At 37.4% G+C, this 71,594-nt stretch overlaps 2 protein-coding genes across 3 annotated transcripts; both read right to left on the reverse strand.

Moving 5' to 3' along the window:
• Positions 1-1,203: 1,203 nt before the first annotated feature.
• LOC113549915 (transducin-like enhancer protein 4) lies at positions 1,204-42,768 on the reverse strand. 2 transcript variants are annotated; one of them, XM_026951431.1, is made up of 20 exons: positions 42,115-42,768; positions 27,631-27,728; positions 25,693-25,756; positions 24,328-24,372; positions 22,294-22,356; positions 22,086-22,160; positions 18,479-18,508; positions 17,861-18,080; positions 16,399-16,424; positions 5,763-5,864; positions 5,525-5,578; positions 4,851-4,942; positions 4,490-4,659; positions 4,257-4,396; positions 4,068-4,138; positions 3,299-3,548; positions 2,995-3,174; positions 2,654-2,869; positions 2,298-2,525; positions 1,204-2,199 (listed from the first exon to the last, which is right to left on the reverse strand). In XM_026951431.1, the coding sequence occupies exons 1-20, from the start codon at positions 42,169-42,171 to the stop codon at positions 2,092-2,094; spliced, it is 2,289 nt and encodes a 762-aa protein (XP_026807232.1). In that variant the 5' UTR covers positions 42,172-42,768; the 3' UTR covers positions 1,204-2,091. The 2 variants fall into 2 exon arrangements, with proteins under 2 accessions (XP_026807232.1, XP_026807233.1); XM_026951432.1 differs by lacking the exon at positions 25,693-25,756 and adding an exon at positions 27,142-27,205.
• LOC113549916 (histidine-rich glycoprotein-like) lies at positions 28,562-31,795 on the reverse strand. Its single transcript, XM_026951433.1, has 3 exons — positions 31,637-31,795; positions 30,564-30,637; positions 28,562-30,374 (listed from the first exon to the last, which is right to left on the reverse strand). The coding sequence occupies exons 1-3, from the start codon at positions 31,655-31,657 to the stop codon at positions 29,291-29,293; spliced, it is 1,179 nt and encodes a 392-aa protein (XP_026807234.1). The 5' UTR covers positions 31,658-31,795; the 3' UTR covers positions 28,562-29,290.
• Positions 42,769-71,594: the final 28,826 nt, after the last annotated feature.

Below are 71,594 nucleotides of genomic sequence, written 5' to 3' on the forward strand. Positions count from 1 at the left end.
TGGAGAACTAGTCAGAAGTTAATGTTAAACGAGTGCAAAAGCTTACGACCACATCAAAATAATGGTAGTCTTAGAAAGAAGCAGTTTTTACCGCAGACCAGGAAATTTAACTGACATTAGTCATTAAGTTATGTTAAAAGTACTAGTTTAAAAAATGAATAATACATATATGTAATTTAATAAGTATAGTTAAAAAATAGTTATTACACAATTATAGTATAATATAACCCACCAGTTGCACAATTAACTCATGTATAAATTGTTTTTTTTTTGAGTATTTTCTTTATATTATAATCTTATCAGTAAATTGCATCCCCTCAATAAGGTTATATTCATATACTTTGTAAATTGCGGCCCATGTACTTTTAAAACATATGTAAATTGCGTCCCGGGTATATTTAGAATGTATGTAAACTGCGCCTAGGGATATTTCGATTTACGGTCAGTTGTATTATTTAATGATAAGTAATTATTTTTGATTGATAATCTTATGCTCAAGGTTTCCTTTGCTTTACAGCTTACATAATTTTTCAATTTAATAAAAATGAATGTTATGAAAAGCTATATCTAAGGAAAAAAACGTTCAAAATAGTTGATGGATTCAAATTTCGTTTACACAAATTTCTAAAAAATTATATTCAACGTTGGTGTTGCACAATTAAAACGTGTTTTTTTTCTAATTTAATGATAATAATATGTGTATATATAGTTTTCAAGATCCCAATCTTTTAACATATCGGAACAAATAATAAATCAACAGAAACTTGACAACAACTTTTTCTGATCTGTTTACCAGGCCATCTAAAATTATTCATTCTGAATTAAAAAATTATTTGATGTTATTTACGTATGAATAAAAAATATTTTGGTAGGCATACATACAAAATTATACCCAGGCCGCAATTTACATATAGGTATACATAAAATATACCAGGCTGAAATTAACATAAAAAATTAAAAATGGGATGCAATTTACAGCGACCCAAATATTATTAGCTAAAATAATTAACTATGTACTATGGTTGAATATAATAATATAGCAACCATTTGTACATAATAATATACAAATAAACAACTCCTCTGATTAAAGTGGCAAAGAGTAAAAGTAAATAACCAAATAATAATAAATTGGTTCTTTTATTTTCTGATTTTCTGTATAAATAATGAATTGTACAGAATTCTATATTGAACACTATACATTAAAAATTATTAAACAAAATACTTGGTTCTACATAGCACAATATTATAAAATATCGGGGGAAATGTATTAATTTAAATAAACATAAATAATTATTAAATAACAATAAAATTTTAATTTTTTTTTCAAAGGGTTCTCTATTTATTTAGGTACAAAAGATGTCTAGAGATACCACATCATATTGATTTACCTATTAGATCCTAATGAAAAAAAAAATTAACAAAAACTTATAAGGTAATTTTTCTAACTACTATTTTGTACAAAATAGAAAAGAACAAAGTTAACACTTAAGAAAATAATAAAGTAAATACAATACTTAAAATGTAATAATAATAATAATAATAATAATAATAATAATAATAATGATAAAAAATATTTATGCATTCGAAAGATCTTTAATGTGGGAACTTACATGGGGACATCATAATAATAGTATTTTATTATTTTATATTATTCACAAAATAGTTTAAGTCAAAAACTGTCAACAATGCTCGTATTCACAGTGATCATTTTAAATATCAAAGTATTAATTTATGAAAAAAACAATGAAACTTTGATTAAAGCATAAAATACCACGAGTATCAGTTTTAAGACAAATTTTATATATATCAAACAATTGATCTCAAATATTAATTAATAATGTTTATAATTACATACATTTTGACGGTAAAAAATTTTAATCAACAGATTCTGTTTTGTTTTGTATATATATATATATATATAATATGCTACTTGTAAATTAATGTTTACAGACTAAGTCACAATAGTCATAATATTAGATTGGAAATAATTATCACAAAAAAATGTTCAATAAACGCTAGATAAACACCCGGAGTTTTTCTACTACACCTAATGAACACCGAAACGATGAAATTCTCATTTTGCATTATTTACTAGTAAATAACTTCGTACACAGTCGCTTTCTTATCTCCGGAACCAGTTACGATATATTTGTCGTCGGCCGAAATGTCGCAGCTCAACACCGAAGAAGATTCTTTAGACTAAAAAAAGAACAGAAACAAACGCATGAGCAAAAATAACAAAAAATAAACAAATAAAAAAATAAAACGATTTTCCAAAAAATGGAAGTTTTGCTCACCTGGAATATGGAAGCGCCGTAAGGTGTGCGCCACGCATTTAGTAAATTGTCTTTGCCCGTCGACACAAACCATTTACCGCACGTCGCAAAGCGCAACGACAGCACGCAAGACTCGTGTAGATGCAGTTGATATTTGTCCGGTTTGAGAGCGTGCAATACTTCGACGTTGGAGTTCTCCATACCGACTGCCAACCATTCACCGGTCGGACAATAACCCAGCGAGAATATCTGTGCGGTAAACATTAAAAAAAAAAAAGTGTTTTAATATGTCGACTTGTAAGTAGGCAGATATACACAGTACACGTATAGTCTGTACGCATAAAAAAAACGGACTCAATTTCGTGTGAGAGACGTACCTGTGACGAGAAATCATGTTGCTGTAGCTGTCGACCTTCTCTCAGGTCCCAAGAGCGGACAGTGTTGTCCAGACCGCCGGTCCACAGTTTCGAACCGTCCGAAGAGATGTCTATGCACGACGCTCCGTCCGTGTGCCCTTGGAACTGTCTTACCAATGTCTGATTGTGCAAGTCCCACACGGCTATGTTGCCGTCCGAGCAACAGCTGAAGCACACCTGCGGGGACGAGGGAAAAAATATAGATTATTAAAGGTCGGGCGATAACGTGAAAAATCATTAATTTAGAGCGCCTTGTCGGCAATCCGTTGTGGGCTATGATATTATTATCTTGCAGTGCGTACCTTGGAGTCCGGACTGATGGCCAGTGCGTAACACGCCGGCGCGCTGGACGTGAGCTCGGCTTTTATTCTCGGCGTAGGTGAGGCTAGATCCCATATGCTCAAATTACTGGCTTCTCCGCCTACGATGAGCGTCCGGCCGTCCGGCAACAGTTTTACAGATCTTATATAGTTATCACGTTGCTGCAATCAAAACAATTATTGTATTATTAATACATACACGTCACCATTTTGTCACTTAAGGTCATTTCCATCTCGCTACAAATAATACGTCTTCTTATAAGTTTGTATGTATTATTATACGTACCAAACAGTCTAGTTGAGATACGGGCGACTTGGACCCGGGTTGACTGATGTCCCACACCTTTACGCAGCCTTTGCCGCCGGTATAAACGTACTTGGTGGGATTGCTGATGGTCACGGCACACACGACTTCGCCGTGCCCGAGAGTGTTGATCTGACGGGCGTGTCTCGGGATACCGGGACCCATCAGTGCATCAGGCGGAAAGGGCACCGGTTGCATTTGACCTTCGGCGCTCACGTGAAACGAATATGCTCTTGAAAGAAAAAGAAAAAATACGTCAATACTAACGTCGACGTCGAATGTCCTCGAACGCATGATGTATGCCTGCATACTTCACGATTCCGAGAAAGGATAATTTATTTTAGTTTTCTCAAAGGCTCTTTTTCTCGAATAACTCAATATAAATAAAATTTTATATCTTTTTCAAAAAATAGCTCAGAAATATAATGCACTGAAAAAATGATAGATGAGTTAAAAATGTTTATGGAGGTAAAAATGACGACTTTAACTTAAACAACAGATATTTTGTCATGAAAAGTTAAAAAAACTTTTTCAGAAGGAATCGCGGAAGATTCAATTTGTTTTGTATAAATCGACAATAAATTCTACCCACGCTATCTTGGTATGTCCAATTCGAAACGTAGGGTTAATTAAAAACTCATCTACAGGAGACGCATATAATTTATTTGAGTCATTACTAAATTAAGTGTTTGACGACTTTCTGCCAGACACACCACGTGTTGCAAATATTATTTATATAGGATTTACTTACGGTTTTCCGCCAGGAATTCCCAGCCCAGGTCCGAGGGGTGCTCTCATTTGTGCGTGAGGATCATAACCGACCTTTAAAACACATCGTCGATTAGAGATAATAATTACAATTATAATATGTACTTGAGCATATACACACTCTATGCACGGTTATTGATTAATGATTGTTGTCGTTAATAATAATACTCACCAATGCCGGCCTGGGGTAACTGTTTAACGCAGCCGATGGCGGCAAGTTGTTGTGGAGGGCGCCGTAAGCGCCTGCAGCAGCCGCAGCCGCTTGAAGATCGTGCGGATTTGCACCACCAGCCAGGTAATGCGGGTATTGCGCTAAAAAAAACGAGGAAAACGCAAGTTAGTTTAATGAAAAAGTAATTTACAATCTATGTTTGATTGAGTCGCATTCGCTGTTTTTCTTATTACCTAGCGAAGGTCCTTTGACCCCCATGGGCTTCATTGAGGAACCGGCGGCTCCACTACAACCGCTGCCGCCGCTCGTCGGTGTGATTGACTTGGATATCGGTGTGCTGGGTTTGTCTTCCATCTTCTTGGTGGATGGAGTGCTTGCATTGGACGAAGTACCGCTACGCGGGCTGCGATAAACGAAAAATAAAATATAAATAAATGAGTGAGTGTATAAGTAATGCATCCACCGTTGAAATAAATATAATAATATACATCATACACATTACCTACATATATGTAGAATATATGTATATTCTAATAACGAGTATAAGTGATGATAACAATAATAATATAAAAAACATTAATATGTAAATTATACCTGTGTGGTCCGATGTGTTCCTTTTTGGGTTGTAACTTGTCAATTCCATTTTCTCTTGGCGAGGCTGTACCATTAAGCGGTGAGACGGGGTCCTGTGAAACGGAATATTATACATTATGTTAATACCTGCAGCGACATTGTTCGACTATTATTACGAGGTTTCGTTATCCTATTATACACGGCAAGCATTACTTTATATATATATATTTTTTTTTAAACCCGACGTATTATTATTAAGTATTGCTCGTTTATACATAGTTAAGTAAAATATTATGTAGTAGGTACCTACGCAAAAATACACAATATGAAACGGTTTTTTTTTTTTATGTAATAAAAACATAAGATACAGCGAATTATAATTCAAGTGATACTAATCGGAAAAAAAAATCAAATCATATTAATAAATAGATTATGCGGTATATAATTTGATATTCTATACTGTAGCAGATATTGTAAGTTTATAGAGGTCGTGTATACAGTTTTCGAACGATTATAGGTTTTAAAAAGTTGTTTTACGTACAAACGTTTGCTCTAAACGGTTATAAAGCTAAGATAAGGTTTCACTAAGTATATTTTGTATTCTTTCTTTAAGTATCAAAGTATAAAAAACTTATGACTTGGGAGCATATATTTTTTAACGGGACAAGGAGTAAATGATATTATATATAACATACCTCACTGGCATCATCAACTACTAAGTCTTGATCGCTTTTTTCACCATCGCTCGCCTGTAAACGATAAAAAGAAAATAAATACAATGAAAAACGATTTAATAATAAGTTTAGGGAGAGGGTGGCGTGAGATGAGTAAACGTAGTATAAAAGTTTAATGGTAGAAGAAGTTTGGCGAAATGTTATATGGCGCATCATGTGTTGAATCGATGTATACTTAGGTTATAAGAGCAAAACTTACGTGACAATCTTTTTCTTCCTTTTTTACTTTTTTGTGTGGTTCAATATCCGGTGAGCTCCTGACGCGAAATTTCTCTCTTTCCGCAGGTGATATAGAACTCCTCTGTGTAAATAAAACGAAAAAAAACCATAAGCATAATAATAATAATAAAAAAACGTTAACCAAACATTTCTGTTGTTGTTGTACTCGTCGTAGGTATAGGTATGTTTATACCTTACGTGGGTATATCATATACACACACACACACACACACACAAACCTATATCTATTTCTCGTCCTCTCTTTATACACAATGCAGCGTGTGATTTTGGCCGCTCGTTAAAAAAAACCGAGTAACCAAATATTTGAATGGAACTCATATATATATAATATTATGTGGTTTTTTTCCATCGTCGTATGGGTCGAGGGTTGTAGGAATGCGTGTTGCTAGTGTACGTGTGTGTATCGTTAGGGGGAATATAACATTTGTCGAAGTGAATACGAGGAAAAAAGAGCCAGGAGGGCGATGGCGGGAAATAAATAACGTGTGTCATAAAAAAAAAAGACGGAGGAAAAACATGTGGCGCGTTGGTCGTTTTTCGCCCCAGACCCCCCGCGGTATACTCATACGCACACACACGCGCACGCGAGTGCCCGCGTACCCTAAGGACCCAATAAAAACATCCTACCACCCCGCGCCCTCGTACGTACAAGATAGTTAATCCAATTCCCGGGAGCCATAAACGGACGAGTGAGGAGGGGGTGGCGGGTAGTTTATATATATAGCCGTACAGTGTACACGCGTATAATGCGTGTATGTATGTACAATATATATATATGTGTGTGTGTGTGTATGTAGGTACATATATATACACGACTTTGACGACGTCGACGACGACTACGCGCAGCGGTGGCGAGGGGGTGAAATAAAATAAACCTCTCGCGTCGGCGAAAAAAATAGAGTCAATTCCCGGGGGCGCTAGAAGGCCAATTGCCGGGTGTGGTGTTAATTGCTTTTGCCCGCGCCCGAATCCCGACGAGAATACGACACGATAGTTAATTTATATAGAGGCGCGTCCTACAGCGCAACGACGACCGACTGCGTTGAATAAATTTCGTTAAATTGAAACATTTTATGGCGGTTCGCCGCCCTTAATCGAGTCTTATACATACATATATATATATTATAGTATAATTTATATATAGGTGTTATATACGTGCGTGATGAATTCGTGGCGGCTTCGCTTTCGGTTCTCTGAGACTCACGACGGATTCTATCGAAGGGGTCTTTTTTTTTCTTATCTTATACAAGCCATCGAAATTCGTTTTTAACGAACATAAAAACTCACGGTAATAACAAAATCGATCGTGAAAACATTATCGTTGAATTTTCGGTCCGCTTTTTCAACGGAGGGAGGTTTTTAATTTTTTTTTTTGTTCAACAAAGAAACGCGTCGCGTATTACAAAATAACGAATTTCCGCGACAAAAAAAGTGTTTTTTAATGAATATATATATATTATATAGATAGAAATAAGACGACAACGATGAACAAGTTTTAAACGACATTATTGCTACCTACCTTTATTGTGAGTATATATACACAACACTCACTTAACCCTCTAGACAGTCTTCATCACAGTCAATTAAGCGCGCGAAAGTTCGCCGTGTTTTAACAAATTTCAATTATGAATACAGTTTTACAAATTACTCGGGCTGCTAATGACGCCGATGACGCAGAGCGTTAATGAAAATTTAATTTTAATTGAAAAGTATCCATATTTATGTCTATATAACTATATTAATACTTATTATATATACGTACATATATAGTACCTATATAAACTACACTATTATTGAATTTCAAAACCTACAGCACGAGATTTAAATAATTGATCGTCAAATAAAAACTGCTCACGCATTGTATATAATTAATATAAATACAAATATAATACCTACTCGATAATTATTATGAAATCGGATTAACGACCATTGCTGTAAATAAATGTGTTATTAACACAATTTTTATTTTTAAAAAAACCAATTATTGTCTATCGATATTTTGTATGAACTATATAGACGCAATAACAAAATAAAACACTTCGAGACTTTAAAATACTATAAACACGTAATATATTCATTATGTATATATAGTGAATTAGTGATAATGATGCGTGTGCACTTGGCATGCGTCATAATTAATACGATATGGAGGCGTCGAAAAAATCGTATTTTATGTTTATTGTGTCGATGGATACATTGTAATGAAAACGTGAAGACTCAGAGACGACAGAAGGGATGTGATGGGGTAGTGTAGGGTAGATACGCCGTTGATGTTTTCTTGCGGCTGCGAAGCGAGCAGAACCGCCACCGCAGCAGCAGTGTGTAATATAACTTCCGAGACAATTGACTGTGAGCGGGAAGTGAAGAAGCACGGTGGTGTTGGGGCGGACGAGAAAGCTTTTACCGTATACTCGCAACGAGTGAAAACGAGGTAAAGCGCGTGCGGAAGAAGGCGCGCGCTCTACGAAGTTGTTGTCGACGACGATGGCGGTGGCGGTGGTGGAGACGCCGTTCTCGGTTTAAACTTCATCGAGAACTAATCGGCCGTGTGTAACGCGCCTCTTCACCTACCGGTCCAGACGCTGGGTAAACTTGCACAGCTTCTCGCGTATACTATCCATATATATGTACATAAGTATACGCACGCAAGTTAAGGGTGGCGGAGGCGGCGGCTTTAATTCATTCATTTGCAAACTTGTAATCGGCTCACGTCGTCGTCGTCGTCGTCGTCGTAGTACTGACATTATATATATAAAGGTACCAGCGGTGGCGGCGGCGTCGGCAGCAGAAGAGTTTTTGCGGGCCGGAGAGAGGGAGAGAGAGACGGACAGACAATGACAGAGTGCCAGAGACTGAAAATAAGGGGAGTTTTGCCGCTATTGCACGTGGAGCTATATTGCTTCAAATGGTGTTGTGTATGTGTGCGTGTTATTTCTCGTTGTATACATATATACAATATAATATATATATATATATATATATATGCGCCCGAGGGTATAAGGACAAGCCGTGAGGGCGGAATATAGGCAACAAAAACCCCCTCGTCCCGCAGACGCTACCGCCACAGCCACGTGATGAATTCGCCGGCTGGGATTTTCGCGTATTTCGCCCGGGGATTAATAACACGCCCCTCCGGAATCCAATCACGTCTCCCACCGTACTACCACGGCCTCGGCATCGCGTCTCTTCTCGCGACTGCTGTTTTGATAACGATCTCCTCCGCTTTTTCACCGCTTCCTATTCATCACCCGCTCTTCCGCGTATAAGACTCGCACACACGCACGCCGCTGTCTGACAGATGATATCGTGGTCTCTCTCCCTCACGGTTTATATATACCTTCATTGTTGTCGTCGTCGTCGTGTTCCATAATAATAATAATAAAGCAAAAAGAGGGCGAAAAAAGACGTCGTTTTCGGTAAAGGTTTGAGCACGATAACAATAAAAACGAGATAGAGTGAGTGCGAGAGGAACAACGCGGCTTTATATTATACGACAGACACGACCGCAAAATTCCGCTCAGCCCCCTCGTTGGAGGAAAAAGCCGAATTTATCAATTGACCCGACTCGTTAAGATCTTTACAGGCGGTGATTTTTTTCCACCCGAAATAAAAACCAAGGGGATCGCAACGTTTCTTCAACCGTAATAATAAAGGACGTACGTTCGCACGACGTATATAATGACCCATACATATTATATAAATAAGGGATGAGAGTAGTACACGTGACAGAAGGGGAGGATACAACAACCCGATCAGCTCTCGTTCATGTAAACGACGTACTATATTATTGTTTATTCCACCATTAAATTTAAATAATAAAATAATATTATAATCTATATCCTATACGAGGGGAGCGTCTCTCATGCTACATTTCGCTAAATTGAAAATAATTAACAACGAATCGTATATAATATAAAAATCAATGAAGAAACGAAGAAAGTAGGTAATCTATCAAAACGCAATTCTTGCTCAAGACTTATATAATTATGTGTGTTGTATGATTATAATATGTTCATGAAACGTCAACATGAATCTTCGCGTACTGTAAACGTAAACTAACGTATAGTGTGTCGTGTTTCGTGTATGTGTGTGTGTGTGTGTGTGTAAACGTGCGAGCGCCAGCGAATAGGACGATGTGCGGCGTTTTGTATAATTAATTCACACGCGATAGTTTATAATATATATTATGCCAAACGTTAACGCTGCCGCCGCCGACGACCGCGACGGGTTTCCGATTCCACTTGTCTATCGTGTCGTTATATTAGTTATAATAGTATAGGTACCTACAACCAACGTTTAATTAAACATCAAACGACCCGACGACGGCGCATCAACGCTATTTATTCGGTTTTACTTGTTACGCACAGGGAAGTCGACCGCCAGCGATTACAAACGAGACAGTGGCGTGCAATGACAATTAATACATGTATATTATATACAGAGTGATTCGCCAAATATGTTCAACGCCATTCTAATTTTTGCAATTTTAAATAGGTATACTAAAGGATCATACATGTTTTCAAATATCTCCTTAGATTTTGTATACCATTTGAGTATAGTGCCTTGTGATGATACAAACTTTGTTTTTTCACATGAGAATCGCACCTTTTCTTATTTTAGTATGCATTATTAAACAGATCATTTTTTTTAAGTTGTTAATATATATATATATATATATATATAAATCGAACTTCGAACGTTATTTAAACGTATGTATACTAAACAATAAATCCATGATAATAATTATTATAATTTATATTTAATATAGGTTTGAAAGATATGGGGTTATGATGATCTAAAATAATTATAGTAGGTAATAAATAAGAAATTGGTATTAAAGGATTATTATCTTAAATAGTTACATGTATTATATATAATTTATATCCAATGATTGTACGAGTACGTTATACTCATTTTAACAACTCAGAAATAACTACTTGTTTGAATTTGGATTTAGATATAGGTATAAATTTTTTTTTAAAAAAAGATAAAAAAGATCGACATGGTACCTATACATTAAAGATAATATATAAAAAATTTAAATATTTGAAAATTTCCTAAGTTTGTGTAACTTCCATGAATTAGTTTGAATAAATACATGATTAAAGAATATAAAATAGAGGGGTGAATATACTATAAATGAATCAGAATCACCCTGTATATACTATAGTCAATATAGTCACGGCGTGTCTATACTTACAATAAACACGTTACGCGTGTTAGATTTAAATCCGTGTCTTAATTATACTATAATACAGCATACACGTCGTGTTATTACACACATAATATTATACGTACGCTGTATACGGTACCTATATAGCTATTACAAAGTACGCATATTACCTTTTGGCTTTTAGTACCTTTAATAATTTATCTATGTCAGATATTTATCTGTGCAGACAAAATATGTATACGACTTAGGCTAAATGATATGTGACTTGAGAAACTTGTTTGTGGTGAGTGGAGGGGGGATCGTGGAGAAAGGACAAAATTTTAAAATAATCGATGAGAAAATAAGGCGCCAAAGGATAATAACGATAATAATTTTCGAATCGATATATTAAATCGTTTTCTATTTTTTCGATGAATAGATAATTAGTTTCAACGGATAAACAATGAAAAAAAAATTAAAAGCTAATACTCAGGTACACATTGTCACGCGCCGTTCGACGTAACCCTACATTTACTAACGAATTTATAGTAATTGCGGGCAAACAATAACCGTATAATCGAGACAATATATATAATTATAATTATTATATAGTAAAAAAAATCGTTTTGAAATCGTTCGTCGGTGGGCAAATGCGAATAAATTATGCGTGCTTGTGTACAAAAAAATAATAATAATAAATAAATAAACGTAAACGCCCGAAAATAATTTTAATTTAACGCGACCACCACTCATGTGTAGTGTTGACATTATATACAACCATACATATATATATATACCTATAATACGCACTGTCTTTGTTACGGTGCCATTTATGCGTGATTTGTAGCTACATTTACTAAAATGAGTATATGTCCTATATTAGTGTACCTACGTATATTACTACACACAAGAAATATTATAATATGATAATATATACAATGAATAATATGTAATATCGAACGGCATACGTTCACGCGGGCGAATGTCTATTTTAACATTATCGTCACGACAAGGTAAATACTAAATAGGAATATGTCAGCAACTTTGTGATACACACCACGCGTGTTCAACGAAAACTCCACATCCCGTCTATATAAACCTGGTTCGACTCTTCTCAGTTTTCATCGGTAGAATATAATGTCGTAATGTAAATAAATAATGTAATATACCTATTGTATTTTAGCGGGTAATTTAACGACCACTGAAATGAAGCAGACCTTGACTACGGTTGGGGCGGGTGGGATGCTTAAAGCCGGACCAAAATTCGTAATGTTATTGACATTCACCTATTTATTTTGTCATGATTATCGTCGTTGTTTTAATCATATTATATGATTTCAATTAATCGGTATGGTTCATCGGGTCCGAGATTGGCGGTTTTCTACGACACTGATTCTCCGGGGTGAGCACGTGTTTTAATAAAACATTCACGCTTACGTCGTTACACACACGCGCGTTAGTTTATGGCGGCAAAGGATAACGGGATATATACACTGTACGCCCAACGCGCAATAATATAGTTGTTGTTTTCGGAAAACTCAATTTCTCTCCAGTAAGCGTACGGTGATGGTATAAGATGTGTGTATATATACGGTCGGTTGTGGTTTATCGATTCGGCTACGGGTGTGGAGGAGATGACGGTGAAATGAACGCAAGTATAGGGTTGGTGGCGGAAAGTGGTATCCCCTATAGTAATACCGTGAAGATTAGTCGTTGCGTCTCCGAAATTAACCCTTTTCGCCCTCGTGTTAATGGTTCCGATTACAATAATTATTACACGTCGAGCCCCTTTGAACTCCTGCCACCACCAATCCATTATTAATTATAACAATATCGACCGCGATAAAAATAATACTTTTCGCCACCTATCCAAGACATTTTAGACATAATTGATACTTAATATTTATGTTTTTCGCATATTGCGAATAACATTTCTGTAAGCTACAAGATAATATATAGGTACCTAAGTACCTACTAAGAATATTTATTTTAATTTAATAAAATATATTTTATACGGGAGAAAAAATACTATTCAGATGTTTATCGTACATTGCAAATTTATAAGAAGAAAATATTTTATGTAAATCGTATATACAATGGCCAAATGGGGTTCATTTGAGTACTAGATCGGTCGAGTTAATCGCGTCCCCTATAACCATTATTATTATTATTATTATTATACGGTCTCGAAATACCGGTAAATCCGGTACGCAAACGAGTCATCTCTTCTGACGACCAGATGCCCATATCGAAAACCGAATAAACCACAACTGTGGTATAGTATGTGCTATTAGAGTTTATAATATATAATACCTATTGGCTATTACCTATATATACGTTCGTCGTGTGTGAATCGCAACCTGTCACTTCTATGTGTAAAATCCATAATATAAAGTATGACATTAATGACGTGATAAAAAAAGTATGTTTATTGCAACTTCGGATATCGATTTTTTTTTTATTGCTGTATGCCGAACAAAATTTTCAATAAAGTGTTTTTTTTTTATACAATTCTACAAATTAATACAGACAAGAAAATAAAATCATTCAAAATACACACGTATGTATTTTTGTTTTCAGATAATGTTAGTCGAACGTTTCAATGGAAAAAAAGTATTGATAATGATATGCAATTATACGCTGAATATTATGAAATGATGCTGTTGTAATCGTGTTTTCGGTACCTATATATAATTAATAAAATTATATTTTGTACAGCGCTAGAACAACAATTAGAGATAAAACGAAATGTTTTATAATCTATATAATATTTATATTATATGGAAATTTAATTAGATAACAAATAATGGTTTGTGTGCGATGTAATCTTTACAAAAGTCAACGGAATAATTACAAAGCATTTATATAACAGCATAATTTATTTATCATAATATATATTAATAAAAGCATGTAACCTATACAATTATCATATTCGCCGAGATGAGGAATTAAGAAACTAAATGAATATCGTATTGTAGGTTAGAAAGAAATACTTATCGTACAACGGGCAGTTTAACCGAACTTAAACGACAGCGTACGAAATTACGAAAGGGAAAAAAACCAAATATTAGCTGCCGTTCGCTATAAAACAAACGATTTATAGTAACCGTAATAATAACGTGTGTCGGGCTAATGTCTTTTTTCGTTGTGGTCAGCCAAGGTCAAAGGCAATCAAAAATTCCCATTAAGACTTGGCAGTCATAAGCGGGAGGATGTTCATATAATGTCGTCGTGAAAATGGCTTTGAGCATACCACGGCCTAGTGAAGTAGGTATATAGGAAAGGTTTTTCGACGCACTCGCTTAGTCAGTATGCAAGATGACTGCACGAATATCTTCCGAAAGCTGTTTATCGTAAATATATATTATAGTAATAATACTCCAATGACTTACTCTCAATTGAAACGTCAATAACACATTATATATACACAAAATGTACATATAGTACATACGCATATAATATCGATCACATTACAATTTCAAACGATTAGAGTTTGCTGAAATTCAACGTTTTTCCCCGTTCGTTTCCATGTACGAGCGCACGCATAAAAACGTCAGTAGCACGAAAAAAACAGTCTTGAGGGATTTTTTTATATTTTTTTATTACTATGTCGACCTCGTAATCCGTTTCTTCGAAGTCTTGTTTTATACCATTATTTGATTTTTTTCCACCCCATCCGTCGGCACAACTATACGCGAGGGTATTTTATGTACGTGTATACAGTATACATATACACTCTCACACACATCACATAAAGCCTGCGGGGTTATTCCCTAGAAAGGGCCGACTGGTTGATGAAACGGACCGGAAAATAACGTTACCGCATCGGCTGTACAGCTCTTCCTCCCCACTTTATCGTTACGCCCTTAAACGAGTTTACCCTCTTGTTACACCGCTCTGCCGATCGAGGGTTCATGTATATATATACGTATACATATAACGAGAGAAAAAAAAGAAAAGAAAGGAAAAAGAAATAACCTCGATTTTTCCACGTTTTCCATCCCCACGGGGGATCGTTGTCGTAGTAGTAGTAGTCGTCGAAAAAGGGCCGTCCGTCCAAAACGAAACGGATTGTTGGCAAGAAGAAATATCTCGAGCGGAAAAAAAACTAATCCTCGATTACGGGGGATTTCCACGGATTTTCTCTCTGCCGTTTTTTTTCTTTTTCCATCTCCCAAGTTTTTTACACAAATAAATATACGATTTGACGACGACGATACTATATATTGTGTAGTAGTACGCCCGCTATTCAATAACTATACACAATATATATTCGCTTTCAGCGTTTTACTTTATACTATTCGATACTTTACAGGAATATAATATACAAATAAATCTCGCAATATATAGGACTGTCGTCGACTTCACGGTCATACTGCGGTCGAACGCGAATAGGTTTGATCGAGTGTTTGCAGTAGGTACCTGTGGCTACGATGGAAATGCTTGTGCGGTTCGCGTGTGTAATCGGAAACTATATAATATTATAGTTGACGAGCCCTTCGACTGCAGACTCGTATTGGATTACGACAATATGTATAATAATGTATCCAACGAATTACGACAAACCAGAGCAGACGGACAAGAGGAAAATAATATAAATAAATGCCACACGTATTATATTTTGTATATACGGGTGTAAATAATATATAAGTGTATAAGTCGAGAAATTAATAACTGTTGAAAATCATGGGCGGTCGCGTCAAAAATGGGCCACGAGGGTGCGGCAACGGAATAATAATAATAATACGGGATGCAGCAGCGGCGGTGGTCGGTTCTTTTGTGAGAGGAAATAGAGGGTAAAAGTGGGACCGATCCCTATCGAATTTGACACGCATTTAAATTCGTGGGGAGTGCGACCAGATGACATATACATATGGATGAGGTTCGTTCCGATATTACACACGCGAGGCGGCAGCCAACCCTTATTCTGCAACGGCGGTAAGGGTGCGTTGGAGGGTAGACAACCCCTACATTATATACACTGCTATAGCTGTTTGTTTGATGGTGCGGGGAAACTACTACGAGGGGATCGAGGACGAGAGCGACCGGAGACGACGGCAACCGGAGTAACAAGGCGTCCCTTCATTAAGTGCTATCCTGGGTGCATTAATTTAATTTTAACCCCCTTTCTGCTGACGCTGTTGCCTGGACGGGAAATTTGTTATGGTTGGCGGCTCAAAGATTTATCCCTGGAAAGTGGCTATATAGTGAATGCGGCGGCGACAACGGCGAAACCAGTGGATTACATGCGAAAACCTCACTCATTTTGGTACAACAACAACAACGCCAATAATGTGTATTTATACATATTATTAGCTATAAACGTATGTATATGCTCGTGTAATGTAATTTTTAGTACAAATAACGATCGATATAACATATACTATATATTTACTACTAATATATAAACTCCTAATCACTTATATATTATATATATACTCACGTGTCTTTCTTCAGCTGAACTCAGTCCTGAAATTATAAAAAAAAAAATTAACAATGCAATAATATATTATTATAATAGATAATTTATATGACATAACTAAAACGATTTAGTTGTTTGATACGAAGAGCTGGTGGGATTGAAACTTAGAATATAACTATACGCTGTATACTATTTAAGGTAGAAAGAAACGATAGACGTGCAGAAAAAAAAGATAATATATTTTATATCGAAACAATATATAATATAATGATGTGTTAGTGATTTGGAAAGGGAGACGGCGAGAGAAAATTACAACAATGTTCCAGCCGATCGGTAACAATGCGTAACTGTATACATATTAAATCGTGTCAAATCGGGAATTTTTATTATAATAATGTCGAATTCGGGTGAAACATGTGTGAAAGAAATGCGCCCTTGACCTAAAAACGACGACGTAAAAGAGAAAAAAATTGCACTCTTACGCGTTCGATACAGAAAATTTGTGTTTTTATTTTCCTAAAACGCGCAGCCGTAAACATGACCCCGCGCACGTTAGACAACGGCCAATTTATTGCACACACGCAGCGGCCCCGTATACGAATATAATATAATATTCATGTAATATATGTATACGTGTGCGTGGCGTTTATATTGCTCGACGGGGACACGGCCCGCCGCCGTCGATTATGGGTAAGTGGCTCGGAAATAAAAAAGAAAAAAGAGGGATACGCGCGTACAACAATGGTCCAACCAATCTCAATGTATATAATACATATATAATGCATGTATATACCGCCAAGTAACTTTATTTCAAGTGGTATATATATTTACATTATACGAAGAGAATAACTGATGTGTGTGTGTGTGTGTGTGTGTGTGTGTGTATACGACTACAACGCACACGGTGAAGAGATGTTCGGCGGCGTGGTAAAGGGATTCTGCGGAAATTATAAAAACCCTTTTTCACAGTATATAGGCCACTCGAGAGAACAGTGTACCGAATGCGGGCGTATAGCACCCTCTATCTCACTCGTCTATATAATATAGTCTACAACTCTAGAGCCCGATGCTTTCCTACCCCCCTCTTAAAACTAGCGAGTGCACTCCATCCGTATATACTCACACCATATCCCTTTGACGACGACAACGAATATTAGTCTCGAGCACTTGGGTATACATTAGCATATTAACACTTCAGGCTGCAGCACAGTCATTTAAAAAAAAAAAAAAACGCTTCTCCGTCAAAAGAGATCATTTTTGATGTTGCATCGTAGGGTATAAAAGAAAAAGAATATATATATATAGTTAGCGGTATTCTCTAAATTTCATCGTGACCGCGCACAAATAAGTCATGAATAAGACGCTACGATAGAATACAAAATGCGTCAGCAATGAACTATGTGTGGTTCAGAGAGAATGACGGCGATAAAATGTAATGATAACAATATATAATACGGTGTTTATATAATAGATAATTACTTACCGATGGCAGACGAAGGCTTATCAGGATCGGCACCTCTGTGCATATCAGTCGGTTTAGCACCTAGCATGGACAGTGGATGAGACGCAGAACCGGCAGCACCGGCAAGGCCTAGTAGGCTAGCGGACGCGGTTACTGGTGGTCCCGGAAGTCCGGGATGAGGCATCATTGGTATGGGCGGCGCGTGGCCCGCATGCGGCAGCTGCTGCGCGTGCATTTGTTGCTGAAACAGAAACGGATGTCCGACGTATGTACTTAAATGCCCACGTGTGTATTAGGGGTAGTTGTTGTGGGAGGAATGTAAAAGCGGGTGTTTGTATTCGACATCGATAGTGCGGGTAGTAGGTGTAATAACGTGTAGTTATCAGAAGGCCATCAAAACGTTCATTTGAGAGATGAAGGAATAAATGAAGACTATATAGAAGAGAACGGTATACCTTTAAACGGTATTACAGTAATATGGTATTCTGAAATGTTATGATTGTAAATCATATTTGTGTATAATAAACGTAGTATATTTTACGCGAGAGGTTTTGTCACGAAAATATACAAAAGTATATATTATGTGACTTTGTATATTTGATTTCATAATAATTTAAAAAATCTGAAAGTGATTCTTACCAATAACCTGGGCAGATCTGGACGTTGTTGCTAAAAAAAAAAAATAAAAACGACATGTAATAAACGTTTTGGGCCTACATACATAGTTTTTAAACAGATAGGTATACGATATCCTCATTCCCTAACGTGTAACGTGTCTACTAATCATTATAAATAATATCATACAAGTATATGATACAATATTTGATGTGTACATAACATATAAATAAATATATAATATATATAAAGAACCCTCGTATATATTTTAATATTAACACAATTTTACTGAATTTAGGTGTTTAGTGTTTTTTTTTCAGTCATATTCAAACAAAACCATACCCGTTAATTTATTGTCAGTAATTATCACGAGAAAATAAAAAAAACCTTGCGAGTTTGAATTGGTATACATCATTAATGGACTTTCATATATGCAGCAATAGTTGTTTTGACAAAACGGTAGTATAGACGCCTTTATCACTCTACCCTAAAGCTGTTTCGACCATATATATTATAATGGTGGAGGCGGCGTATATATTCCCCAAACAAACCGCTTTGTTCAAACACTCGAAAAAAACCGCTCAAGTAGCATTAACACCGGAGGGGGTTTTCTTTTCGAGTGCGGAAACAGAAAACCTTTCTCACCACTCCATGTCGTCCCGTCGATATACATACAACGGAAGTCTTTTGACGGACGCGAGAAATAACAGCGACAGCGCGGCGGCGACGACTGCAGAAACCGAACAACAATAGACTTGACTGTGTGAACGAATTTTTTTTTACGTCAGCACTGTACAGCAAAGAAATAAAAAAAGAAATCAAGATAGGTTTTATTTTCAAAATTATTATTTACACGACTGCGTACGTGGGAGATTAAAAACTTAGCGTTGTTCCCGACTATTACAATTACTATACACTAATAAACAGCATGAGTTGATATAGATAAAAACAAATCTTCTGAATATTACACGAAATGCTAAAATGTATACATGTAAGTAACAATAACATTTAAATTACTAAAAAATTAGATAAATTATTAGCATCGTATTGTAGCACACGTTGATAAGAATTCTTTGAAAAACTGCAAAATAAATCATAATATATATATACGTACGTTTAATACATATTATAAACAGTATAATAATTAGACCAATGTCACAAAATAAATAAAAAATATTTATATTAATATGTATACGACAGTGTTAAAATTTTTGTTATATTCGAATAAACTCTTCTGTACATGCATGAGTGATGAGTTACACGCACACTCAAGACGATAACTCGGCGAATCGATACAAGTGTTGGCGGCGCGAGGATACGTGTATATCATATAAATATGCGGCAAAAAATTTACACGTATATAATAGAGCAACACAATTATAATAAACACACGTGATAGACGGCATAAAAATATTACCACTCGGCTTAATGTGTTTACGGCACATAGATCGTTTTGTACATGATTTATGGAACGATAGAGACGTACGAGGGTAAACGCAACAGATCGTATGACTGTGAATTCGTGTTTACGATAATCACAATGCAATAACTCTGCGAGTGAAGAAAAAAAGCGCGTTTGACAAAATATAATATTTGATGATTAAAAAGTGAAGAGTAGTCCAAATCCAAAATTTCACTGAAATTTTAATAAAAAAAATAATACCAATTTGTGCACACATATTACAAGTAGTTTTCTTTTAAAATATATAGGTATACTTTTAAAGTCTATTAATCACTGTATTAATGTTGTTTTTGAACACAGCTATAAGTACTTAAAAATGCGTGGTTAAAGTTATAATATTAACCTAACCTTGAAAGATTTATAATATGTATGCCATGTCATCAATTTAATAATAAAACTAAGAGGCGTCACGATCATCCATCGTATGCAGAACCTATGTATAAATACACATTGAAATATGCATTGTATATTAAAATAAATAAAGATGAAATGTATCTACATTGTTTTTAATAACAGTAAAATATGTATATTTATTTTTTCCATCGTCCGGGCGGCGAACAACAACAATTATTATTGTTGTACAGCGAACGAGTAGCTGCAGTAGCTGTATACATTACAATAATGGTGTGCGGTAAAACTTTCACAACCCTCTTCGGAACAGGCCACGCGCGAAAGTATAAATGCGTATACATTATGTATATACATAAGAAAACGGGACCGGAAGCTGAATATATACATGTATATATATATGTATACGTGTGTAGGGGAAGTCTTTGGGGGCGAAGGGCGAGGCGGCGATAATAATTACCGGCTGCCGACTAACGAAGTGCGTTGAGAAAAACCGCACGTCCGGAACATTTGTAGTGTAGTACGGTTGTGCGGCGGGCGTGGCGAGGAGAGCGCAATTAGCGGAAGCTTCTCTCCGTCGACAGAAGGGCCGCCGTTGTAGTCGCGTCGTTCATAACCGCCGCCACCAGCCCACGACCGACCCCGTTGTATACTTGGGGCCGCCGTCATTATTAAACGTTGAGAGGTTCGGCTCTCTCTGCCAGACGCGACGCGCGGAAAACATTAATCGAAAATATCTTTCTATCTCTTGCCCTTCATCTCCCTCTCACTTCACCTCTTTCTCTCCCCAAATCCCACTATGCTCACGCGCATATACACCTGGTAGAGTAAACACGATAATTATGATCTACGCCACTGCGACTGAATCGTCCCGGGAACATTCTCGCGTGTAATGATACACCGGCCGTCGTCGTATCAGAAATGTGTGAATTGGGCTCGGGGCTGAATCTATTATTATTATTATTATTATACAATATACTTTTTTTCCATCGAGATTAATTACGCCCATCTCAGCTGAATAGTGGTAAACCGGAACGAATCAAACGACAAACAATAATAATAGTGAAAAAATAATACCAACCCGGGGCGTCACGATATAATAATAATGTATTATAACCACGAAATCATATAGCCGATAGCGGCGCGGGGAAAAGGGTAAAATCGACAGACTCACGTAGTTTGGGACGACCATATCGAGCCCGAGCTCGTTACACGCGCGCACCTCCTCTTCCTACCTATATAGTATATATATATATCAGCGACGATCTTGCACCTTCACCTCCGCATCACACCACCCCTTAATACCACTACCCCATATGCCCACGTAGACGACGACGTTTTATTCGCGACGCGCCTCCGAAATAGGTTCATACAATATTCAACGCGCGTTACCGCCGACGCCGCCGCCACGTCCTGAACTTCCGACGCAGACGTGACCAGACTGGCCAACTCGATTTTAGCCTTACGATCCTTACGAACCCCATCGCCGTCGTAGTTGTCGTCGTCACCGCCATTTCGCGAGACGACCGCACTGCACGCGCGGTATACGTTTACCTAAAAACCAACAACTATTGCTGCTGCTGCCCGCAGGACGCTACGTTTAATTGCTTCTGGGACGACGCGATGCGAGAACAATATTATTATCGAGAGAGAGAAAAAAATCGAAACGTCAGTGTTTTTCCCCCTACCCCCTCCCTCCCTTCAATCACCTTTATTGGTTTTTAAGACGCTACACACGTGAAAACCATTGCTATTACACGTTTTATCGTATACGATGATTATACTCATATATTTTATAATTTGTACTGTATAATATCTTACCCCTATGATAGCGTTGAGTTCGGTCATAGTCACTTGTTTCGCTCTTTCTACAGCGGTGGCTACTTGCTGTTGGTGCTGCAACAATACACAAAACAAATACGTTATTATGTTGTATGGATGTGTTTACGTTTATGACGAGATATGTCACAATAATAACTGAACGTATTTATGAGAAAAAAAAATCGTTGGATTTCATGAAATCACTCACCTCTTGCGAGAGAAAAGGCATTATCTGTGCGATGATGGCGTTCAAACGCTTCGCAATTTCCGTCTAAACAAAATAAAAATTATTATTATCGTTAAGCATTAATATTTTGTACACACACACACATATATATATATTTATAATGTAATGAGAATTCTTCCTCCATCTCCGGGAGTTAGCACGCATCGCCGCAACACATCGTTAACGACATTACGCGCGGGAAATTAATTAGAGTCAGTCAGTGCAGTCAGTGACGGGTGACTGGAGAAGGTTGACCGTTTTTATTTGCAATGTATATAATATGAGTGTGCTTGAAGGGGACGGCGACGACGACAAACAGCCCGTTTATGTAATATATATTATAAATGCCGTGGAATAACAGCTTATATATATACTGATTGCTATACTGCAGTGGCGTCGTTGCCGGGGTGAAACGGTTTCGTGTTATCGCCCTCCGGTATTACGTGAGCGAGCTACCCTCTTTTTGCCACCACCCTCGTCGTTCGTCACCACCGCCACCGGTACATGGTCTTGTATACAGTGGCGGCGGCGACTCTGAACGGGTAGGGTCGAACGGAGGAGAACGGGAAACCGTCAAGGCTCGAGTGTTTCGCGGGTATAATGTTTTCCTTCGGGCTTTGCCACTCGACACGAGTGGTGCGGGGTAGCCACCACCACCACCGCACCTCAGCACGCAGAACGCGCAAACGACCCTTGTAATATGTGCCAACTCTCTGAGTTTTAATAGCTATGAGGGAGGAAAAACCCCACCCCGGTTATATAAATAAGCCGCTTCCCGGTCTGCGTTCTCCTTTTGTCAGAAGGGTATTATATATATACTTTTCCCTCCTTTTTTTTTTACTCTTCTCTTCTGTATCTCACTTTTGCTGTCTTTTTCCCCTCGAATTTCATCGTCATCCCTCTGTATATTTCTTTTCTACTTTTTTGACTTTAACTTTCCTAATGCAGCCACTCGGAAAGTACACACCGTACCGCATCTCTACTAAACATCGTATGAGTATATACGCATATATACTTTCAGCAAAAACACACGGCAATCGGCGTCACTTTAAGTACGTGTACATCTCAAACACTTAAGTAATATAGATATACGCAACATTGTACCTATTTTGGTACATATTGCAGTTTTACTGTATATGTATATTACGACAGATCAATGATCAATATAAATATGCAAATAAACTTAATATACGCACACTGAAATATGTATAACGACATCACTGTCACAATATATTTATGATGATAATTCGCTCGAAAACCATTTAATAGTGTAGCAATGATTGTTAATAACAGTAGTTCATTAAGTATAGTTTGTAATATTTAGCAGCCAAATACTACTACGATTAATTGCACACCACTGGTGTAACAATCGCTGTCACGTTGAGCAATCTCGCTCCTCTCTGCCTCTCATTCTTTTTCAACTTCTTTCCTACTCCCTCCGACCAACCACTGTGGCGGAATCTGAAATGTATTTCGACGACGGGAAATATACCTTCGGGGCACTTATTGTTATTATTATATGGGAGCGCGCTGCGATATTTCGAGGGCGGCTGAGTTAATCGGGGACTCGTTAAAAAACCGGAGGGGTTGAGAAGATTACGTTGTGTTGAAAATAAAAAGTACTAGGGTGGAAAACAGCCCGGGCGATTACTTCGCCGAAATGAATTTACAGCAGATGACAGCAGGGGTAGAGTGAAAAAATAAGAGAGAAATCCTCCGCTCCCTTACTGCTGCGCACTATATATATATATATATATATAGCAAACAGCTCTCTCCCCCACGTATGTCCTTTACCATATTTCTCCCTCGGCGTTTTGTACAAAACGAAATATTAATTCGGTGGGATGACGGTTTTAACGACCCTTTGCCAGAAATTTGCACTATAGTCGTAACGGGATTATTCGTGGGATGGAATGGGGAGGTGAAATGTTTGAGATTTAGCGACGTTATTATACACGACACAAGGTAAAAAGACAAAAAATATATATGTAAAAAGGATTATAATTAAAAACTTGCCTGCTTGTGCATTTCCACGTTGAGACCGTAGGACATCTCGTAGTACTGTAAATATATAAAAAAAACAATTTGATTAGAATACTGCAGATACACTTATACTCGACATATGTATCAACAATCAATCGACGTTTATCACAGAGACGCGACATAGTCTCTCAAAATACCGTTAAGCTAATCGAAAGACAAGCGTTGTGACGACGAGAATCATTTTTTCTCTTCAATAAAATAATAATAGTATGTCAACACGCGTTTTTATAAGAGGTTAATAGAAATCGTTAAAAGTGTTTCGAGACGTGTATTCCATTAACAGAAAACAACGAACTGTAAATAAAAAAAAATCCAAATAATTGAATTTTTAGTTGTACGAATAAAGTATGTACGTTAGCATATAAACCTTTTATATTATATACAGAATGGTCGATAACTTGTAAAATGGAAGTGCATAAAATATTATTTTATACAGCAGAGAAATGTGCAGCGTTTAATATATAATATTATCTTAAGAAGACGCCATACCCGTATGTGTTGTCTCTGTCTTACTAACGTACATCATAACAAATTTTCGTTCAGTAGAATACATTTTGTGACGTTAGCTTTAATATTAGAGTAAATTTACCTATTATCAAATTTAAAGGTAAGAATATTATCTAGATAATGACATATGCTTTTAATGATATTATCATTTTAAAGTGAGTTATGAACATTTTAAATTTGTTATATTTTACATAGCTTTAACTCACTTTAAAATAATAATATCATAAAGCATATATCATTGTCTAGATAATATTCTTATCTTTAAATTTGATAATAGGTAAATTTACTCTAATATTAAAGCTAACATCACAAAATGAATTCTACTGAACGAAAATTTGTTATGATGTACGTTGGTAAGACAGAGACAACACATACGGGTATGGCGTCCTCTTAATTATACATATATAAACTACTCGAATTCTTAGAAGTCGTCAAACTATTTGTTCGGGAAGGAACATTTGGGATAAATAATAAATACCTATTAAACACACTGCTTATCAAAGCTTAATGTGTCTCATATACTATACTAAATGAAAATAAGTTTACGATTACGCAAAGATAAGTTCAGCTCACTTTAGCCTTTGAGTAATCCTATACTGTACTTAGCGGTATATCGAGTGGACAAACGCGTTATTTCCGTCAACTTAAAACATTTTATTTAATTTTAAGTAAACAAGCATCGACGTTTTGAATAATATTTATGTATCATAAAAAAATGACGATTTTGTATAACAATAACGATGTCAACATTTTGCATGCAAAAGCCATAGCCGAAAGCTACACAATAATATAAGCATCTGGTGAACACTATTTATAGTGACCTGTACTCACCATCACGTAATGCCTTTGCATTTCGGTTTTTTCTTGGACGATTTTTTCGACTTCCATTTTGGTACTGTTTTGATGGCGAGGGACAAACAAAAACAAACCCAAAAAATAAACAAGCAATGTTAGTATAATGTAAAAATAAAAAACATTAAACAAAACAAAAATTAAACAATACAGACAAAACAAATATAAGGGATGTTCGGATGTAAATATCGAATTCATCGTCCAAAAACATTTCTCTCAGTATATTCTTATATACCTTTATCGCCTGCACCTCTTATGATTATAATCGCACAAATATTTATTTTAGCTCAAATACCTCAAATACCTCGTTGTACTGCTGCAGTGATTTATTTTAACTAAATTATGATGTTATTAAAAAATTATAATATACTTATCGTAAGACACAACTTATAAATATAATATATAATTTGGGTATGATTCATTAGTTCACGGTGTCGGGCAGAGTGCATTACGTATATATAATAAAGTACGGCGTTTTAATGTATTAATTATTTTATACTAATCGCTTTAATAATATATTATGTAGGCATATCATCATTATTATCATTACTATTTTACTACGTGTGAACAAATAAATACATCATAACACCGCTTAAAAATAATTATTAATTTTTTACATAAATACAGGGCGATCCATATAAATGGCTTTAAAATCAATGTATTTATTTATTCATATAAGTAGTTATAACTTTATAAGTAATTTAAGTAATTATAAATAATCTATTTTTCACAATTCATTTTATCATAACGCACTTTTTTAGGTTTTTAGTAGCAATACTTATTTTTGATTTCATAGTCAGAAACAATACTTTATACTTATCAAAAAAAAAAAAAAGTTTTGACATATAAATATCGAAAATAGAATACTTTTTAAATATTTTTAAGCAATTATCCACGAAAGTGTCTCCTTACTAGTGAATCATAATATTATTAATAAAATAATATTTAAATTTGATATTTATATACTAATGTATTTATAAAAGTTTTTGCTCTCGGTTATGAGTTAAAATGTAAAAATCTAAGAAATTACAAAGACAAAAAATATCCTTGTAAAATGTTAATGTTTTAAATATTTCAAACACAAAAACTTTTTTTAGACAAATTAGTGTAGCTATATGAAATATATTTCGATCAGATCAACCCGTGTACATAAATACGAGTAAGATTATATCAATAAACATTAAAAAATGAGAGGCAAAAAACATGAAATGTTTTATATGACATTATAAATAGGTGTGTACCTAATGTATACATATGTGTCTACAAGGCCGTGATGGCAAGAACATTTCGAGGGACTTCACAGGCATTAAGGGGTAGTTGTTGTCGTTGTTGTTAATGCCGACGACAATATCAATGGCTCTTAAGCATTGCGTACAGCGGTTGTTCATGCTACATAATTAATTGTCCGGGACCTTCACGCTCACTCACCATTACGTAATGTCTTTGTATTTCGATTTTCTCGCTGGCCAATTTTTCGCATTCCATTTTCAGGCTGAAAACCAAACCGTACGTGATACATATACGTGTGCAACTCGATTATCCGTAGGTATATACTTCGTGGGTACGCCAATGGAAATATATATTATACACCGAATATCGGTCATTCCCACCCCCCCCCATTAGTGAAAGAATTAATATCCAAACAATACTATAACAATGTATTATTATATTTATATATCTACACGAAACAACATATTATAATAAAGGGAGTAGGTACATATAAATAATATTTTGGTCGGAGCAGAAATATAGATACCTATAATATTATATACGTGAATCCAAATTTTAATTTTCTTTTAAAAAATTTTAATTAATTAATTATAAATGTTTTGTACTGTAAAAATATTGTTTTTGTTAAAATATATTATATAGATCTGTATGAAAGTAGAGCTTGTAAGCTTGTATCATAACACTTACGTGTGGTACTGGGCTTGAAGAAAATTGAATTCTTCCTTGATTCGGTCGCATGATTCGCCAATAGTAAACTTGAACGGCTGCCCCGGCTGTGGTGGGCCCTGTAGATAAAAAAAAAAACAAATCTATATTAGTAAATTTATTGTTATGCGATCCAAATACATATAGGTGATAGGCGATATAGGTATACCTGCGCAGGGCGCGCATGTGTATATAATAATATATTATATTATGTTGGATTTCATAAGATGCAATTGGGAGTGTACGTGCGTGCAACGTATACTATACACTCAGGGGAGTCTGAGGGAAAAAAACGTGGAAAATCATTATTCGACACGGAAATTACAGACTAAAATGTGCAGCAATACAAGGCTAAACGGTCCAATAACCCCACGTAGTGTTATCATTGGGTTAGTGCAGCGCTGTACTATATATCGACGGGGTATACATGTGGTACGTGGAAAGATAAACACTATTTAGTCTTTCGCGCGTTATATATATTATATAGGTACCTGCCGTTGCAGTTACATAAAAGCTACGTTTTTATGACACTGTAGTGGTTTACGAATATATATATATATATATATATATATTAGGTATATAATATAGTATTATTAAAATGGCAGCGGTGAAATGCGCGAGCGTTTATGTACAATGATACGGATAAACACGTTTTTGTACATATATATGTAATATATTATATATTGTTTTATTTTTTATCGTCGTCACGTGATAAAGGCACGATAATTGGGCGGGTATTACAATATGATATAATGTTATTATTATAACGTTGCCACTGTAAATATACGTATAGATAGAGAGATGGATTTAGTGTTATAGTAAACAAGTTAGTGTATCGAATAAACGCGAGACCAGATTCACAGCAGTCAACAAGAACAACAACAATTCATATAACCAATAATAACATTTTAATATAACAAAACAACTTGACATTGGTAACAATAATAAAACATTACAATATTGTATACGTAAATATGTACCTATACGATAAAATACAATGTTTATATAATATAACAATATAAGAAACCGGAAGCTACACCGCCAATTTTGATTAGTCTATCCTAAACTGAAATAACATATTATTATAGAATAGTACTAATATATACGTATAAAAAGACCCGATTACAACGATAAGTAATAATAAAAATAAATCATTACAAATGAGTACTTAAAATTATCACAGAACAAATATATAAGTTATACAAGTAGTAACAACAGTTCATACATTACTGTATTTAGGAATACCGAAATTAGTATGGAGAAGGTACTTTCAGTACAGCAACAGCAACCCTGACGGCGGCGGTAACAATAATAATTGACAACCTCAGAGACATCTGACGCCGCCGACGAAAAAGGGAGACGTAGATAAAGTGAAAGAAGCACACGAGAAAGGAGTTAAAGATAGAGAGACTGGAGATATAAGACGAGATGAGTCGGAGATGGAAACTTTGAAAACAAGTATTCGAAGAACCCCATAACCTTTACCGTATTCATAAAGTCAATACCAAATGCAGCGGGGTAGAAGATGGGGGCAGGAGTTGAAGACGAGTGCCGACTTCGTATCCTTTGTCCTTGCGGGGTCGTTTATACGGCGGTAAGGTGCGACTGGTGATCGCGGTCGTCTTCGTCGGATGACGTTGAATTAGACGGTGTGCTTGTGGTGGTGTTTGGAGTGACCGGCGTGGTGGTGACCGTGAGCGGCCTTGCCGTGATGTTGGTGAGCGTGTTCGGCACTACCTCCGTGCTTGTGTCCGTGTCCGAACTTGCCACCGTGGTGGTGCTTGTGCGCGGCGCTTCCGTGATGTTCGTGTCCGTGTCCGAATTTGCCACCGTGGTGGTGTCCGTGTCCGAACTCACCGCCGTGGTGATGTGCGTGCTCGGCGCTTCCGTGATGTTCGTGTCCGTGTCCGAATTCTCCGCCGTGGTGATGCTTGTGGTCGGCGCTTCCGTGATGGTGATGCTTGTGAGCTGCGCTACCGTGATGTTGATGTCCGTGTCCGAATTTGCCTCCATGGTGATGTCCGTGTCCGAATTCTCCGCCGTGATGATGTTTGTGTTCAGCGGCACCGTGGTGCTTGTGTCCGTGTCCGAATTCTCCGCCGTGATGATGTTTGTGAGCGGCGCTTCCGTGATGTTCGTGTCCGTGTCCGAATTTACCGCCGTGGTGGTGTCCGTGTCCGAACTCTCCGCCGTGATGATGTTTGTGTTCAGCGGCACCGTGGTGCTTGTGTCCGTGACCGAATTCTCCGCCGTGGTGGTGTCCGTGTCCGAAGTCTCCACCGTGGTGATGCTTGTGCTCGGCGCTTCCGTGATGTTCGTGTCCGTGTCCGAATTCTCCGCCGTGGTGATGCTTGTGGTCGGCGCTTCCGTGATGGTGATGCTTGTGTGCTGCGCTACCGTGGTGTTGATGTCCGTGTCCGAATTTACCGCCGTGGTGATGTCCGTGTCCGAATTCTCCGCCGTGGTGATGTTTGTGTTCCGCGCTACCGTGGTGCTTGTGTCCGTGACCAAACTCACCGCCGTGGTGATGCTTGTGGTCGGCGCTACCGTGGTGTTGATGTCCGTGGCCGAATTCTCCGCCGTGATGATGTCCGTGTCCGAATTCTCCTCCATGGTGATGGGCGTGCTCGGCGCTTCCCTTGTGGTGGTGTTCGTGGTGTGCCTCGCCGTCGTGTTTGTGCGCGTGTTCCACGTCACCGGTATGGTAGTGCGTGTGCTTTATGACTCTATATATAATATTACACAGACGAAAAAAATTAAACTTAATATTATTACCTATACACACGACGAACGTGGTACGAATAAAAAAGAACTATGTAACGGTTAAAGACGTGTATGTCGTACACGGTATACACGAATGCGTACCCGGTTAACAACAACGCTATAAATAGTATATCGCAATCGACGACTCTTACCCTTCTGCTACTTCGTTATCGCTCAATTTGGCCGCACCAAATGACGTCAAGCCGACCAAACACGCGATAGTTATCTGTAAAACATTTTTAAATGGTGCGTTTTTATTATATATATATTATTAATATACGTGTCGTCGTACAATCGCTTCCTGATGATCTATGTATTATGTGTGTATGTGTGTGTGTAACGGTTAAAGCACGTATACGCGAATCACCAAGTGGGTGGTGGTAGTTTTACGTAAGGGGTTGGTTCGGGGAAGCTAGCTACAGCGATAAAAATCCACTGCCGAAAAGCAGTAAAACCTCGAACAAATTATTTGAAAAACATTAAAAAGCCAACTGTACTTATGTTTCATAAAACTTAACGACTGGTTTTGTACTTTTTCTCTACTACACGTATATACACGTGTATCTGTGTGCGTGTATGTGTATATTACAGTTTTTTCCTTTTCTCTTTTCTTTTTACGATGGCAACGTAGACCGCCAGTACTTTACGATCCGTAACGAAGCGACGCGTCCCTTATACGAGTTTATACGTCGTACCCCCTAGGAGGTTTTTATGGGATGCTGAACGGAAAAAAAATAAGAGCAAAAAACTTGGTTGTTTACACGAAACGTCGTCCACGTCGTTGGGAGAATACGGGAGCGGGTTTTTACGGTCACAGACTAATAAAAATTTATTGGAATTGTAATAAAAACCCGAACAACGTTTACATGTACCTATATATATACAAACGTACACACTGTTTTTTTTATGTACAAGGTATTGCCATTGGATGTACGAGTTGCGGCGTGGTATATTCACTTAAAAGTGCGATTAAACTCGTAAAAAATTGTTCCTTCAATGTAACGAACCTTCTCTATACTACGATATAGAGGTAAAGAAAAAGTGCGACGACATGCGTATAATATGACACGTGTATATTGTATTATTTTTTTTATAATTTATGTGTAGAAAATAAAAGTGATAAAAAGTATAGAAAATTCATGTTCGAATATAAGATTATTGTAATCACGTATTTCAAACAATAAGTAAATATATTGTAAAATATAATGAGAAAAATTGTACTTACCAGAGGAGTTATGGAACCCATGTTTGTTTGAATATATATATATATATGTATTGGCACGATATTGTTAGTCAAACGAAGGAAAGACTGATTGTGATACTGTTACTGCGGTCGTCTGGAGTTTATATATGAAACCTAAATCCCACGGTGGTGGGAAAATCGGCCCGGAAAAGCGGGTAACACACCACCACCACCTTCATCATCGTCAACCACTACCACTATACCACGGTAACAATAACCCGTCGCACATAAGCGGCAGTATGCACCTTTCACGGCGGCGGCGATTTCGAAACACGCACTCACTTGCTACAGCAACGGAGCCGCGGCCTTCGCGCGGGCGGAAAATCATTTTTCACATATTATATACATACATACATTTTACTTTTTTTTCTTTCCAACAGCAGCGTAAGGTTACGATAATAATAGTCGACCTCCGAGTACGTACCGTACGTACGTACATACGTATACGGTACGCCCGCACCGTCGGCTGCGATTCGTCACAACTCGGTAGAAAAAAAAATGTATATAAAATTCACCAAACGCGTGTATAACGCGCGTATATGTACATAATATACATGGTCGTCACACAATAGAAATACGCGACACGTTCGAAATACGACACATACCGCGCAAATAGCCCGTGAAGCTGTTTTCGCAACCCCCGACGACGACCACGACGACGGCGACGACCTGCACCTGTATGTACGCCGACCGTGGTATATTCGCCGATGTAATATATATATATATATAATATACACTCGCCTCACATCGCGTATAAGAACCGTGTAAAAACGGTATACGGCGTCGGTAATAAGGAAAAGAAAATTTGCAAGGTCGACGGCGGCGCGGCGGACACGCGGTACACGTCGTATATTATATACGAAATAATGGTAAAAAATTTTCAACGCCCGTGTGTGCGCATTGCCCCATACGCGCTTTGTCGTGCTGTATATTATATATTTTGTATAATATGGCCGTAACGACAATAAACTCGACGAGACGATGGTAACGTCAACTATACGTTATGGCACGTATTCACGACTTTGGGCTTTCTTTTTTCTTTATCGTGTTTTTTAGATTAATGGGAAAAGATTTTTGTACTTTATAATCATCGACAGTTGTTAAAGTCAGTGTGCTCGCTATAGCAATAACAATATATCGTTTAAAACGTATTTATTTGTTTGATATTTTCACGTAGACGTATAAAACACGTATACAATATCAAAATATGTTATACCTATTATCAATCGCGCGTAGACTATACACAATATTCCTAGTGGCGTTTCGAAAACTTCCGAAATAATCACGTTCGTTTTTGATATCTATCTGTATATATATATTCTGTATTGTTACAATAAAATATGTGAAGAAAACATGTTCCAGAACTATACTTATTACTTATACCTACTTCGATAAAATAGGCTACAATTCTACCTAACCAATCCACTAAATAATGAAAAGTATGTCGACATATAAATTACAATTAAATCCTTTTTGAGAGATAATAAAGTTAATGTTAGATATAGATACTATAAAAATTGTTTTTGCTTAGTTGTTAATTTCAGAAGATATACCTACACAAGTACCAACAATCTGCATTTGTTTTATATATATGAATTATATAAGTATATATCCAAAACGTACTATATGGTCAGATAATTATTCTAAATTATATTTTTGTAGGTATTAAGGTATGTACTAATAAGAATATAATAATAGCGACATACGCCAAACAAAAAATTTAATTCAATCACACGTAATAACATATCGTGTTAATCTAAATACAAATATTGTTAAATAGCAATATTATAGTACCTACATATTATATTATAATATTATAATACTGATTAAAATATAGACAATGTCTAATTTGATAGCTTAGTAATCATATGAAATAAGTTTTTATATGTAAATACTTAATGCATTGTATTGTCAAATAGATGATACTCGATAATGATATTTGTTGATTAGAATAATTTACAAAATTCGTTTTAATAGTTGAGTATCCAATTTGCCTTTGTCTTATGTAGGCGAGTGATTATTATTCTATATTGTATTGATAGAATAAACTTGAGATTAAGATATATTCTACATCTAAAATATAAGTCAATTGCCAAATATACCTTTAACAATTTCCAATTACTTTATTCTAAATTGATACGAAAGAAAATACCTGGTTAAATATTGACTTTTGAATTTTATACTCAAATATTATTAATTACAGTAATAATTTTTCTAAAACTGATAATTTGAACCGTAATTACGTACAATAAAAATTAGCAAAATCGTATAACTTCTGGAACTGTTGGTTAATCTTACATAAAGTCTCTTATGACCTTGTTATTATATCTTTTTTAAGGCGTTCAATTTGTTTTATATTATAGGTATTTAAATTTCTAAATAGAATGCATAAAAAGCTTACATAATTTAAGTCTGGTAAATGTATAACATTTAAAATTTCATGGTCTTCGAGGTGTCATATCAATATACATTAAAAATGTCACTCAGACACATTTTGCCGTCAAATTGATTATATAGGACGACTTGTCTAAACTGGAACATGATATATAGCTATATAACGATTTGTTGAATAACCATCGTCAAAAGGCTTGATTGATTTTTGCATTCTTAATAAGGAAAATGTACTAAATATTCTATTTTTGATTAATACAGTAGATAAAATTTAAAAAAAAAAAGCAATAAATAAATGTGTTGGTAAAAAAGCTGTACCACTGCCGTATACAATATAGATTATTAGATAACACTAAATGGATCAATGTGTGATTCGTGTTACAGAATAGACGTGACGTGAAAAATAACGACATATAGTATAAGTATGTATAGTAGACTTTACTACTATAGACTACAGGTATTAGACACCCTCAAATCATAAAAAGACAGTTGTGAAATTGAGAAAATAAAATTTACGATTTGATAGTAAAGTTTATTTACGTACATGAAACTTTTTTAAGTAATATTTATACAACTATATACCTAATCGGTAAAACTAGTTAAAGAAAAAACCAAATGAATATGTTACAAAATGTACCCAAAAGTCACGACGACGTACTTTTAAATATTATAAAAAGAAAACGGTTACGTGACATAAGAGTTCGCATTCACAAATAATGAGAATAAAATGAGAATTTTTCGAAGGAACAAAATGGCGATATAGGATTTAAGACAAATTAATACTATTCAAACTGTACAAGTATATTATGATATCGAGAATGTTTATATACATTTGAGCTTACACGCGATCACCCCAAACAATGTGTAATAAAACACGATTATAAATTTCAAACACCATTTAATCCTTGATTGAAAAATCGCAGTTATTACAGATAACGTATATACCTACTAATTTCAATGCAAGATTGGAAAATATTAGAGTCCATGATCGACAAGAAATTGCGTGTTGGTTATAATATTTTTAAGGATACTTATTATTTATTTATGCATGGTATATAGGACGCACATAACGCACCCTTTTTACTATTATATCTGAAGACTTATTTTCCGAGCACTTAACAAGAACCGCATTTAAAATATATTTTAATTATACACAAGCGAATGTTGAAAAAAAAGGGAGGCAAATCGATGCATATATACCCTGCAGGTTTTACGACTATTTATCTTTCTCCGGGGACACTTTTTTGTTTGTTATTATTATTTTTTATTTACAAAAGTATAGCGCCATTAACGTATTGTATAATATATCACGTTGTATACTTTATATAATACACAGAGACACTTTTTAGAGCTCATTAAACCATCTTCGATGTTGTAAGTTTTATTCGTTTTTTCCCATATGACATATATATATATTATACGATATGGTAATACAACAACACAGTTGTTACATTTTCGAAGTAATGTGTGCAAAAATAAAACGTTAGACTACATGTTCCGGTTGCGTCGACGACATCGCCAGCAGTATCCGCGTGTGTCATCCGGCGCGCAGAATCCTGGACCGAGTGTAACCGCTACGCCGTCGCTAATTGCCGCTTAAAACTGCCCTCGGGTCCCGCCGCCACAAAATTGTTGTGCAGTAGCGTTGGCGGGGAATGCCTGGCGGAGGGGAGAGACGCCGAGACCGCAACAGGCGCGACCGAATTCGCTCCCACCGATCTCCCACGAGAAGAAATTTCCCCCTTTTTCACAGCATGCGTATTTATACGTAGTAGGTATACGCTCGTACGTGTGCGTGGTACACAATAATTTTATATATTTATAATATATTTAATATAAACGCGGTGCGGACCCACACGCACATTGACCATAGCTCAGTCACGAAACCCGACGCCAACGGACATAAACTGGTCTCGTCTTAGTCTCGTCGTGTGCGCTGCGGCGATGTTAGAATTTTCTTTTTCCCACAAGTGCAATTATATTTTTCTATGTATTAATATAATATAAATCATTATGCACCACCGATTGACGTGAACGTGCTGGCATTGCTGCGGAAACGACGGACGAGGCCGCGACAACAGACGACGGACAGGGTCGACGACAGGCGACGTACACGCGCTAACACACCACCATACATATATATATATATACGACGGCAGATCATATAATATGTTATTCAAGGATTCGACGACGATAATATATTATCACTTGGAAGGAAGAAGACGCGACATGTTGCTGGCGACCAGACTCGAGACGAAACCATCACACCGCCCATAACACTGCTGCTGCTGGCCACGACATAATAATGAACATATAATATATTATAAATGTACCAACAGAAGGGTTGTAAATGCGACGCGCCGCACGTAAATAAACGATGCGACTGTAGTGTATATAATATTATTATGCATTATGTAGGTACGGGCATTGTGTTTGTAAAATATGTACACCTATACACATTATAAACTGTCGAGGGACGACTATAGGGACGATGATATATATGATGGAGGGTGCAATCGGAGGGTCGTCGTCGTTGCACGACCGATTTTCTACTGTTTTTTTTCACGTTTTCGAGTAGGTCCTTGACAAACGCTGTGGGCGCAGAGCTTAATCGAGTAAGTATTATAATATAGATCATTATATACATATAGATATATACTGTGCGGCGGGTGTATGGGTATGTGCGATAATATTTTATGTCGGTGTGCGTGTTTATTTTATACGAAGCGAATAAAAAAATGTGCACAAATCAGTCTCGGATTTTTAACGGGAAAATTTATCACCGAAAAGAAAAACATTCATGCACGTCGACCCTCCCCGCACATACATTAAAAAAACCGCACGTTCGACCGACGTGCAATTTATAATGCGTAACGTTTATAATATATTATATACGAGTCTGCAGCTGGTCGCAGCCACCGCCGCCGTAATAATGATCTCGCGAACACGAAAACCGACGTTACGTTTAAGTATAAATCTTATTCGGCTCGTTCGGACAAATTGGTTTTCTCGGGAAACATAAGTTATAATGTATAGTCGATCGGTGTGAAACGCGTGGTCTATACCCGATTTTAAATGCCCATAACTCGTGCCGGTTAACAGTCCCCATATGGAAGAGAGAAAAAATGCACGCCGCTGTGTACCTGCAGGTATATAACGTATATACCCGATAAACGACATTATATTATATACTATATATACGCGATATATAAGCGTGTATACAATATACACTCGTCGTCGAACAAAGAGGAAGCAATCGACAGAGAATTTCTCTCCAAATATGTACAAGACGTATAAAAAAAAAATAAAAAAAAAAAATAATACAGTATATAACGTCGTCGACGGGCCCGCCGGGGGATCGGGTATGGCGGGACGAGTTTTTTTCTCCTCTCCGTTTTATACGTTATTATTATTACTGAATAGGTATATTATGCGCGCGTATATAACATTATAATATGTAAAGACTTCGCGCGCGCGCGCACACACACACACTACATACGCTACACAGTACACATACACACTACACACACAGTAGCTGCTGGCCCGAAGGCCGACGACCGGCGTTATTATTTATTTTTTTTTTGTCCATACATTTTCCGTATATGCCTCTCGATAATAATAATTATTACTATCGCGCGGCGGTTATTATACTTCCACGGACCGGTTTCTCGTTGGCAGTTTATAAACGCGTATGTCTGCGGGCACACCTGTAGTAAAGTCCCCGTCGGTTTTTTTCTTTTTCTTCGTCTCTTCTGCACGATTGCGCGTGCGTGAGGTAAAAAAATACGGGTACGAGTATGTGCGTATGTTGTTTTTTTATCACGTTTAAAACGCGCGCCCGTGTAGATTTAGTTGCCTATTACCACCGGGATATTACCTGTCGATATCCGATAGCGTGAAACACGAGTCTGTTGCGCGCACACACGCACCACAAGCGTTCATTATGCCCTATAGTGGTTAATAAAAAAAAACACTGGCCGGTTGTATGTAGGCCTAAAGCAGAAATCAACTTGTGTGCGTGCGTGTGTGTGTGTGTGTGTATGTGTGTTTATGCCTTGTAATTGTAAAGACCGATAGGATAATAACAAGTGGCGTGACTTAATGATACCCCGCGAGTAAAAAAAAACCAAAATAATTATATAAACGTAACAATACATTATATTATATAATGACTAATCCGGACATGTATATCCTTACAGGGATTGTTATTTTCGTGTCGAGCAGGTGGGACACGTTTTTCTAGAATCCACACTACACAGTCGCAGCACACATATATAAAATGATTATATTATTCCACGTATAGAACGCCGGATGAGGGGAGTATAGAAAAACGACGGTCGACGACGACGACTTCTTTCGAGACTATTATATATAAATAAATACCACGACCCACCGTCATTATAAGGGTCCTATTTCCTTTTCATAGCTTTTATACGCGGCCGATTATATATTCCCTTCTTCTTAGTTATTGCGTCCATATCCGTGTTCCGCGCGTTTACACAACAGGCGGTTATATATAAAAAGGACTTAATATATAATATCACGCCACGCGGGGACGCATACATTATATTTTGTTCGCAAACACTGATGCATTTACCGTCCGAACCGTTATATTGTCACAGTAGAATGGTACGACTCGACTCGCTGTCGGCGTGAAAAGCGATTCGTGAAAAAAGCGTTTAGTCCGTCATTCTGTATACATCATTATTATATTATATACAATATTATTACATTACGGAACGGTTGGTGCGCTAACGATGCCCGCCCAATACCTAATTGGACGTGGTCCTTGCAAGACGGTCGACTCGTCGTCATCGTCGTCGGTGCGTGTGGTCTGTGAGTCCGACCGGAGCCGATCTTTGAGAAGACACATTAGGATTTCATAGTGGCGGCGGGTAGAAAATAAAATAAAAATAATAATAATTGGAGATATCCCGGACAGATATTATCTGCGGTACGTAATTTATTGTACATGTAAAAATTCCGAACTGTTCGCGTGACGAACAACACCGATGCGTGACGGCACCGGCGGCCACGGGATAGGTGGATGGGTAGTGCGAGGGGGCGTTAAAGATGACTGTACGAGGACCCCCGCCCACTACTCTACTTGTGTGTACCTATGTATAATAATATTATAATGATATAGGTACACGTAATAATAACACACGCGTATACTAAGGTACATAATAGTATAGATACGCACACGCGGTCCGGTAATGATGTATATAATGTTATAAGCTGCCCCGGCCGAAGGTCTTGGCGTGGGTGGGGGTGAAGCGCACCGGTTGATCGAAATGGATCAGGGGGCAGGGGTGTGCGTGGCGCGTGAAAGAAGGGAAGGATTTACGATTGATTTATTTTGCCCGCCCGTGTGACCGAACACACACATCAGTCGCGCGCGATTTGACACACGAAATTCGGCCGATGCGATCAGACGCGCCGCCGCAGCGACTGAAACAATACAACACAGTGCAAGTATCGCGTCGTCGGGAAGACTCTGCAACACCGCCCGCCGAGTTTATTGTACTCTTTTCCGGTATATATAATTTTTTTTCGCTCGTGTTCCATTAACCGTGACAGTCCCCCTCAAAAACAAAAATCTTCACTCTCCCGGCCCGCGGAGCCGATAAATTATACCGTGAGAAATGTTTACAAATATATATACATATTCGTATATATATATATATATAGACAAATATGTGAGACGCCGTTTATACACCGTGGAAATGAGACAGGAAGAGCGGCGGAGGAGCGGCTCAATCATTAATTTCGATAATGAATTTAAGGAGAGAAGTCGAAAAAAAAAAAACTAAAACGAGAACGGACGCGACTCTGTCACGGTGTTCCGAGGCCGATGGATCGAAACGGCGACGGGATCCACGGTATAATTACCCAGAAGTTCACGACCCGTAACCACCGCGCGATAAACGTGGTTTATTTTTTTTTTTTGTTGTTCATCGCCGTAGCAGCCGACACAATATGTTCGGCGACGTCACCACAACGACAACGGCAATAACACATCGACACGTCGCGGTCGCAAACATAATATTATCGTTATTACTATTACTGCGGGACACACAACCGACCGTCATTGGACGCGGTAGCGCACATTGTGCGCGGACGAGATTCGCATCAGTAACGCGCGCGCGATTTCGTCGTCGTGAGAACCGAACGTGGCGGGGCGGACGGGTGTATTCACCGCACACGCGCCTGTCATCGCCGTCACCGCTTTCACCGACCGAGACACTGTATACGACGTGCGAGAAATTAAAAACAATACAAAACATAGTGTGTCGGCGGCGGCTGTTATAATAATGCCGTGGTTAACCGCTCCGAATATGCGCGTAATGAACACCCGTGGGTGGAACTGCTTTTTGTGGGTCATTCCGCGATCGCGTGTGTGCGAATTCCGTACGCGTCACCCTCTCGCCGTCGTCATGCCGGAGCGCGCGAGTCTCCTCGCCCATAATATAACTCGTCGACGAGGAGACGGCGGCGGTGGCGGACGACTCGCAAATCGTGTTCGGCCGGATTAATTATTATCGCGACCGACACCGCCGCTACGGGTAAGTTGGTCGTTAATGAAGTGTACGCGTGTAAAACATTATAATTTATAATAATACATTATTCTACTGCGCGCGCGGTGAACGTTCCTCCGCCGAACTCCGCGGCTGATGTTCGTCTCTCGGCGTTCGAAGAAACACGTAATATAATATAAAATTATAACCAGTAAACGCTTTCGGTTCGTTTATACCGAAACGCAACCGTAACGCGTATTTATTATAATACCACAAAACAATATACACGACGGCCACAGTCGCAGACAGAGCGTTCACGTCCTCGTCGTGACCTCGCGCGCGCTGCAGTGGTCTAGCGGTCTAGTCGTAATGTACGTCGCGCGTCATTTTATCGAAGACCAACCGAGACGACGACGACGACGCCGCCCGCCACGACGTGACTATAATTAGCGGCGGCGGCGGCGAAACCCCAGAGCAATAACTCGAACCACTCGTCGCACAAAGATTACGCGACGAGAGCACACCGCGTCGTTTAACTCCCCACCAGCCCAACTCGAAAGTAATATCGTCGAGTACCATTAAAATGTATTTATAAAGCGCGCCGAAAAAAAAAACTTCTTTTATATTATGACTACTACATAGAGTACTACAAACATTCGAAAATGTCAATTTTCCGTTTAACCCTCCTCCCCGGATTTTATTTTTATTATTCCATTATACATTATATTATATCGTTATTGACGAGCGCGCGCTCGGGACACGGAGCACGTCATTATATTATAGTCGTACTGCACACACATACGTGTATTATATACAGACACGTTTTTATTACAAATTCAACCAATGCACCTCCGGGGGGTGCCCATTGTGTGCAGCGCGCCGGGTTCGCACGAGAAACCGGTGTGGGGTCCCGAGGGTTAGCGGGCGGTCTGTGCCGGCACAGTGGTACCCAAATTTTTGGCGACCACGACCACGGGACGGTTAGGAATTTGTTCGTTGGAAGAGGAAAAAAAAACATTCAAACACCAACACAATGAAATAATATATTATGCGCACGTCGTCGTTGTCGTGTAACTGCCGAGCGTGTATTATAACGAGCCAGGACGCGCGCACACACACCGTTGTTATCTAAATAGTCGTGGAAATGTGCCAATAGTTCAAAGGTACAGTGGCGATTCGATCGTTTTTCGCGTGAATACGATTTATGTTTGTGTGTGTATGTAATGTGTATATATACATTTATACACACACTATATATATATAGATAGATACATATACACATATATACATGGCACATGCACGCCGAATCACACACGCGTCGTTTTTAAATGCCGCCGTCTAATTCTGTTCCCGATAAGAACACACGCGTTACGTAATGTACACGACAACCGAGAGTGGGTTCGATGTTTTTTTTTTTTTTTAATAATAAATCTACTATAACTATTATACGTCTATACACTCGAACAATTTTTGCTATAAACTCATAAATTTTCGTTCTGATATAAGTTATCGTAACGTATTTAGAAAAAAAAAAAAAAAAAAATCGCTTACCGGGTGCCGGGCAGCGGCCGCTACAGCTGCTGCGTTCATCGTGGCTGCGGCGTACATGACGTGTTAGCAGCTCATGGCCGCAAAATCAAATGTCACTCGGTTTAATCGACGGCGGACGGACGGACGGACGAAATCGTATACACACACTGTGCGCGCACACACGCGTCGTCGAACAGAACAAACAAAGACGGCCGTAAAAATCGTAAAAGAGAGACGCCAAACACGCACAAGCACAGACGCACGACGGCGATCGGAATAATCGGTCTTTTGAGAATCTCGATATCCGCGGTTATATTATCGCACTGAACGCGATACGAATACACAGGTAAACCGTACGCGCTAAAACGATTCGATATGGCGCGCACACCGACGACAAAAAAAAAAATAAAAATAAAATATTAACAATCGACGATTACGATCAGACACACCTGACGATATTCGTCGGACACACGTGACTGACTGTTATTCCGCCGGAGACGCACACGTTTGAGATATTTTTAAAAACGAATCGGAACAACAACCGAAAAAAAAAAAAATTATTATTAATACACCGAAAACTTTGCGCGAGAACGGCCGTAAGTGCGGCGCGTGCAATACAAATACGTGGCACGGAGCGCGTAAACACTGTACGAAGACCAACGGAGCACTGAAGAGGAGCCGTCGACTGAGCCGGTGTGTGAACACGGACGCCCCGCCGCGCCCCGCGCGTCCGACGCACACGTACACTCACACACGCACACAGACGCGCGCACACAAGGCTGATGGTCCTCCGCACCCCGCCGCGCCGGCAGTAAACAAAACGATCGCCCGACGGTGCGGTGTGTACGATGGTGCGGCGGGCAAGGGCGGGGCGGCGTCAGTGTCGGTGGCGACGGAGGGGTCGCGCAGGGGTCCAGAAAAAATCGAACCTAAAACCCATGGAAGACGTGTAGCGTGGCGTGTGCGTGTGTGCGTCGGCGGTCCATGTGTGTGTGTGTGTGTGTGTACAGTGGGGTCGGGGAACATTGAAAAAAGACCTTTTCACAAAATGGCCGCCCACTCTTTACACTAGAGCGAAAACCCTCTTGCTTCTTTTTCCAATAACACAAAAGGTCTCTTCAATTTTATTCTTTTTTTTTCTCTCCTCTTTCTCCGTCATTCTCTCTCGTACACACGCGCGCGCGGCGCACACAACACCGTCCCGCTCGTCGCCCCTCGGAACGCCGCGCCGCCCGGCGGATCAGAAGGGTTTGAAAAGTTCCCCCGCGCGCGGCAGACCCACCCTCGCCGCCGCCGCATCGTCGCGCCGTCACTCCACTGATTTCATCGTTCCCCGATTCCCCGCCGCGCCGCCGACGCTCTGTCACACTCACACTCTCTCGCGCGCGCGGCGCAAAGCTCTCCGGTAGTTTGCACAAATATGGCAGCCGCATTCGAGCCATCCCTCCGCCACCTCCGCCGCCGCCTTTGCCACCCCTACACGCGGCCCTTCGCCGCCCCGCCGGCCAGACCGCATCGGCTGTTTGGTCCCTTCTGATTACCAGTATCGCTCCGCCGGCCCCGGGCCCCGAGCAAAACCCCAACACGCAAGCGGGCCCGTACGGTTTTTTTCACGTTTACCAGCCGCGGCTCCACGTGGAGCACGCCGTGACGGCGGCCAATGCGCGGTCGCCGCGGCGCCGTTTCGCAATGAGCCGCCGACCAGTCGCGTCGCGCCTCCGGCCAATCGGAGCCCGTCTGGCGCACCGTTGTCGCGTAGCAACCGGTCGGCTCCACGTGGAGCCTCGCGCAAACACGGATCCCGGGGAATATTAAAAATTTAAAAGGAAAAATGTTTTTTTTCGCTCCGTCTCACTCGCTCCGTCTCCTATCTCTCTCGCCGCGCCTCTCTCTCGCTCGTTCACTCTCTCTCGCTGTCTCTCTCTCTCGCTCCGTCTCCGTCTCTCTTTTTCCACTGTGACCGAGTGAGTGGCGTCGTCGACGGCCCGACCCACACGGGACGGGTGAGGTGGCGGTATAGTAGTAGTTGTACGGCAGTAGTAGTGTAGTAGTTTTACTGGTACTAGTGGTAGTAGAGTGGCGGCGGCGGCGGCGGCGAAGGGCAAAAAATAACAAAAAAACTTTTACCTGGTTTTTTTTTCCGATCGACCATTTCAACCTTTTTTTTTTTTTGTTGTTTTGTTTTTTTTTTTTTTTTTTTGTTCTGGACACACAATTGGATTATCTTCTATCTATAGGACGACGCTACCACCACCACCGCGGCCGCCGCCGACGGGTACCGATGCCGCGCGCAGAGTGTGACAAACCGTGTTTTATTTTGAATAATAATATATTATATAAATTTCAAAATAATAAAACGCGTAATACAAATGTAAAATAATATTGTAGGTATATCATGAACGCCGGACGCGCGTATGTATAGGTACCTACAGGTGTATACAGCATTATCACGACCGGCCGGCCGTCGATGAACGAAACGGAGAATGCACATATTATTATTATTTGTACACGGTCCCGAGAGTCGTCGTTTGATTAAAAACAGTAACGCAGGAATAAAATACGAATAACTATATAAATACATTGATATTATTATTCTCGTGCCCTCGGCCAATATCTACCGCTTTTGTTATTACGGTTATTTTTTTCTCTGTATAACCGCCCACCGCCGGCTTATTACGAAATTGATGACAATACTCCCGTTTAATGGGAGCCTTGGACTGTGTTTAATTTTTCGTGTTTTTTCATTGCTTCACGGTACGACGATAATGTTATTATCACAATATCATCTGACCGTCGTGGCGGAACGACAACGACGACTTTACATGATGGCTCGGCCGACCGAAATCATGGTTTGTATATTATAATATGTATTATTATATCATAAAATGTATTTCGAGGAAATTAAACGGGAAAGCGTGTGTGATGCGAAACGTCACAGACATATATTATTTTATTTATATGCAGTAGGTACTAGGTAGGTATATACATATATATATAGGATATACGTTTTAGAATTACCTATGCGTAAAGTCAAAAGGGAGTGCAAGAAGGGGGATTTGAATTACACGTCATATGCCTACAGCTGCAATATTGTAAAATAATAATAAAAAAACGCTCACAAATCGTTTCTTTATCGATTTATCGGTTTTTATTATAATTATTTATTACAATTTTTTTTCTTTCGCTTTTACTCTCTCCGCGCTTTGTCTTTTGTTTATAGTATTATTATGCTGTACCTTGTAAACACACGCGCGGCTAACATATATTATACATTTATGTTATAATATAATGTACGAGTATACTAAATATACGTATATGAAAAAATAATGTCGCGTCGACTCGTTTACACAATGTCTGCAACTCAAACACACGGCTGTGGAGAATAACACACAAATAATAGTAGTTATCGGCTAAGCAAATACCCGACAAAACGGCAAACAATGTGGAACCGGCTAATTGTGTGCTTTATATACGCGAGCGCGTGCGTACGCGTTCACACACCGCAACAGCAAACGGGCCATAAATCCTTTACAATATTGACGAGTTGCAAAGGCTAAAACACACGTGGGCGTTACATACACGATAAGCAATAGCAATATGTATTATAATATATGTAGTAATTATCATGTAATAATATGTAATGTTATAATATTAAATTTAATTATTGCTTATAAGCGTATAAACTTCCATGTACCTACATATAGATATATATTAGATATACCCACGCATACATTACGTTCAGAACAATATATATTATTCGTTTACCATTATATATTATATTCTTTTAAAGTTAAACAATATTATTATATACGCTATAAAAGTGCATATTACAGGCAGTTAATATATCGCACGATTGATCGGCAGGGAAACAAATCGACCGGACGCCACTTGCAGCGCTACAAAACCGCCACCAATATTATATACGTATATTACAGCGTAATGAGGGGTTTTATATTATAGTTAATTTCTATCACACGCATGAAAGCGGTGGAGGTCTCTCATTATTTTTTTATTGCAACGATTTCGGTCGGAGAGAGCGAAAAAGTACACACAGAAAAAAAACGAAAGAAAATAATGTAATAAAACAACAAACACGCACGTCATCGTCGCGCGCCGTCAACGACCCTTAATACTCGACTATATGCACACTTCCCTCGTTCGTGTATTATATATATATATATATATAAGTATATGTATACATTATACCTATATGTATACATAACGTTTGCGCGAGTCGTGTTAAATAAAGCCATACGACCGCACCCCACGGGATCATCCGGAGACACGTGTATAATGTTCCAAACGGCGAGGCGGAGGCCAATACTCACTCGTCGTCGTCGTCGTTGTCGTCGTCGTCGTCGTCGCCGTCCCCTTCGTTATAATGACCCGCGGGTAAAGTGGCACCCTCTGCGTCATTATATCATAAACTGACGCCCACGAAACCTTCGCCGCCACCGACCCTCAACTCGCGCGACCAATCGATACCTCTCGACGACCGTAAGTATATATATATTTATTATACATATCTAATATTATATATAGATACGCATGTAATGTGTGTACATGTCGTTGTATATATAGTGTGATATATACGGAATTGCGCCGACGGCTTATTATTGTACATTTCTATGTGTATATATATATACGCTATAGACACGCTCCGAGCTTTTATGTTTTGCGTATTATATATATATATAATATTATTATATTATTATAAATAGGCCTCGGGGGTTTTTAACTGCGTAATCGGATTGTCGAAGCGAATTTAAATATAATTTTTTCTTTATTTTCGCACCACCCTCCCTCTACCATGTTTGTCAGATTTGCGGCACGTATATACACCGGATATATACGGCAGTAGGCGACTGACGGTGACTGCTGCAGCGTGGTATATATATATATATATATATATGTATTGCCCATCGGTTGTGTCGGGACGACGATAATTGCGTTTGCCAATCTCGTTACGGCCGATAAATTTCCGTTAGCGTCAAACTTTTGTTTTAATTTCCGCAACGTATGTATATTCCTATATATATATATATATATTTAGGTATACGTATGCGTTTTATGTGCAACACAGGGGATAATGGATTAGATCGATTCGCGTCCGCGTTTGTGCCCAAATTTTTTTTCTAGCGATCCCCGCGATTTCCTTCGTCCGAAAAGTCGTTTATTAGATAAATTATGAGAAAGCAAGTATACGACGCTCAGTATACGCACACACGCACACTTCCATTTCGGAGAGAACTTTTGCGATATGAACACAAGAACTTTATAGCACCGGAGGTCCGGAGGGGTTGTGCGCGGCGCTAACACTACTCTCTCGTCGCCACCGTATATTATATATATATATAGGAAGTGTAGCGTGTATATATACGCCGCAGTGATGCTTGTATATTGAATTCGACCCTCTCTCTTTTCACGACATCGCGCACGAGAGAAAAGAGCCGAACGAAGGGGAAAGAAAAAAAGCAAGAGACAGCAACGACAATATATATATATATATATATAAGGAGAAAGAAAAGCGAAGACGTCTAAAGCTCCGGGCGTCGCCCAATTACTTTCAACTTTACACTCAGCCCCACGACGCCACCGCCTCACCCGACCTTTCGCTCCCCTTTTTCACACAAAGAACGCGCGCTTTAACGACTCAGAAAGCGAAATAATTAAAACGAAAACGCGCTCGGTAATGGACTTAATGAATTTTACAATCTGGAAGTCGTATAAAAAAATGTATACGCTTATTATATATATACAAAAAATCGTGTACACGAAACGAAATAAAAAAAAAAAAATGAATCGTGTTATTTTTAACGATATCACGTATGCGTGTGTGTGTATACCGTGTAGTGTGGTTCGTGTGCGTACATCGATATGGGTCTAACCGTTTTTTATTTTTTTTTTATCTTCAACACATAACCGCCTCCGCGTGCAGTGTTGTAGGTATATATATTATATATGTGTGTGTGTGTGCGCGCGCGCGTACCCCTCTTCGGCAAACCACACTCATCGTCATATTATATACAATGTATAAATATATATATATATATGTATATTATGTATACGTACGTACTTACATACAATACACATACACACACGCACATGTATATATATATATACTCGACATCTGCTGCGGCTACTCGTCTTCGTGCAGCGCACAGACGTCGCACACGATTTACGATACAAGTCCTTTTCTTGGCGTATAGTACACACACGTGTATATATATATATATATATATATATACACAATCAAGTAACCCCTCGTCGGCGTGATGGCAAGTGGAGGAGTTTAAGGGAAAAAAGGGATACTTCGTGATTTATCTCCGGACAGGAATCGTCCGAGGAAAAATACCGTAAATTCTGTGGTACATATGTGTGTGGTGTGTGTGTGTGTGTGTCCGTGTTATAATAGTGCCGGGGGAAAGGGGAAGGTGCTTAAACAAAATATCGACATTATATCTTGTAGCGCGCAACGTTTTCGACGCTCGTCGTTCTCACCCGATCTCGTTACAAACGTCATGACTTATGTAATATATATATATATACAAGTTTATAAATATTGTAATACCTATATCGTATATGTACGTATAAAGTGTTATTATCCACAGTAAATTGTAGAAAAAAACCGCAACTTTGTGGTCCCCACGCCACATACGCCGTTTCTCGGCGTTATATTATTATTATAATATAATACTACTTATAAATATATATATATAGTATCTATACCTATATCATTATACCGCGATATTATATTATTATTAACCACGTGATGATGATACGCGCATGCCACGTGATATTTGAATGAGAATGTTCGGAACGAACGAACGATCGACCGACCGACCGACGACGACGACGACGACGATGATAATAATAAATAATAATAATAATAATAATAATATATAATAACACAATAATAAAAGGAACAATAAGTCGTCGGGATGTGTAATTTATATCTGGAAACGCGTAGATGTATATATATATGCTTGTGCGGCGTATATATATATATATATATATATATATGTACGCGCGATGTATATAATATACAACACGACTTGGCGGCGGCTGCGGCAACTATGTAGTTGTGTAAGAGGTGCCCGCGGGCGTCGGCGGCAGACGGGCGTTGGGTCGGAGATTACTCTCACGCCCACACGTTGCCACTTAACTCTGTCGGATAATTAGTGTAAGGACGGCTGTAAAACCGACCCAAACCTCTACCACCTCTCGCCCAGTTCAACCACCTCCCCACACCCGACACCGACTATGTATACATGTATATATATACCTACATACCCGCGACCCGTCCGCTGGCTCTATATATATATATATAAATATGCAATGTACGCATACCTATATACACCTCCGTATAGTCCTACCTCGCTCCCGGCCCACTGTAGAAGACCATCAGTACCGCCGCCGGATTGGCAATGCCCGTGACCGTTTTTCGTCCGACACCCTATTACTCATCTCGTGGTGAATACGTTTTTAACGTCCGCAGCCGTCGACCGTTCGATTATAATAATAATAATAATAATAATAAAAATATAGGTAATCATAATACATATACATTATGTGTGTGTGTGTACCGAAGAGAAAAATAGGAGGACCTAAGGAAGAAAATAAAAAACACCGTACCGAGCGTGACGTGCGTGTGAACTTGGCGACCCCACGCCGTGTCCGAATATATAATCTACACAATGTTTTGAACACGGAAAATCCATCGGGGTGTATATTTTTTCTTTCAGAAAAACGACCACAGCATATATTGTACGTTATGTACATGCATATACGATATACGTGTCGAAAATATATATGTATACCTATGATAAATCAGCTACTGACGGTATATAAAAAAATTAAAGTACATATAGCGTAGCAACGTGGTTTTACACATTACACTATTATACTATATAGTTATATATAGATAAAATCTAGAGAAAAAAATGTATATATAATATAATAATGTGTTAACATATTATATACTATGTAAGTACTAAGCTATAGTATTGTCCGATTTTGCCTAGTCATAATTAATTCAGCTATATCTTTATAACATTTAACTTCTTAATTTTATAGAAATATTTTTATGTGAACACAAAAAACTGAAAATAGATTCAATAAGTTCTTAAAAGCCGACGTTAACCAATATCATTACGATTGGTATATTCATATTTATGTGTTTACGACTACGTCAAAAATATGTCCAAAATTAAGAAGGCAAGTCATGATTACAAACAATGCGAACTGTAAAAAAAATCATGATGGTCATTGTGTTCATGAATATTTGATTTTAAGATTTGTTGTCTTAAAGATACATATTTATAATATTATATGCGATATTTCTACTAATTATAATACTATAATACTATAATAGTAATATAATTTGTAACTAATGGCAACTATTTAAATAAATAAAAAATATTCGATTTTTGTGAGTTAAAACAGAATTTATGTGCGTAACTGTGAGTTACTCTATAGGACTATAGCAATCTATACAAGGATTGAAATAATAAACTATAAGCATAAAGTATCCTGCTACCAGTCTCAACAAATCTATTGATATGACTTATTGAAAACGGTCAAGTCGTTAAGAAGATACATGATCATAACAGACGCATTGAAAAATTATATATATCATGATATTATACTTATATTAAACTAGCATATTTATAGTTTTTTTTTATAATTGTGTGGGTTGGCAATTTAATTATAAAAAATAATTTTAAAAACCCCGATAAAAATTTAGAAATTAATTGATGATTACCGCAATTAAAAACACACAGTTGATCACACGACACACCGCCCAAGTAAAATCACCCGGATGTACCATTAATTTTTATAATAGGTACTTAAACGTCTTTAACCACATCGTGACAAAATATTCTTCGAAATAAAAATTGTTGGATAAACTGATACATTTATTGTCAATTTATATTAGTATTTTTTTCCTTTGTGAGTTCAAGAAAATATATAAAAATAAATGAATTGCCGAAGGGAAACTCACTATACCCCATCCCCTCCATCACTGCACATAAATATGCCACTGGTAAATAAGTATTTGCACACTACACAGACCATAGATTTATAAACACTACTATACATGCAGCTGCTGTTATTCGCCTGTTAAAAATTTGGTTTTAAATCAAGGCTAAATATTAAATTAAACAACACTGAACAGTGCACAATATTTTATTATATATAGGTAGGTACTGAACGAGAAAATGTTAATCAACAACCACGACGATACTGTTGTGTGTATACTCAACACACGCAATAATATTATAATTTATAATGTATACATTTTACCTATATTAGTGGTTAATAATGGGCTGCGCATTGCATTTATCGAATAAGATAACGTTTTTATTGAAGTTAAAAATATTGTAATAAATGTATAATAATATATAGTTTAAAACAATATAATATGTAATTTAAGAATAATATACTACAAACTGCAACCAATAATTTAATGAACGATACGTATTTATGTGCTCACGTGCAGCCTTGAGACCAATTGGCAATTATATACATTATGTATTATACTTATATAGCGGCAATATTTTTTTTTTATAAAACCGTGTATAATAGTACTATTAAATTATCGTAATCTATAAATTAAATACAAGGATTTCGATGTGTTTATTATTATATTTTTCTTTTGTAATTACCGCAAGAAAGGCACGTTGTATAGTATAATATTGTAAATAATAATTATCATTCTGAAATGTTGACTGAACTTTTTTCAAGTGTAATAACTGATGTATTCATCGTGTTTAAAAATTAAAAAAAAAACATTACCGATTCAAAAGTGCTCGTGTAGACATTATTAATATTTATCACTTCTGAATCATGATTGCGGTTTATCTTTATTAGCAATCTTACATACCCATAAATTATAATAATATACATACATATGTATATACGAGTATAATTTGATATGACCTCTTATATATATATATATATATATATATGTATTAGAAGAATAGAATATTCAGGACGATCTGGGCGCACTATTATTTTCCAGACCCACATCAATTTATATACACGGATATAGCGTTTATATAATATCATAATTTAAAATCAATTATATAGTTATATAGATCGAACATTTTTCGTGGTAGGTATACATGCGATATCGGTTTAAACGATCGTCGAGAGTGACATATTATTTTTTGTTTGCTCCGTTACACGATGTATAATAATATAATATAGTGCAGCGTATTATATGGTCCGCAGCGGAAAATACGTTTAAAATATATATCGAAGAATTATTGAAACCCCACTTACCGCGGCTGGTGATGTATATTTTATTATGGTATAACAAGACATGCGGGCACACTTTGGAGAAAAAAAATGGGTTCACTTCCAGTTCAATCTCTCTACATGTATATATTGTGTGTGTGTATATATATATTACGACGTATACCTAAATGGACAACAATAAGACTGAAATGCGCCTTTAAACTGCTGCACGTCTGCACCAGATGAATACATGTACGCGTATACCACAATAATGGTTTCTTTTTGAGAAAAAAAACCATCCTTCCGCCAACAAAAGAACGCAACAAGAGTATAGGTATACAGAAAAAAAAACAAATTTGTCGTATTCATCATTACGATTCAGGAATGTTGAACATTATTCAGCCGAGTTATTTGTTCGCCTCTAACTCGGCGCGTACAACTCGTTGATGGGTCTGATGATTAAAAACTGAAACGTGTATAATACCGTAGCGGTATCCCATAATAGCTAACCAGCGGCACAGCCAGTGGGACGGGGGTTACGCTATAAATATGTAAATAAAAAATTAAGATTTTCCAGGAATTCGAATAATCTGCGGCATCATTAGAAGCAAGAAGACGAAGACTTATTGACATTTAAACGTATATGATAAAGACCCATTTGCATTTCATAACGACGAGTCTTGCAGCGGTTTATACTCCGAGAGGTATTGAGATTTATGACGCGAACTACGCGGAGCGAAAAATATGCATAATATTACGAAATTATAATTTTGTAATTAATACATATTTATGTTTTCGCGTTTTAATATTTTCATTTTTTCTTTTTTTTTTCACTTGTTCGATGTAATTAAGTGTTTTAAACATCAAATACTGTATCCAGTAAGATACAATTTGTTAATTTGAATAAGTACTTAAAACATAACGAAGGTATTGTTTTTGTTATTATTATGCTTTTTTCCCTCTCGAATTTATTATCTAACTTTCTCGGCCCTATAATTAACAAGGAATTTTGAAAGTAAGAATATAATTACCGCTTCCCTATAGTCGTCGTCATCACCGACGAATATTACACACACATATTATATTAAAATGATGATATGCACACACACATATTATACAACTGCAGACAATATACACACAATTTAACGGCCCGTTGAATTATTATTAAACATTCATTATTTGCTCGTTGTGTATAATGCACAACCCCACCTTCTGTAGTTCTGTTGAAGTTAAGTCCACACAAAAGATATACGGTTTCGTGGTTTCGTCGATGCGTATCGCACACATAATAATTATTATTATTACTACGATTATTATTTGTTATTGGTCCGTGCGAAGGCGCACAAATTTGCCCGGTATATTATACGCCATGTTATTATCATCGTCGTAACAGGTAACCGAGTGGTATTATGCGATACTTTGTGCCGCCATTTCTTACACGTAATAATATTATTAAATCGTTTATTTATCATTATTACATTACCTAATAATAATATTGTTATTTGTATGTAATAGACGGCAAAATACCGCACTTATATATTATTTATAAATTTATAATTTATATATTCTAAAATGTACCGCCTTCGTATTGTATCTATCTATCTATGTACGGGTTTGCAGATAATTATTGGTACACAACCAACGGTTATCTAGTTTATTATATTATAAGAAGTTTAACCACGGTTAGATCTAGAGTAGATAACCATGGCTAAACTAGATTAAACAGTTATTGTTATTATTATTGTTGTTATTATTATTATTCTCCGAAGATTAGAACGCGCTTATTGACATTAAACTGTATTGCAGTTTCCGCGGCGGGCAATGCAGTGCGGCGGGGGCCGTTGTTTGCTGCCCGTGCTGTATGTAAATTTTCCCGCTCGACCGTACCTAATCCAGTGTGTAGTTAACAATGTGTTTTTATACACCAATCATCAATATACATATAAGATTATGAGTGTGTGCATGTGTGTGTGTGTGCGTGTGGCCTAAAATTATTAATGCGTATTCGTAGGTACGTTGTTTCATTTTTTTTTCCAAACGGCATGCATTAACATAATATTCAAATCAAGTATTTATTTTTCGGTACTTAGGCGAGATTATTATTATTATAATAATATAATATATTATGTATATGTGCGCGTATAGAGTGGGACGTAGGTGTATGCCCGCGCCCCGCGGTGTTATGTTTTTTTCACGATCGAATAATTATAATAGTAATGACGCGTCGTGCGACAAAGAACAACACGGCCGGGGCGCGTGTTTTTGTTTTTCATTTAAAAAATAAAACAGTTTTTATTTGTTCCCCTCTTCACACAGCAGGATGTTCGTCAACCGTGAAAATTTTGACATACGGTGGCCGACGACGACGTAAAACTGTCGGGCGCGCGCGAGATCACATGTGCTTGTATCTGTGTGTGTGTGTATGTATGTGTGAGCATCGAAAAACGCGTTTCACAACTGTTTATGGTTAAACGCGACCTTAAAACAACTGTTTGTCCGTCCGACCGTGAACGACTACGACGACGACGTCGGCGGTGACGCGCTCTCAGATGGGGGAGAATGATAGGAGGAGGCTCTACGAGACCCGGCGGTGGAGACGACGAATAGGAGGAAATGTTTAGTGTAATTGAACCGGTCCATGGAATGTCTACAGTGAAATTTATATCGTACAATATAATATTTTATGTTCGTGTGTGATTTTTACACATACACACACGCAGCATGGGACTCCACAAACACACACACACGCCGTCAACGACGACTACCTGACAAACCTATTATAACGCATTACGATTTTGCACGACCTGCAGCAGCAGCAGCAGCAGCAGCAGCAGCAGATGCTCGTTTTCGCGTATACGGAGAAATACAATAAAATCGATTCCGAGTGCTCTTCTGTTGTGCTCTTCCCTTTTTTTTTCCTATATTTTTTTTCCCTGCACGTTTCCTATTATATATGTACATAATATTATTCAGGTTATAAACAGCGGGCGGCGGCGGCGGCCATGCCGGTTGTTTATCGAGGGTAAAAATCGTGTTTATCCGTTCAGTTTCACAGCCCAATGCACCCGGAGGAGATTATGTCCGACGTTATTATTATAACTCCGTGGACCGTAGTACAGGGAGAGAGAGAAGGGGAGTGATTGAGAGAGCACGCCCGGAGAAGGCCAAAAGGGAAACGTGATAATGTGCCTAATGAGATATATGTATAATATATACACAGTTTTTTACCAAGTTTTTTTTTATTATGTGCAACTGTTTTGTTTATACTGAATAAAAAAAAACGTATAATAATAAACTAACGACTAAAAATATAAACCTCGGCGTGCGGTGTCGGTTGTGTGTGTTATATTACTATTATTATATGGGAGACCGCCAGATTCTAATTTCTCGTTGCGTGTGAATCTCCTACAGTCTACTACAGAGGTGCAGAATGTTGCCACGTAATTAATTAACTACGAAACGACACGATGTACGCGCATATACACGTCATTATAAATAGCTTCTTATTTTAGATTGTATTATGAGCTTAGCGAGGAGCTATATTATTGGATTTACAATGATGTTTTTTTTTATATGTTGAATTTAGTATGTGTGCATTCAGCATTGTAATAATGACGTAGTCCGTTCGGCGTGCGTATATATAATATTATATACTTATATATACTTATATATTATTATAATATATTCGGTTCGAAGGAGTGCATTTTGTTTAATGATATATAATGGACGCGTCCAAAACGTTTATATTCTTATCGGATGGGCTTTCCCAACACACCTCCTCCTATATAATTTACATATTATACCTAGGTATCATAAGGAATTATTTTTTTATTCATATCATAATCCGTGAAATATAACACACATAAATATTATAATATTATAATAACAACCGAACAAAGACTGCCCACTATAATAATAATATTGTTGTTAGTTTGTTACCAAAATTAAGAAACAATGTCTACATGTACTGAATAAGTATAATAGCCTTTAAAACGAACACAAAATAACTAATTGTTTTTGGTTGTTTTTTTCGTGATATGTAACTAATTATAAGGGCAAGGCATTTATTAGTTAATGCGACTTTGACTAAAGAAACGCCCATACCAAATTCTAAAACTTAATGTTAAAATTAAAAATACATATAGACAATATAATATTATATTCACTACAAAATAAAAAAAAAACACTTCTGACAATAATAATGTTTACATAAATACACACTACAGCACATTATTGTTACCTAAAAGTAATTAATACCGTGGACTGTGGAGTATTTTTTTGTATACTCGAAATAGTCGAAATCGTTTTAATATTTATTTAATTGTGTTTATATTTCATCGTCTGGTTACATAACTCATTGTCCATTATTGATTATCATTTATCACTTTTGAACATGATATTATATTATTATTTATTGCAATTATGTATAATTGCATTTTTGGCGTACCCGTATTGATTAAATACATTTTAAATAAATTATTTTACCGTAAGTATAAACGAAAATTATCTACTTCGTTTTTTCTGAGATTGAACAAAACTATAAATTAATTTTTTTTTTTTTTTAATTGTGGTAATAATAAATAATATATAAAATAAAACCGAAAATCATTTAATTATCCACCAACGTTACATGCAGCTAGAGTGACGTATATAGTATTGATTTTCTGTACAAGATTGTATTAAAAAATGTTCAAGAGTACCTATACGGATTTAACGGTTGGTTAGATATTTTAAAATATCGAAATGTACATCAACGAAATCCTCTAGGCGATCAACACACCATAATAATAATAACATGACTGCGCGTTTTTCTTGACAGCGTTCGTATACGCGCGATGTATAATATATATTGTATATTAAGTGAGCATCTCGACTGTCGAGTGTGTTGGAAAATAATCGCTGGCCGATGTGTTGGATCGGATTCAAGAAAACAACCCGATGTGGCAGTGTCGTTATATATACATTGTTGCACTGCCGGCGCGAATATAAATCTGGAAATCTATTTTTCGACGTCGTTATCGTTTGCCACACATAAACTGTATGATATAATAATAATATACAAAACGCAACAAAAAATAATACGAGCATTTGGCGTCTTTCGAATGAATGCCGTTGTAAAAACGCCGGCTTGTCCGGAACACAATAATATTATAATATCAATGCGTACCACGCGAGTTGATTAAAATACAAATAGGACGAAACGAAAAAACAGTACTGCCGCGGGGAACCATAAAAAACTCGCAATATCACAGCCACAATAATATACTATTATCATCTAACATAATGTGTGTATGTGTGAACTAATGACTGAACATAAAACCCGTGAGTCGTGTAGGAGCAATTATAGACCTAAAATGTTGGCGGTGCTGCTACAAATAGTGGATAACTTAACCAAAACATTCTAATGTATTATACCGAGTTAAGTGAGTTGTATATGTATTATAGTATACAGACACACATTTAGTGATATAATCGCGGATTGTGTTTGATTTATATAGAACCTAGATTATATATATTAAAACTGCAGAGTGCAGTGTACTAGGAAAAAATTGGTATCCACCCCTACGACGACCAGTGACGTGATGAACGTTTGCTTAATACAATTGCTTAATCTTAGAAATTTATCTTGGACTTAAAAATTAAAATTTGTGTGGATGAATGTATAATTAATTATCATAATATTTTTTTAATGTTAAATTGTTGATGATCTATGTTATATACGATATACTCGTGTATAACAAAAATTTTAAATATGCTTGCATCCACACTACCATTTGACTGTAACATTTTTCCGATGCCAAATCAAAATTAAATCGAAATTTGGATTTTAAATATTTTCATATAGGATTACTATATAGTACCCTCCAGCTAGTCTAGCTATATAAATAAATATAGCGTCTTCCATCTGCGTGCAAGATATAATATTTATAATATATTATTATTATTGTTATAACACGTCGTCTCTTACAGCTCCGATCAGAGGGGTTATACTTTCCGGTTGAAAATTTAGAAACCTTGACGGGCACAACTATATATATATATATATATATATTATACCCACGTGGCGTATGTGTAACAGTTTATATTTGTCAGCCGCGTGTTATATTTGTCTATATTATATAATAATAGTATAATGAACCCTTTCAGACTATCCGTGCGCTACGAGAGGAAAAAAAATAAAAACCGTTTCCGGCGCGTGGAAAAAAATATAAAAAAAATAAAAAATGTAGTTTCGGGTTAGGGGGTGGTAATGCGGCGGCGTCAGCGAGCCGAGGATGGAATACATGATGGCGGGGGGATGACGAGGAGGGCAGCCATATGGGTTGCTGTCGACAAATATTTGCCGACACTCGAAAAGGGTATTGTAAATTTAAACCCGTTTTGTGTTCCACCCGCTCGCGCGCGCACACACAAACACGTGTGTGGGTAAACGTTTCCACGCGCGTATATATACATCACACACACACACACACACACACACACATACATATTATATATATTATAATTATATACGTATAATGTATATCATATTATATATGCGTACGCCATGCACACCGCAACCTCGGCCAATAATGATATTTATTTTATTATTACTATTACTATTGTGTGTACACATAAATGCAGATTATCGGTTGGCGGGCGAGTGCGTGCGCGCGTGTGTGTGTGCGCGTGTAAACAAGGCTGTCGTCGGTTGCGTTCGCCCTTCGCCGTCGCCTCCGTCATCGGCCACCGATCGACTCCACTTTATAGTGCCACTACGACGGCACTACCCACTATAATAATATAATATGAATACTGCTGCGACAAGAAATAAAACAAATATATACATATATTATATTATGTATGTATACAGAGATATGAAAAAAAAAAATAACCGGTAAATGGAATGCGGTCGGAACGCGATATCCGACCGGAATGAAAACGTAATTTTTTCTCGGCCCGTTCGTATATATGTTGTACACGGAAAAAATAGGATATTATTAACTCCCCGGGTTATTGGTGAAATTAAAGGGCGCATTAAGCGGACGTGATCGGAATTCGCAGGGTCGGTTTGGCACGTATGCGTATCACGTTCGCGAGCGTATATGCAAATCCGGACGTGCCGTGCGCGCACGCACCGTATATATACGAAACGCGTGAGCGTGAAACGGTAGCGGCGGTGGCGTCGTTTTGCGGGAGTGTCGGCGCGGGATCCGCTGTATCACAGCCATCGGTGGCGGCGGGAGACCGGTGTGATCCGGCACAGGGGAATTTGCGATTCAGATCGGTTCTGGCGGCGTCGTCGTCGTCGTAGTCGTAGTCGTCGTCGACTTCGACTTTGGCGGAGTGTGTACGATATCGATCCCTCAGAAATCGGCCGATAAAGACTGCTGCAAAGGTCACGCGGATGTCTCTCCCCTCTGAAACCACTGCCACCGCGTGTCCGATGCGCGCACACACACACACACACCCACACACTGCGTCGTGAAGTGCATACGTGTGCGTGTATACCACCTGGCAAACGGCCAGAGCGCTTCCGTACGACGATCGTCATCGGTTTTCTTTTTTTTCCGTTTCTCGTTTACATTCTCTCTCTATCTCTCTTTCTTTCTCTCTGTCGAACATACTACATGGGCCGGTCAGTGGTAGCGGCTTTTCTCGGTCGTGCACACAATAATATTACACACACACACACACGCACGCACATACATATATATTATAATATAAGTGCGAGGCGCACGTTCCGTCCACCGCCGTTGACGTTGTACAGTGATTGCCAAAGTATATTTTACGCACGCGCGTATAATATATTACAGTCACAACCGCGCGATTACGTCGACCTTTCCGTTTCTCCGGTGTATAAAATATGTACGCGTGTGTACGTGGTACAATCGTGTTCTTTTCGTCGACCGTGATGTGCAACCAAACACGTATATTATATACATCAATATATATTTGAACCTCGAAAAATAAATAAAGAGAGAATGAGAGAGAGAAACGGTGAGAAAGAGTGAGAAGTGAATAAGAGCGCGTGAATCGGAAAAGGAAGCTTAAACGGTTTTCAGAGTGATTCGAAGACTTATAATCGATATACACACGTATTACGTATATACCGAGTAGACGGTATATATACGGTTATATATATATATATATATATAAAATAAACCATCTCGTCGAGTACTGTTTGCACATTTTTATACATCACAGCCGTCTCGCTGGCTGTGGTCTGTGAATCGTGTGTCGTCGACACTACAGTTTTCTCTTATTTTTTTTCCTCTCCGCGTTTGTCACTTGTTTTTATTTCAATCCCGTCGATCCGTGTCAAACGCTGTTTTGCCCATCCGTAAACTTCACACTCCATTACGACGTCTGCACGGTATTGATTAGTATACCTACGTATATATATTTAATATATATAGTGTACTATAGTCTATAGTACCTATATATAGCATTTATAGCTATAGTGTTGTTTCACCGATGTCGTCGGTTTTTATGTGTTCTCGCTGTGTGTGCACATAATCGAGAATAATAATAATAATAATAAAAAAAAAAGGCATTTTTAACGAGTGCCCGCGGTAAACAACAATAACTAAATAAATAAAACTGGTGACGGTTTGCACGCTTTGTCGGAACCAAACACGCATACCCGCGTACACTACCACCTATATAATATATTATATTATTTATTATATATAACATCAAAATCAAACCATATATGCCGAGCAACGATCGACCGGCGGAACGTGCGTTGTGACAATAATTATGACGTATATATTGTAGGCGGAAACTATGAATGATTAACCCGAGATAGATAAAAACACAACGTCCGTAATCGTGAAACATGGGTCCGCCGCCCGTAATAGGTGAGCTTACGCAAACGATCCGCACCATTCGCCGACGTTGTATTAATAACGTTTTAACGAGAGAAACCAAAACGGGCGAATTCCTCGCGTACCTAACCCGACACAAGCCCTCCGCCCAACAACACCGTCCTAATTGCGGTCAATTATAGTCATTATTTTTTTTTTCTCCAGAAATAATAATAATAATAATAACGACCCGGCGCTCGGCGTTGAAATTAAAAACAGTTTAATAATTACACGTTGCGGAATGTGTCTTGGGAAAAAAAAAAAAAAACCGAAATTAAAATCGAAACGTCAAATCAACATTTTCATAATATTACAATATTATTATATCGATGTAAACACACGGTTGTCGGGTAGGTAGTACAGGTACATGTTATGATACACTTGACACGCGACCAAAACTTGTACATATTATGCTGCGGAGTATATAATATATAATATATATATATGTGTGTGTGTGTGTGTATATTATAATATTATTATTATTACCATTATCAACTACGGTAGTGAACACGAGTTACAATATTATCGTCGTCGCGGCCCGCGGCGGAGCTGCCGTTCTGTTCTGCTCGCAGACCGCATATTATATGCCTCCTCTGTATAACATTATACTTATACCACACTTAATTACGCGTTAATCTGTTCGTCGGCGTTATTGACTTATTTATATTATAATTAAAAATATTATTATGCGTGTACGAGACGTCGTAAGAGTAGAGAAAACACGAAAACGGCTTCATCGGCGTCCGTCTGTGCGATGTATATTTGTTTTTTCCGTGAAATATTTCTCGCTACGACGACACGGTGTAATAACATTGTGGGGAAAGGTCCGGCGGATTATTTACCCGTCCGTCTCCGGGTTTGCCCGGACCGGCGCGTAATGACATGCAGGAATTTCGAGCGTGCAAGCCCGTCGTTTTCGCTTTTCCCGTTCGGGCTTTTGCGCTGACCGAAGCTTGTGGGGAGGTGCGGCGCGTATACGATTCTCGCGGTGGCGGGCTCGCCAGCGGGCGAGTAGGGCTGACGGGAAAAACCGTGACCGACAAATTATATGGCTCCGCGTCGCGTCCGTCATTATATACACGGCGGCCCCCACGACCATTATCGGTACGCACGGTTTTATTATTATCATTACGAGTATTATTATCATCGTAGTCATTATTATTATTATTATTATTATTATTATTATTACCACACCGAGTCTGCATGCTACGCTTGTATGTACACGTTGTCGGACGACGCCCACGGTATGTGTACTGCTATTACCCCCTCCCCTTAATTGGGTCTCGATTTATTATATTGTCGTTGCGGTCGGTCGGCCGTTTCCTTGCTCGTTCCTCCCCGACTGCCATTCGCCAACACCGATAACACCGTACACGAGAACACGTATATAATATGTACACATATTGAGAGAGCAAAACCGATTCCGAATAACGCCACTAATAATAAAATAATAATAACGACGACAACAAATAACAAATAATAATATTAAAATATCGTGTTTTACGAGCGCGCATAACCGGCGACGGATTTATTTATTTTTCTCATTTTTTTTTTTTTTTTGGGAACCATTGGACGCGCGAGTATCTTATTCAATTTCATGTCTATCGGCTCTATTTATCACCGCCGTCGCCGCCACCATTCCGCTTCATCAGATAAACCGCCATCGTAGCGTAGAGTCGTTGTGTACAGTCGGCGGCGGCGGCGGCGGCGGCGGCGGTAGAAGATTACGTGCATTCCACTCGCAGACCTCCCGGGCGGGAAGTGATCGGCGGCGCGGTGGTGGAAGGAGCACCGGCGGAGGCGACGTGGAACTAGTGGCCGTCACGGTGGTGCGGTGAGGGACGACGGTACACGACCGTCGGACGGCCGTACGAGTCGGGAATGCGGCGGGGCGGTGTAGTCCGTGGGGAGGACGTGGACGGGCGGGTGGGAAGACGGTCGATATTTCGTATATACTGTCGGCGGCGGCGGCGGCGGCGGTTAAGTGGGCTCCACGTGGAGCCGTCTGTAGCAGATGTCCGACAGCCAATCGCCGTCGACTCGGGTTTTTATAAACTTTTTAACGTCCCGTAGACCGCCGCCGTCCCACCACACCGCACCGTCGGCGCGCTCACGTTGCAGTGTGTACCCGTCGCCACCGCCCCGCGTCCCACGTCCCACTTCTGGGGACCCCGGCGTTATAATTAAAGTATTCCGGGAACCGCCGACCCGAAATTGTCGGCCGCCGACCGCCTCTCCTCCGTCCGCCCACACGTGGACGAAGACGACGACGGTCGGCGGTTTTTATTTTCCGTTTCTCGCGCTCGCACACGCACACACGCCGTTTTTTCTTCTTCATCTTCTTCTACTTACTTTTATTATTATTATCATTACTATTCTCGTCTTTTCGTCCTTCTCTAGTATTTTATAATAGTAATATTCTTCGTCTTCTAATAAGCGTTTATTACATGCGTTGTAAATACATTATATGTTTTATAAGATAAATAATGGCCCTCTTCGCCCCTCCCCCACGCCAAAGAGTCGATTTTAGATCGATTTCACACACACACACACACACACACACACACACACCCAGAGTGTACCGCGTCTAATTGGCACCACTGGCGGCGGCGAAAAGAATGTGCCGCGATTGTTGGCGGATGTGCGCGCGCGAGCGTGTGTGTGTTTGTATGTGTGTACGCGCGCGTATGCATTCGAGTCACGACTAGCGCACGACTCTTCACGGAACACGACAAAAAACAACAGTTTTAACGGGCTAATGGCCGGCCTGTCATGTCGGACAAATGCGACCGGTATACCGTCGTCGCCGCCGCAAAAATAAATAATCGAAGAGAAGTAAAAAATGAAAGGAAAAAAAACAAGTAATAATGTAAAGTAAAAAAAAAAAAAAAAATACTCGCTCCTTCGTTATAGGAATTATTACCCGTTTAACAACGTGCAAAAAAAAACTCCATCTTAACATTCACACGGCACGCCGCCGTCATTAAAGAAATTATTGCCATTTGCGGAGTTCTGAAAAAACATTTTAAATTAAAATGTGCGCATTCCCCGGTCGACTACGTAAACCAGATTAGGTATACGATATAAAATAAATAAAAAAGGATCACATGACGACGGGTTGTAGCCATGCCGAGTGTAATATAATAATAATATTATTATTATTATGTGTTCAACGAGGTCCATAACGCACGGTTATTGGATTTGAATTAGGGGGATACGATCGACGTACGCTATTATATAAAAGTCCCCTGTCCAACCAACTGTTCTGTCGAATGGACGAAACGATTTATTTTTATCGTCATTCGTTTATAATAATAATAATAACAATATAATAAATAATAATTAATTTCTCAACAATTCACCGTGACGGTGTCAAACAATATAATATAATATATTATTATGAATATTATGATGATAATATGTTGTAGCGAGCAAATACTCCGACGTGAATTAAAAAAAGAAAGAAAAAAGCGATTATATTATTTCGATTGTTGTTTTACTATGTCTTTTGTATTCGTCGTAGACATTGAGAAGAAAAAACGATTCTTTAAGCTCAGCGGTTGTTAAAAGAATAAAAGCATCGTGAAGAAACAGCGAGGAAAAAAGAATTGTATGATTTGTATGTATATTAAAAAAAAAAAAAAAAACCACTTGTGAAATTATAAAATACGCAGTAAACTGATCACTGTGCGTACAGCGTACTACTTGATAACTACTCAATAACTGAATAACGTATAATAAATATAATGAGTAATGAGCGCACTTTCAATTGGTACGTCACTTATACCACAAAATACTAAATAAACAATACTTGTAAGACAACGTTTATATATTTATAGTCCAATTTCAATGGTTCGTTATATTATTATTATTATTATTTATTAGTACACCAATAGGATTGTTATTACTTCAAAGCCATAAAGTAATGTAAACGAACGTTTTCTATTTTAAGACAATACATTTATAAATTGATCATAATAATATATACTATGCACAATAGAAACGTTGATTATTTATCTCGCTCGGTTCGAAATTAGATAAGCCATATTAGATAAACATATTTTTTTGACTAATCGTAACATTCATAGAAATAATACATTTTTTATTCTCTCCATAGTAACCTATTATAGAATAAGGTTAGATACTTGAATGGATAGATCTTATAAATTATTATAATGTTATAATAACTATGTCAATCGTCTGGTAAGATTATTTATGATTTATGCGGATAAAATTAATAGGTAAAATATTTTACGTGATATAGGTATACCTAAATGTAAAACAAGACAGATAAACCTCAAAAATAATCATATGACTGGACGATTAACAATCAAATATTTCGTGGAATTTCAAAATAAAAATGTAATCGATATAATTATAATTTATAAGTAATTTTTAGTCACATTAAAATCTCAAAATAAATACAGACTCTAATTTTAATTAAAAAAACAACATTATTTTGTGGTACCGTTGTAATGGACGAATAATGTAATACCGAAGACGGGTCAAATGATGATGGACGGATGTGGTTGAAAATTTGAAATGTATATACATATACATATTTCTATATAATATGAACTAATCACAATAACGATATTTGTACATTTTAGCCACAAAGATCTGACCATAAAATCGATATGGTACCATCATAATAATAGTGTAATATGTTTTAATTAATATTAACATCACCCTAATCTCAAATAATTACGACGTCTCCCATGCACGCGTCGCTTTTCGGCGCGATCCAAATAAACTAATTAAAAAGTATTGAACCGCACTGGTCTAAATCCGTTGTATGTACCATGTACTATACGCTTAATAGTCACTCACGTCTCACATACACCTCGCGGGCACCGATATTTAAACACATAACAAGTAATGATGACGACGATGATAATAATAATTATTATTATTATCATTTATTGGCACCGAGTTTTTCGGCGTCGCTCGATGTAGTTAATTATAATGATAATTCTTTCAATCGACCGGTTCGTCTATACCGTAAAAAATGTGTAGTAAATTATACACGATTATATTATTATTATTGCTACACGATCTACAGCAGCACCGCCCTCGGGAGCTCCGACGTTGGATTGATGATGGCTATAGCGGTGGTTTCGATATAACGGATCATAATAATAATATTATATTATCGACATTTTGCTGAACGTGTGAAAAAAAATAACAATAAACAATACGTTTTACCGTACACCGCACTACTCCATGGACACTCCGCATACGTGTTTTTTGTATTATATGTTTTTTTTATCGGGTGAAATCGGAGATTCTGTTTTGGATCACATTGTCGCGATTTTGGAAACTTTATGTGTCGTGTCATTTAGAAGATGACGGATCCGCGAGTTCGGGATGCAAGTATCTATTATATTATATTATGTAGGTGCTTGTGATCGGAGACGGACGAGGAACATAATATTGAAATAATTATTATAGCGACGTCGATGACGGTCACTGTACAACTATAGTCTATAATATAACGAACCGTATTATATCATATCCGATATTATTGTGCAGGACTCTTTGACGGTATTACAGACTACCGGAGTACCAGCTATATGTATGGACCTACGTACGAGACATTACGGGTTTAGCAGATTGTGCCGGTCATTTGTTTCGCGTTCTCTGGAAACTCGTTTCCAGCCGACTGCCGCGCGTTGTTTTCGTCCAATTAAGGAATAATAATAACAATAATTGTGCGTGAATGCTGCCGCCGAAGTGTAAACCACCACCACTTCCACCGGCGCACATTTTGTCGCATAATATAATGTAAACGCTATAATATGTGCACCGTGTGCAACAGATACACAAAGTATATACGCCGGCCACGCCACGCAATAAAATGTATAGCTAGGTAGTAGTGAGTGCCTACATGTATATATATGTGCGAAGGATAATGGATAATATATTATACGCATGATATACAGCCGGCGGCGGAATATACAAACCGCATCGACATGATATTATGTAGCTGTTGCCGCGTATATTAATTTGTATTTTGTATATATGGTCGAGAAGAAATAAAAAAATATACATAAACCGGCAACCGCACACAGTCGGAGCCCGCGACGTCTTCGTCGGCGGCGGTGCGGCGAGTGTGACTGGTCTGTTGTGTGTTACAATATACGCCTATACATACACATTCCGATATCGTGTTCGCTCGTTCGCGCTCTCTCTCACTCTCTCTTATCACTCTGTTTCTAGATAATTAGGTAATTAAGAATTTTCGTATACCCCTATTAAAAATATAATATGGGCCTGCGTTCAAACTAGTAGTACCGATGCAATATGTACAGCGTCAAACATGATGGTTTCAAAGAACTTGATATTATTGTTAGGCACTTGTAAAATACAATATAACATTGCGGTTGGCATCTTTATTGTGATATAATATGTACGTCGTTCGACGATTTGCTGCTAACGGAATGAGTGAAGACCGCGATGGCCGTATAGCCGCGGCGGTGCCAAAAACTATTTAGACGATAATAATGATGATATTCCCCCTTTAATTTGTTCCGTTCCACAGCCAAACACACCGCAAGTCGCAGCCGACTACTCGCATTATATTGTATTGTACGCGGGACGGACGGCGACCCGGTGGTGGTGGTGGTATTCGAAAATCTTAATTCTCCGTAATTCCTCCTTTTGCCGGAAACAAATCAATTATTCCGACGGCATTGCTGACTGCACTACGCGAAGACGAGGAATTTCACGTCTATTTCACTCGCGTAGTTGAAATAAATTATACACTCAAGTGTATAAACATAATGTACACTTGATATACATTATATAAGTGTAGCAATTAGCAGACTCGAATACTTAATTAAAACCAGTATCTGATTACAATGTACTGTTTTATATATAATATATAGTATTATGCAATGATGCCATGTATAGTAGTGTTTATTGGTGCAGTTTCTCGATGCGTAAACGAGATCATTGGCTTAAACATTTAGGAAACATTTATACATTCGTTATTAAAATCACGACGGTATATCTAGGCATGTATGTACCGCAGCACGTTATATCGAAATTACCTTATCGGGTTCTAACCAAACATAATATATTATAATCCCTTTATGGACAACGTATTACTTACCACGTTTATATATAAGATAATCTGATGCAGTACATCGACGATTATAGTAATGTTCGATATAATATATACCTACTGCTCGCATCACGTCTATAATATAATATAATACCAGTCTGTTTAGACTTCAGAATCTTGGCAGCTAACCAATTGTTAAGTAGGTACGCGGTTGAGCGGTTCGCTAGATGTGTGTCATGTACACGACAACATAATTATATGTTTTCCGATTGACTAACAGATTGAAATTAAAAATACACTTGAATTAGATAATAAATTTGACTCGTATATCAGTTGTTGTGAGATTTACGGCGGTATATAGAAATAATTAACTGATTCACGGTTACATCCAATTGAATCATTATAAACAAATAAGCGCTCTCCGACTTTGGACTTTGGTTCGTTTACGCCTCTCACCTGTCGGCTGTCGCTCATTAGGTGTAGTTGGCAATAATATGACGTCGGCACGTGTGAAATAGAGATCTCGCGGTGAATGATGACGGACAAGGTCGCCAGCAATAAGTCATAAAGGGTGAATGTAGTTAAAATTAGTCTTGAAAGTTTATGTCAACCAAAACATCAACGTCAGCGTCATGGGTTCAGTTTCATGTTATAATATAAGTATAAATGGAACACTATCGAAATATAGTAGTTATACAATATAGTAATGGCATCATGGTGAATGAAATTATTAAATTAATTTATCGTATATTATTATGATTGAAAAACATTATTTAACATATTCACAATAATTAGTTATTTATGTGATAACATTAACGTATTAATCGAATGTCTGCAAGTATAATATGTTGTATATCTATATCTAATGTTTTATACATGTATATAATTTAGATTGTTTTTATTTAAATAATTACATATTACTCTATAAGCAAAAACCATAAAAGTTGCAGTGCATGAATCGGTTTTTATATAAAATATAATTAATGAGTCTCAAGTTATAGTAGTATTCAAATAACTATAAATAATAATATTACTATATTAGTAGGTATATAATATTATATATTATATAATACATTTACCTGTTTTACTCAATTTTTAGAATTGTAAAGGCCAATATTCCATCGAATAACTAAACATATTAGGTTGTATGTGTAACTATAAACACGTAATGAATTTAATACATAGTTAAAAATAAAAAGTTTGTTTCTTAATATAAAAATAAGTTGGCACAGGACAAATATTAAGTAGAAATCACCATTCACCATTAACCACAATATTATACTTAAGTAATTTATTTTATCGCATAAAACTTGTAACAAAATCGTATAGTAATGATCAAATCAAGACCAAGACATAGACTTTAAAAATCTTGGTCTTGCAGGTCTTGGTCTTACAGACTCAGTCTTGGTCTTGGTATTATGCAAGACTCTTGCAAGACTCTTACTATTTTCACAATTTATGAAAAAATAAATATATACCTGTAATAGATGTGTGTAGGTTTTTTGCTACAACCTCTAAGATGAAACTTAAGTATAATATGTGAATTCACTCTAATATTAAAAGCAATAATAACACACGAAACTCGTGCTGCTAAACGTAAATTTGCAATGTCACGCGTAGATCAGAGAGTAAAATGTAAAAACAATTGATGGTGTACTAACATCCTCTTAAATTTACATAGGTATAATATATTTTAATACATAGGTAACCATTATAAATTGTCAAAGTCTTAAATCAAGTGTTTTTTGTTTTTGGATAAACAGCTTAGAATTGTTAACGAATATGTATGAACTATAGTTATTTTATTTTTAATTGATTATACACTTGTTTGTAATTAGTATATTTATTAGGTATAATTAAGTACAATTTTGTACATACCTGTTCAGAAGTAAAAGCCCCGAAGAAATTGGCAACCAATTTCGATGTTTTTTCAAGAAAAAGTTTTTCAGCTCTTTCTTATACATAAACAATAGATACTTTTTTTAGCCCAGACGTGTTTCTGTTTTTCATGAATATTTTTGTTTTTCGCATAATTTACAAAGCCTAGAAATTTTATTATTCAAACTTTTAATTTTAAAATAACCACCAAATTTGCTTTTAAAACGGTTTTTTTCGTATCCTGATTCATTTACACTTTCGCTTTGATCTACATCTTCGATGTCACTCATTTTAAAATATTCTTAGTTAAATCTATGTTTTATTAGGTTAAAGAAGTCAGTTCTAGAGAGAAGACCTCACTTGAAATCCAAACTTTCACTACCCAATAAACTCAGTAATAATATACAATCAGTATGGACACATACAGCATGTGGATTCTGCTAATCCCTATAAATGCCGAAATGCTTCAGGCGATTCAATGTATTAGTTTGCGATAAATAACATATTCTCTTAAGTATTTTATATAAATAAAAATGTTCACAATATAGTCTTAAAATATTACACTCATATCAATTATCACTAAATTATATTATTCTAATTTTCGTCCTGCTTTAAACTATCATACTAATCCATTAATTAAGTAATTATGCTCTATCACTTCTTAGTAACATATATGTAACCATGATTAACTAACTTAATAAGTTAACCATGTATTTAACATTATAAGACTAAAAATATACATTGGCCTAGAGATTACTAAAAAAGAAATACTTGTACCTGAAAGGTTCTTGGTCGGTTGGTACTATTGAATATAAAATTAAAATATCAAAAAACCAGCTTGAGGGGACCATTAAATTTGATTATAGGTTAATTCTGTTAATATAAAAACAATTGGTATTAAAATGTATTGTACTGTACGTAAAATTTGATATGTTTTAGTAGACGGACAAATAAACAACGCATCGTATAAGATTTATGTAAGTACGATAATATCCTCTTAAGAATAAAATATTATAAGTAAACAATTTATAGCAAAACTAATGTTATGAAATTTGAATTATACAACAAGTATTATTAATTAGAAAAGATGAAACGTTGTGAAAAAAAAATGCGCAGTTCCTATGAAAGGTTTGAAAAATAGCTGCTATTTTTAAGAATTTCCATTTGTAATACGCATAAACAATTACAATGTATGTTTTATGTTAAAATTAAAAGTTTTTAAAATGATGAATTCATTTGTCAGTTAGATTAAATTATTATAGTATTTTATAGAGACTATATGATTAATATGATGAAGACAAATTAGTGAATTTGTATTTTATTTTAGAGTATAGTAACATTGTACATAAGCATTTTATTCAAATTAAATTTATTTATAGTGTATGTCATATGCATATTGTATACTGTATATCCATTACACATAATAATAAGTCTTGAAAATTTGATATATATTACATTTATATAAT

This window comes from Rhopalosiphum maidis, chromosome 4 (assembly GCF_003676215.2).
Source record: "Rhopalosiphum maidis isolate BTI-1 chromosome 4, ASM367621v3, whole genome shotgun sequence".
Taxonomy (NCBI): Eukaryota; Metazoa; Arthropoda; class Insecta; order Hemiptera; family Aphididae; genus Rhopalosiphum; species Rhopalosiphum maidis.

Excerpts from the sequence above, each read along its gene's own strand:
- LOC113549916 (XM_026951433.1), bottom strand. The coding sequence starts at position 31,657 with ATGGGTTCCATAACTCCTCTG. Across the intron at positions 30,638-31,636 it reads TGGGTTCCATAACTCCTCTG|ATAACTATCGCGTGTTTGGT; the intron begins GTAAGTACAATT and ends AATGTTTTACAG. Across the intron at positions 30,375-30,563 it reads GATAACGAAGTAGCAGAAGG|AGTCATAAAGCACACGCACT; the intron begins GTAAGAGTCGTC and ends TATTATATATAG.
- LOC113549915 (XM_026951431.1), bottom strand. The coding sequence starts at position 42,171 with ATGTACGCCGCAGCCACGATGAACGCAGCAGCTGTAGCGGCCGCTGCC. Across the intron at positions 25,757-27,630 it reads CTTCAAGCCCAGTACCACAC|TACCAAAATGGAAGTCGAAA; the intron begins GTAAGTGTTATG and ends CCATCAAAACAG. Across the intron at positions 2,200-2,297 it reads ACGGCGCTTCCATATTCCAG|TCTAAAGAATCTTCTTCGGT; the intron begins GTGAGCAAAACT and ends TTCTTTTTTTAG.